The 61,854-nt window shown below is 32.3% G+C and overlaps 5 protein-coding genes across 19 annotated transcripts; all 5 read right to left on the bottom strand.

Annotated features, from left to right (window-relative positions):
* Window positions 1-15,212: 15,212 nt before the first annotated feature.
* LOC111018831 (uncharacterized) lies at window positions 15,213-19,096 on the bottom strand. Of its 2 annotated transcripts, none has more exons than XM_022295073.2 (4): window positions 18,959-19,096; window positions 16,430-17,602; window positions 16,219-16,335; window positions 15,213-16,133 (listed from the first exon to the last, which is right to left on the bottom strand). In XM_022295073.2, exons 2-4 carry the CDS (start codon window positions 17,597-17,599, stop codon window positions 15,378-15,380), a joined length of 2,043 nt encoding a protein of 680 aa, XP_022150765.1. In that variant the 5' UTR covers window positions 17,600-17,602; window positions 18,959-19,096; the 3' UTR covers window positions 15,213-15,377. The 2 variants fall into 2 exon arrangements, with proteins under 2 accessions (XP_022150765.1, XP_022150766.1); XM_022295074.2 differs by having other exon boundaries at window positions 16,430-17,605.
* An 887-nt stretch (window positions 19,097-19,983) lies between these two features.
* LOC111018835 (uncharacterized) lies at window positions 19,984-25,926 on the bottom strand. Of its 2 annotated transcripts, none has more exons than XM_022295078.2 (4): window positions 25,770-25,926; window positions 21,397-22,530; window positions 21,192-21,308; window positions 19,984-21,098 (listed from the first exon to the last, which is right to left on the bottom strand). In XM_022295078.2, exons 2-4 carry the CDS (start codon window positions 22,525-22,527, stop codon window positions 20,337-20,339), a joined length of 2,010 nt encoding a protein of 669 aa, XP_022150770.1. In that variant the 5' UTR covers window positions 22,528-22,530; window positions 25,770-25,926; the 3' UTR covers window positions 19,984-20,336. The 2 variants fall into 2 exon arrangements, with proteins under 2 accessions (XP_022150770.1, XP_022150771.1); XM_022295079.2 differs by having other exon boundaries at window positions 21,397-22,533; window positions 25,770-25,923.
* Window positions 25,927-27,018: 1,092 nt separating this feature from the next.
* LOC111018783 (Ribosomal L18p/L5e family protein) lies at window positions 27,019-29,266 on the bottom strand. The gene is made up of 3 exons (XM_022295025.2): window positions 28,892-29,266; window positions 28,372-28,550; window positions 27,019-27,653 (listed from the first exon to the last, which is right to left on the bottom strand). Exons 2-3 carry the CDS (start codon window positions 28,480-28,482, stop codon window positions 27,201-27,203), a joined length of 564 nt encoding a protein of 187 aa, XP_022150717.1. The 5' UTR covers window positions 28,483-28,550; window positions 28,892-29,266; the 3' UTR covers window positions 27,019-27,200.
* Window positions 29,267-30,386: 1,120 nt separating this feature from the next.
* PDR2 (phosphate deficiency response 2) lies at window positions 30,387-45,925 on the bottom strand. Of its 3 annotated transcripts, none has more exons than XM_022295038.2 (22): window positions 45,771-45,925; window positions 45,324-45,658; window positions 43,425-43,517; window positions 42,767-42,969; window positions 42,249-42,321; window positions 41,943-42,115; window positions 41,688-41,859; window positions 40,147-40,251; window positions 39,949-40,059; window positions 39,757-39,843; window positions 39,491-39,673; window positions 38,597-38,647; window positions 38,375-38,500; window positions 37,024-37,103; window positions 36,137-36,245; window positions 34,833-34,961; window positions 33,791-33,856; window positions 33,505-33,576; window positions 32,460-32,611; window positions 32,181-32,292; window positions 31,981-32,097; window positions 30,387-31,831 (listed from the first exon to the last, which is right to left on the bottom strand). In XM_022295038.2, exons 2-22 carry the CDS (start codon window positions 45,570-45,572, stop codon window positions 30,716-30,718), a joined length of 3,579 nt encoding a protein of 1,192 aa, XP_022150730.1. In that variant the 5' UTR covers window positions 45,573-45,658; window positions 45,771-45,925; the 3' UTR covers window positions 30,387-30,715. The 3 variants fall into 3 exon arrangements, with proteins under 3 accessions (XP_022150730.1, XP_022150731.1, XP_022150732.1); XM_022295039.2 differs by having other exon boundaries at window positions 45,766-45,916; XM_022295040.2 differs by lacking the exon at window positions 33,791-33,856 and having other exon boundaries at window positions 45,324-45,838.
* Window positions 45,926-48,656: 2,731 nt separating this feature from the next.
* On the bottom strand, window positions 48,657-52,059 carry LOC111018871 (superoxide dismutase [Cu-Zn] 1). Of its 11 annotated transcripts, none has more exons than XM_088127916.1 (9): window positions 51,903-52,053; window positions 50,942-51,075; window positions 50,741-50,849; window positions 50,560-50,661; window positions 50,351-50,446; window positions 49,982-50,013; window positions 49,826-49,901; window positions 49,285-49,338; window positions 48,657-48,846 (listed from the first exon to the last, which is right to left on the bottom strand). In XM_088127916.1, the coding sequence occupies exons 3-9, from the start codon at window positions 50,829-50,831 to the stop codon at window positions 48,824-48,826; spliced, it is 474 nt and encodes a 157-aa protein (XP_087984042.1). In that variant the 5' UTR covers window positions 50,832-50,849; window positions 50,942-51,075; window positions 51,903-52,053; the 3' UTR covers window positions 48,657-48,823. The 11 variants fall into 11 exon arrangements, with proteins under 11 accessions (XP_087984042.1, XP_087984045.1, XP_087984043.1 ...); XM_088127919.1 differs by having other exon boundaries at window positions 50,756-50,849; window positions 51,903-52,049; XM_088127917.1 differs by lacking the exon at window positions 51,903-52,053 and adding an exon at window positions 51,786-51,853.
* Between the last annotated feature and the right edge of the window lie 9,795 nt (window positions 52,060-61,854).

Genomic DNA, 61,854 nt, shown 5'->3' on the forward strand with positions numbered 1-61,854 from the left:
ATTATTAGCTGCAGGTTTGGAATTTTAAAATTATATAAAAGACAAATAAGTTTAAAAATAATTCTCAACTATTCTCACTTCTTAATATAGTAAAAATAAACATAAACTATATAATTAATTAATCAAGTTTTAAAAGTTAGATTAATGGTATTATTAAAATTATTAATTGAACTTGATCCACTTCAAAATATTCCAATTTGAGATTGAACTATATCAGCAAAAACTTACACATTATCTTAACAAATTTGTTAGTTAAAAAAAATTATGTTTAAAATTTGATAATAAAAAATGGTTTGTATTATTCAATTACTGTTTTATTAAAATAATATAATATAATACTTCGGCAAGGTACAAAATTCTTCCCTCTTTTTTCATGATTAAACTACTCTTAAGCTATAATCTCTATATTTTGACAAGAACAATAGTTTGTCGATCCTGATTATTTCAGCACTTATTTTCATGCTGATTACCATTAATTAAAATTTAATACTTCATTATCTTTTTGAAAAACAAAACAGAAAAACTATACATACATAATATATATATATATATATATGTTTTTAATTATTGGTTCCTCTTTATTTAACAAACACACGCTTTGATACCTTTCTTTTTGCTAAAATACACAATTTGCTAAATATAATATTGGCTAACATCTTCTCCAACTTTTTCGTATTTGTACCTTAAACCTCATTCTTTATCATTTTTAGGCAATTAGGACAAAAAGATAGTTTTCAAAGATTTTGAGTGACTTTAAATCCTAACAAATTTAAATGGATTCACTGTTTGGTATCACATAAAAATTCGACAACATCAGCATAGCATAACGTAATTATAAAATAATTTGAAACAAATGGATAGAGTAGGTATATGAAAGTTTCTAAATTTAGATTTGAGAAACGCAAAAAAAAAAAAAAAAAAAAATTGTAAGTAATCTGTAAATTGGTGGGTTGATGTATTTAATTATTTTGTCCTCACACAAACCAAAGAAGTTTTGTTCCACAGAGCCAAAGCAACTGATTTTATCTGAGCTTTTATAGCCTGTTTTGCATTAATCTTTCGTTTTTCTTCTTCCTTATTCTTCTTCCCACCAAAACTGTTTTGTTTTTTAATGATCTCTTCCGACGACATTGGTCTTTGGTTTTGCTTCATTTCAATGGTTTTTTTTCTCATGTCAGCAAAAGCAGCCATTAATTGATCTCTCTCGCAACGCAAAATCCTCAACTTCTCCCTCCTCTCTTCAAGTTTCACATGAAGTTCCTTGATCACAGATTCTAGTATCTCGATCTCCGCTCCCTGATTTGCCATTCAACCACAAAAGTCTCGTCCCTGCTCCGTTCTTCTTTCTCCGACTTCGATTCAGAAATCTGAGGAAGAAAATTGAGGGAAGAAGATGATGATCAAAATGGAGAAAAAGAATGTTGAATTTTAAAGGAGGGGAGAAAATAGAGAATGATAAATAGGATTTCATATACAAACCTAATAACCTATTTATACTATTCAATTAATATAATCTAAATTAAATTTATTCAAATGTAATAGGAATATAAGAAATCTAATTCAAATAATATAATCTAAATTAAATTAATTCAAATAATATCTTATTCAAATTTAATTATAATTCAAATAACATTATCTAATAATATTTTCTAAAGGAAGAGAATTTATTCATATTTTTTAAATTAGATAAGGAATAGGAATAGGATTTGTTTTCTTGTATTACACAATAATATGCAATTATTCAATAATAGGATAATTATATAATCTTTCCTACAAAAGAAAAACGATGAATTTCACCTTTTTTTAGTATGGCTTTATTTTGTTGGATGACAATAATTAATAAATAATAATAAATTGAAATAAGTTCGAATTTAAATTAATATCTTTTATTAAAATAACAATCATTGGTCATTTTTTTAAGCTAGAAGGACCAATCTAAAAAAAAAGGTGTCCATTAGGACCTTAACTAATCAATTTTTTCATAGTTGGATATTTTAGATGCCATTTGATAATTATACTTTTTTTTTATAATTTTATTAGTAAATTTTTTACTTTTTAAAAGAAATAAATAAACTTTTTTTTAATTTGATGTATTTGAAAACTACGTAGAAAAGCAAAGAAACGTTTCTAAGTTTAGTTTTCTTTTCAAGTCAATCGAAAATCGAAATGGTTATGAAATGAAAACTTAATTATTGAATTTTATATAATATTTTCATAATTTATATGATAGTTTTCAAAGTTTCTTGTATAAAATTTTGGAGTGTGATTCCTAGGATAAGAAGAAATTGGTTTAACAATTTAATTTTCTTACATTAAGGAGTGTTTGGTGGTAATGGTCGTATGAGTGATTTTAACAAAGAAAAAAAAAAGGATTTTGTTATAATTGTTTTTCCAAAATTACTTGATACCTTAGAAATCAATTAAAGTAATTTTAAACTTTCATAAAATCAATTTTCTAATTTACCAAACATGATCAATGAAAATGGAGGTGATTTTTACAATGACAAAAGTGATTTTAATCATGTCAAAATACTCTCAAGCATACCCTAATACTATTTGTGGGTCCTATTGGTTGAGACACATAGTTATCATTTTAAATTAAATACTTAGTTAATAGTTATGGATAATTTTTTTTATTTTTTTTAAGTTCACACCGATCTTGAGTAGGAGATCAAACCATAACCTTTAAGGTGGTGATATGATAGACAGGGTATTAAATATGGGTCGATATTTTCTATGTATTTATGGGTCCGACATCAACAGTGTAAATTGAAAAATATATATGTATTTTTCAATATATCTATGTATTTTGATAATATTGCAAAAAAATATACAAAATATGAAAAATATCAACAAAATATCACTAATATAGATATAATATTAATAGTAATTATATTTCAACTTGTTTAGAAATGGTGAAACAGTTATATGTCAGTGTTAATTTAAATATTTTTTACAATTTTTTATTTTTATAACATTTCCAAAAATATCTATCGCATCAACATTTTATCGGTATTTTCATCAATATTTCTATGAAATTGAGACTTCTACATTTAAAATCCTGGTAATAGATACTTAATACTTTATTAATCTACTAAGTCATACTCTAAAATTTATTATTAATGCTAACATGAACATAGCTCAATTAATTAGATAAATTTTCTAAAAAAAAAATTAGAAGCTCAAATCCTCGTCTCTAGGCGGGATTTCCTTTAGGCCCAAGGTCCCTCTGTAGTTATAATGCAACGGCTTCTTTGATAAATCATTCTTGTTTTTTTATCTTTGATAACCATTTTTAGTTTTCTGTTTTTAAAAAATTAGAAAATTAAAAACATATACTAGAGATAGAAAGAATTTGATGTAGGTAGAGACGACAATAGTGTGGGGTGGGAGTGAGGATGTCTTCTCCCATTCTTATGCTCGTGAAAATTTTAAGTCCCCCTATTCACCTTGTTTTTTGGTCCGGAAATCGGAATCCATGTCAAAGAATCCTTATTTGCCAACCGAGATGTTCGCGAGAAAAATTACCGATTTTATAATTAAAAAAAGTGTAAGAAATATATATTAATTAATTTTTAGAATTATTATTTACTAGTATAAATAATTACTTTTAAAAAAGATTTAATATTTTATTCAGAATATGTTAATAAAATATATGTTAATTATTTAAAAATTGAATCGGGAATGGTATTGGGACATGCATTTCCTATTCTTGGGGTGGGGATTCAACACTACAAAAATTTTAGAGACATGCAAAATACAAGTTTAGAGAGACAAAATAAATTTTAGAGAGATAAAGAAAAAAGAATTAGGAAAAAAATGAGTGAAAGGAAAGTTAAAAATAAAAAGATAACAATTTTAGAGAAAAAGAGTAAAGTTGAGAGGAAAAGATATGTTAAAGAAAAAAAATTAGAAAGAGAAAGCAAAGTGACAGTGAGAAAAAAAATTTAGAGATAAAATCAAGATTCGAAATATATTTTTTAGAGAAAATAAATAAATAAAAAGAGAAATGGAAGGAAAATTGAACGAGAAAATAAAATATTATTTTTAGAGAAAGTGTCAGAAAAAAATTAAGAAGAAAAATAGATGAGGAAGAAAAAGAAAAGTTATAAAAAGTCCAAGTTTACCTAAAAAGTTCAGGAAAATATTAACATTTGAAGGAGAGTCGTGAGAATAATCTGTTACAGCTAAAAAAATATATGATTATGAAGAGGTAGAAAAATAATAATAAATATTTAAAATATTAAAATTTTAGAAAGAGAAAAATCAATTTTCTAGAGAAAAATTTATAAAGAAAAATATTTATAGTGATAAAGAAATTTGTTGAGATAAATACGTCAAATAAAATAAAAATTGAGTATTAGAAGGAAAAAAAATTAGATTTTGAAAAACAAAAATCTATTTTTGATTTTTTGTTTTTAGAATGTACATAGAATTTCAAAATTGTTTTTGAATAAAAAAAATATAAATTTGAATTGGTTATCAAATCGTCCTGTTTTTAAAAAACCAAAATATAAAATGATTATTAAACGAACAATGAATAATTGAATTCTCCCCTTGTCATAGTGGCAGGGCTTTGTGGAGCCCCGACAATTATTTGAATTTGAGTTTTCGTCTCATTAATATTAAGATTCTTTTCTTTTCAATTTCTTTATATAAATAATTTAAACTTTTACAAAATGAAAAATTATATAATTCATGATTTGGCCGAGCTCCAAATTTTCTTGACATAAAAGTTAGAAAGAAAAAAAAACAATAGAATTCACCATTCCATGTTATTTTTTATAGAAAATTTTGAAAATTTCCTTATACAAGTTTAAAAGGATATTCAAACTTTAATTTTTTAAAATAATGTTTTCTCCGACACTTTTAAATGGTACAACTTCAATTTTGTACTCTAAAATTTTGAACCAAAAATCACGATGAAATCATTGTTGAAAGACAGAAGAGAATGTATATGACTTAATTTGGTTTGGAAAAATTGAGAGTGGGAGAGGGAGAGAGAATAGAGATCTTAGTGTTTCAATGGACGATTAAAAAAATCAAGAGAGAGGGAGAGGGAAGAAGAAAATAATTATAAAAAGAGATAAGAAGTTATTTGAATTTTGAGGAAAAGTAAACACGTAAAATGTCACATCAGCAAGGTAAGACACATAACATTAAGCATTAATATATACATTTAGCCTCGAAAAAAGAAGGGAAAAAAAATTGTAACTAATCTGCAAATTGTGTTGAGTTTGTCCTTGGAACCATCATTATCACACACAACCCAAACAAGTTTGTTTCCAAAGCGCCAAAACAACTGATTTAATCTTAGCTTTGAGATCAACTGTGCAGCAATTTTTGGTTTGTTTTCTTCCTTAAAAGAGAATAGTAGGATCAATTGATGCTCGGATTTCTTCTTCTTCATCTTCTGATCACCACAACTGGCTTGAGATTTATCTTTAATATGTCTATAGATTTGGATTATTTATGCACTCAAGTTTCAGCCCCACATTTTCAATCTCTTCAAACATTGAAGTTTGATTTTGGTTTGATTCAACGGTTCCCAGTCTCTTGTCAACAAAAGCAGTCATTAATTGATCTCTCTCGAAATGCACAGTCTTCCACTTCTCCCTTCGCTCTTCATGCTTCAGAAGAAGTTCCTTGATCGAAGATTTCAGTACTTCAATCTCCGTTTCCTGATTCGCCATTGCCTTCTTCTTTTCGTGGAGGTCTTCTTGGCTTCTCTGAATGATTTTCAGTCAGAAATTGCAGATGATATTTAGGGAAGAAAGAAGATGACCGAAATTAATATTTATTCATATTTTTTTAACCATTCCTACTAGGAATTTAAGAATAGGAATTTAAGAATAAGAATAGGAACAAAAATAGGAACAGGAACAGGATTAGGATTTCCTTAACATTAGTATAATTAGTATTTTAAAAAACTATTAATTAAAGAAATACATGTTTTTGTCCCAAAAATTAGAGTTTAATTTCTGTCTAGTCTCTAGTTAGTTATCCAAATATATATATATATATAGTTCCAACACAAAATGTTTTTGAAATCTAGGTTAAAATTCAATTTTTTTTTTAAAAAAGGAGTTTTCAAATTTTATTTTACTTAACTAAGAACTCAAAATTTAGAAAATAATATATAAAATATATGTTGAGGAATTAAGCATAATTTCTGAAAACAAAACGGCATCAAACCGGCTAAACTCTAAAGATAGAATCTGCCAATGGAGAAATAAAAAGATGCAGGAAGGATAATGGAATCAAACGCGATGGCTTCATCTTTGATGTCGTGAATCCTCCATTAAGATTTTGATTGCAATTTGCAATTTGATATCAGGTATTATTATTGTTTGTGTTGGACTCTGAATTAATTACACTTTAGCTCTTGTAGCCACTTATAACACTATACATGTCCGTTCCCTTTACCACAGTATCACATCCAATAGTCAGAGCATTAGAGGAAGATTAGATCAATGTCTTTGTGATCCCCTAAGCGGCTAAGGATTTGGGATCTCTTGGTCATACTAGCTAGTCAAGAAAACTTTTGATATAACCAATGTTATAATGCTATAATGCCTGCTATGATAGAGTAACAATTGTTGCAGTGATTACTGGCACTAACCCCACATGATTGATATCCTTCATCAGTCTGTACCATTACAAAGAACTGTAGGTTTCCTTTTAACGTGCATAACAATAACAACTGAAGTTTGGTAGAATACCAAAAAAAAAAAAAAAAAAGAAAAGTCAGAACATTCTTCTAACAGTAGAGCTATGCAAAACAGAAAATTATATGATTTGATATAATTTGATATAATTTGAATTATTGTAGGATTGGTTTCGTATCCCATTATGGTTTGGATATAATTTAGGATATTATTTAAGTTTTCAATTCCTTGATTTAGGTATCATCTAAATCTATTTAATTTGGACTGTATCCCATTTGAGGATTTGAATTAATAAAATTATATGGGTTATTTTACCTATTTTCTCTCCTCGAAAATTTAGCAGAAAATATCACCCTTCTTTTAGCCAGTATAAGCTACAGCACTCCTATTGTTCTCTACTAGCCAGTAGCCTATGCATGAATCTTAGAATTTTTCTAATAGAAGGATTATAGCAAATACTGACTTTATTTTAAAATATCCATTCTATAGATATTTATTTTTTAAAATTTTGTAGTGACTGTCGGTAAAATGTAGTTGAACTAGCTTAATTTTACTAGTTTTGAATTTGATTTCAAAGTTCACGCTCCAACCACAGAGCTTAAGTTAAAGATTGGTTAATTTCATCTTCATCTTTAGAAAGCTATTTTAATAAAAGTCTTTTTTTGGAACAAAAACAAAATTGAATCATGTTAACAAAAAAATAAGTTTATTAAGTATGTACGCTCGTGAGACAATTAATGTAAAAAATAGTTTAAATTAGTTAGAAATATATTTACGTAATTATGTCTATGGTGGAGGGAGGATGTTAAGCTATGGAGGTTGCATCCAAGGCCAAATCCAATTTGAAGATGTAAGGCCAAACCTCAACTATGAAAAGAGCCTTAGAAAACAATATTATTTCTAATATGTTAAATAGTTTAACCGTGCTCCTGGGTGTCATTTAACTTACGATATTGCTTATCAAATACATGGTACATCGTATACTCAAGATTTAAAAATGTAGATGTCGAGATTTCAAATTTATAGAAACGTTAATCTTGATGGAAAGAAAAATAATGAAAATCGAGTAAACGTGACTTTGGGTCGTAGCATAATTGACTATTTTTAGTCATTATATAATCTAAACAAATATGTAATATTTATATGAAAATATCAATATCGATGAAATTTTCAAATAAAAAAAACTCAAAAAAATATAGAAATCTTGTAGTTTATCTAGATATGATTCACCTTTTTAAGCATAATATTTGAAAAAATATATAAAATATTAGCATCCAATATGATAATGGTAAAAATTTGAATTATAAAATTGCATTGGGTAACAAAATTATTTTATTTATTTTTACCATCTTTCCAAATTTTCAAATATAACAAAATATTAAAATGATTAGTTTAGACATTATTTTACCCAGACTTAGCACATCTTTCTCTCTTCTGCATTAATCCCTCCCCTTCTCCTTTACTTGCAACTGATTGATTCCCCTTCTCCATTCAAATGTAAATCGTTGAGATCTCAAATTTATAAAGATGTCAAAATATTGACGAAAATTTCGAAAAAAAAAGGTGAAAATTGAGTAAACATGACTTTAATTGTAGTATAATTATGATATAATTGGCTATTTTTAGTCATTAATATCTAAACAAATATGTAATATTTAGATGGAAATATCAATATCCATTGAATTTTCTAACTAAAATACATCAAAGCTGGAAAAAAGATTTGAGCTCACAACCTCTTGGATAGAAACATATGTCAATTATTGCTGAGTTATACCCATCTTGGAAACATAAATTGTAGTTTAACTATAATCCAATATGATAATCCTAAAATTTTGAAATATAATTACATTGTGTGCATATATGAAGCAACAAATTTAAAAATAATTTAACTAAAAAAACATTGGAAGATCTAGCAATATTTATGAGTGTCAAAGTTAATTTGGGCATAGTTATGTGGATCGACAAACTAATTCTCGAAGGTTGATTGGTTCAATCCCTATTAGCTTTCGGCTCAACCAAACCAACTATTTTGATGATCACAAACCAAATGCAAATTAAAATTTTAAATGTTTTTTCAAAGTATCCGTAACTTAGAACTCGAAAAGATAATTTATAATGCCTTTCAAATCACTCAAATATTTAAACAATATTGGGAAGAAATTAAATCCCATGTAGCTTTTATGATGTGAACAAGATCATTCATATACATTTACCGAAGAGAGGGTAGTTGCTCACTAAAAGTGAAATTAGTTCCAAATATGTGATTATAACAATCTAGCTCATGGTGGACAAGGAGAAGATAATATATAGAGAGATGACGAGTAATAGTATTTTTCATGAAAGCAACGAAAAACAAACCACAAGAAACGAAACCTAATAGAAATGTATTGATAAATAAAGTGAAATTACCTAAAATCGTTAGAACACCCACCATGGTATATAATGTTAGCCTTCTTATAATTTGATTAAGTTGTGTTTGTTGGACTATACTAATGAGAAGACAAAACAATATATGATTGCATATGTAGAATCAAACTGCTTATTTTGAATCCAACGATGATTTGATAACTCAATAAAATAATGTTCACCAACTCACTTGTATAATTAATTTGTAGAACAATAAACCATAAAAAAAAGAGAGATTGTAATTTATAATTAATTAATGTTTAAAACATGTTGATGCAAGAAGTCGGGGTGGGATTGGTAAACAAGCTATGAGGCTGAGGATGGATATCCTGTCCTCCTGTCTCTATTCTTCTTCTTCACCATTAATCATCTTTTCTTCCATTCTTCCACTGCTTCTTCTTTCTTCAAATTAAACAAGTTGTTTTGTTAACTTTCGGATGAGCAATCTTTGATTTTTCAAACTCAGATATCTTCTTCTTTCTGAGGCATCCTCTATTTCAGAAAGTAATTGTTGATTCTTGGCTTCAGTTTTCTTAAATTTAACCAATAAATCTCTGAGGCAATCATGAGCAGTCTTCAATTCGTCCGTCTTAGCACAGAATCCCTAATTCCTCACTCCCTTTTTCAAGATTAGCATCAAGTTTCTTAATCGTAAATTTCAGTAATTCAATCTTCGCTTTGGCTTCGCTTTTTTGATCCTTTTGAGTTTGCAAAAAGTACGGATCGCGTTTCTGTCCAAATCGAGCCCAAAAATCTCCTGCCACGCAACAATCAGCCGCTTCTTTTCCTTGAAATTCTCCTTGGCTTGAATCACGGTGCTGACTTGCTCTATAAATCTCTTTAATTTCTCGTCCACGGAGGCACTGGATTGTTCTTGTGCCTCAATCGGCTTCTACTTTCTTTCTTCCGTCTCGTCAATCACTTCCTTTGTTTCCATTTTTAAACGATATTTACCGTTCCAAAAATTAGGGTTTCCAAAAAGAGAGACTTCTTTGGAGGTATATGTCAATTACCGCTGAGCAATGCTCGCTTTGACATAATTACTCCTATTACGATTAGGAATAGCATTTTTTTTTATTGTATTACACCTCTATTTGATTTGGAATCTGCTATTACCTAATAATATACTAGGTATCATATTCACAATTTGTTATCTTTTATTACACCTAATAAGCAAGTATCCAATAACATGATAGTATATAATCATTCCTACAAAAGAAAAAGGATGAATTCCACTTTCGCTTTATTTTGTTGGATGATAATAATTAACAAATAATGACTAATTAAAATAAGTTCGCTTCAAAAAAAATTTAAGATTAAAAATTAAAATTAAAATAAGTTCGCATATAAGTTAATATAATTTCTTTTATTAAAATAATAATAATAATGGGTTATATTATTCATTTTTATTGCAATGTTAATTAACAATTATAAATTACATTTAATTGAAATTAATACGTAATAATAATTGTAAATAAATAATTGACAAATTAAAATCGAAGTTGATGGTATTGTATAATAAGATTTAAGTAAAATAAAAAAAAAAAGTTTTATACCTATATCTATAGTATATATAAAAGGTGGGATGAGGAGAAATTTTTTTCCCGTTTTTGGCCTTCATTTTTTTACCCTTTTCAATATAAGTGTGAAGGAAAATTGGTCATTTTACATTATATTACAACATGAAACTTTTTTTTTAACATAATTGATGGAGGGAAGTAAATTCTGGTACAATTATTGTGAAGTGAGATTAAATGTTAATTAGCAGATAAATCGTTCTCCCTCCCATGACTTATCATTCTCTCTCCCCTTCAAAATCCTTAATTTAAGGGTTTAATTTATGGATAATTTAAGATTTTATTTATTGTTTTTATTTTCTTTAAATCAAAAAAATCAAATATGAATTTATATAATTGAGATTTTAAAAAAATAACCATGATGCCTTTGGGCCTCTCCCTCTCAACCCCTTATCATTTGTTTTCTCTTTTCCTTCCAAATCCTTAAATTAATGGTTTAATTTAGGGATAATCTAAGATTTTATTTATTGTTTTAGTTTCTTTAAATAAAAAAAATAAATAAAAGATGAATTTGTATGGATTAATTGAAATTTTAAAAAAGCTTACCATTATTTCCAACGATTGCCCCTCCTTGTCGATGCCTTATCGTTCTCTCTCTTTCTCCTCAAAAACCTTAAATTAAGGGTTTAATTTAGGGATAATTAAGAGTTATTTCATTTACTAAATTAAAATGAATTTGTATGGATACGAATTGAATTTTCCAAATAGCTGACCATTAATACAGACGATTGAGTTCCTCTTTTTGTTGTATAAATCTCAATTTTTCTGTCTCTTTCACTTTATCATTCTCTCTCTTTTCCTTCTAAATTGAAAAGGGGAAGAATAATGTTGGAATGGAAAATTGAGCAGTAGAGCAAGGTGATTAACAACTCAATAGATGCAAGCAACAGAGGTTAAAATGTAGAAATTGAGATCCAAAACACGAGACAAAGTTATTTGAGCGGGAGGTTTATTGAAGCTATTCTTTAGAGATTTAGTGCAGATGCGAAGATCCGCCGGTGAGCGAAGACAATACCAATTGACGCTGGGAGAGAGAGAAAACCAAGGAAGCTTAGGGAGAGATGGAGGAGAGAGAAAGGAAATATTAATTTTTTTATTTTTCCTTTGAATTCAAGGCCAAACTTTTCAATCCCACAAAATCTTACCATTTTTTGACCTATTGTTAAGTGAAAAAAAAAAAAAAAAAAACATGATTCAAATTCACCTTGCTTCCATTCTTCCACTGCTTCTTCTTTCTCCAAAGAAGTTGTTTTGTTAGCTTTTGGATGAACAATCTTTGGTTTTTCAAACTCAGATCCCTTCTTCATTTTGGAATCCTCTTTTTCAAAAAGAAATTGTTGATTCCTAGCTTCCACAGTGGCCGCCTCCGCCTTCGAACTATCTGACACTCCCATCAACAAATTCTCGGCTTTCTTAAATTTAAGCAGTAAAGCTCCCATGCCATCGAGAGCAGCTTCCATTTCATCCCTTTCAGCACACGCAATCCTTAGCTCCTTCCTCCCTTCTTTAAGCTCCACACGAAGTTTATTAATTGTAAATTTCAGTAATCCAATCTTGACTTCCCCTTCCCTTTGATTCTGCAAAAAGGCACGGATCACGTTTTTGTCCAAATCAAGCCCGAAAATCTCCTCCCAGGCTTCAATAATCAGTTGCTTCTTTTCCTTTGATTTCCGCATCCGAAGCGTCCTTGGCCTGAATCAGAGCACCGAGTCGAAAGATCAATCTCTCCAATTTCTCGTCAATGGAGCTGTTGGATTCTTCCTGCGCCTCAGTCGGCTTCTGCTCTCGTTCCTCCGCCTCGTCAATCGCTTTCTTTCTTCCCATTCTTTTTTCTTTTGAAGGGTTTCACTGTTCCGAAAATTAGGGTTTCGGAGAAGCTGCAGAAAGGGACTTCTATTGGAAAATTTAAGAAAGAAGACGGTCAAGATTAAGAATTTATTCATATTTTCTTAATTATTCCTATTAGGATTAGGAATTCCTTTTTTGACTAGGAATATGCAATTATCTAATAATATAATCTTTATAAAATAATTTAAAACGTTAACATCAACATAATTTACCATTTAAGATATCTTACTCCAAAAATTTTAATAACTCAAAAAAATTGAGAGTAAAATCATGCTTTTAGTCCCTAATATTAGGATTTTATCTGGGATTTTATTTGGCCTCTAAATTTCAAAATATCATAGAGAGTTCGTACCATTTTTAAGATGATTATAAATAGTCGACTAAATTGATAGTTTTTTAACATATGTGGCACGTTTTTTAATTTTAAGGTAAAAAAATAAATTTGGTCTCTGTAATTTTGTTGAAGTAAACCCTTAATCCATGAACATTAGATCGGAACAGTTTAGACCTCATACTAGCTTTCAAATTAGTAATACCTTAATCTTTGGATTTATCCTGTAACAAATTAGTCCCTATAATTTATAATTTGTAATAATTTAATCTCTATTAATGTTAGGAAAATTAAGGAACAACTAAGATGATAAAAATTAGGAATTTATTTATGCTTTCTTATTTACTCCTGTTAAGATGGGGAAGATTATGGAGAATTGAGTGCAACTAAATTTGAACCTGCTCTTTAAATTCATGTCACGTCCAATTGCTTAGAGGAATAGATTTTACTATTGGTCATGCAACTTAGAAGAATAAATTTTATTGATGGACGAGTTAAATTGAACCAAATCGAGAATTACTCAGAAAAGAGACCATTTGGTAAATTGAGTCAATATTATATTATAAGAAAAAAATAATCTTTTAGACTATAAATTTTGAATTTAGTTTTCATCTGGTCTCTAAAGATTACTTAGAGGTTTAAGTCATACCCCTTATCCAACGTTGATTGCGACCATTTAAAATGAAATTGTATTATTTTGTGTTGAATGTTGACGAGGATCATTTAAAATTAATTTTATATTATTTTAGAGAGAGCAAGTTACAATATTTCCTTTGCAATTCACCAAAAAGAAAAAATTAATATAAAATTGAATATTTTTAACTGGTCTACATAAAAAGGCTGAGGGCAGGATCTTACTATTTTGCCTTTTTTTATTTTTCATTAATTTATTACAATTGTTTTTTTCATTTATTGTTTTCCTTAAATTAAGTCATATGACATTTATTTCATTAATTCAAAATGTATTCTATACTTTTATGATTTAGAGTATAAAATTTGTCTCCCTGCATGATTTTTTTTTAATTTAAATATTCGATAAGGAGTTCTTTTAAAAACTAATTTCAAAGGAGTACCTTTGCTTTAAAATAAAGTAGGGAAACAAAAGTATTGATTTAAAATGATTTTAGGAGTGTACTTTGAAACTTATACTTCATTAAAAAGTGATAAATAATAAAATAATTTTGTGTATATATATATATATATCAATAAATTTAATTTTAGTTTTGAACTAATTAGAAATAGGATAAATTGCAGAAACTAACTCTTAGCTAGCTAATTTATTACTAATGCACACAAATTTTTTATAAGAAACAATAAACTCTTTAGTGAAAAAGCCTATAAGAATTGAGAAATGCAAATGTTGTCAACTTTGCCAAGATCCGAGGATTTCTCTTCTTTCTAAATAGGAAGAATAACATAGTCATAATAGATCAAGTCGGTACTTAATAATCTTTTCTTCCGCACTTTGGGAAGGACATAAATATAACTAAACAGTTGCACCTTAATTAGCTAGGATATTTTCTTGGTGTCACTACTCTTTGACGCCAAATAGGGTGATGTTTCAACCCTAATATTAGTGATAATATTAAAATAGCATTGAAAAAATATTGATGTCAAGAGTAGTCTCAATCTGCCATGAACAATATATCGACTTGCCCTTTTGCATGGGTAGAAACAAAATTAACAATCTTAAAGCTAAGTTCATTTTAAGAGAGAGTACACTTTCTTAATAAGTTTCTGAAAGAAAACTATATTTTCTTGAATTGTATCAAAGTAAAATTGGTTGTCATCTATTGAAAATGGGAGAAGGAAAATTCCCATTATCACAATAACATGGATTTCTATGAATTACTGCCACTATAGTTGAACCAATCACCAAATATTTAAAAAAAAAATGTCTCATCAAATAAAATGATGACGTGGCTATACTTGTATTAATTTAAAAATGAACATTACAAATTTTTCAATACCACAATAGTAGTTATATGGAAATTTCTCTGGAGTGAACACCTTCCCTCTCGACAATATAATTGCTCTGTTACTTGAACACAATTTCAAAGAAGCACGAATAACTCAATTTGGGTAATGTGTCCGTCAAATACGTGTTGGACACGCCAACATTTATGGAACACATGGAATACTTGTTAGCTCAATAGATGTGTGTCACACTGATTATACAGAGTCAAATACATTCTAACACTTGTTAGAAGCATAAGACATAGACATGTATAGTAATCAATAATAAAAATGATATATACTTTCAAAAAATGTGCCCGTATCCTATATTTTTAGAAAATAGCATATCACCATGTCAGTATCGTGTCATATCTATGTCTCGTGTCCGTGCTTCTTAGCATCATTGAAGATCAGCAAGAATGAATCAGATCTCAAATACAACAATGTATGTAATAAACTTCCAAGCACCTCTGACAATTTCCATCACTAAACTCAACAACATACCAATATCTAAAGTTACCCAAGTTCCATATAAAGATCATGTCAAAGTCCTAAAAAAATTGCGGAAAGCTTAAAAACGGGAAAGAAAGGTTAGCGGTAAGAGTAAGATGGACCAGCAAAAGAGTAGCGAGATGTAACTGGAATCACATCAAGTTCCCGTTTTTCATGACGTCTCTGATCATAATATGACAGAGAATTGGCAACATGTCTTACAGGTTCCGTATCGACATCATAGTTTCTAGTTGGGTAAGTTAGATGGGCTCCTCCTCTCCTCAATGGAGGTAGATATGGGTCCACTGATGGAGCACCATATTCACGACTAAGATATGGATCGTATGCATAGCGTGATGTCCTTGGAGGTGACAGTTCGGGCCTACGATCATCAATACGGTGCACGGGATAATCTTCCCCATTTAAGTATACAGGATCCGCACGAACCATTCTTGTCGAGACTACATCCATGTACCTGGGCTCTGGATATCTATGATGGTAGTCTCTGTCATAATCCCTATGGTAAGGTTCTAAAGCATGGCGAGGCAGTGGATCCAAGTTCCTTCTCTCAGTTGGGAGACCATAAGTTTGATATTCCTTTTCGCTCCGGTATGTATCACGAGAAGTTATCTCCCTATGTCTCGATGCCTCAACTCGGCGTGAAACTTTCCGATCCTTTTCATGAGATAATCGATAATTCCTAGCATTGCCCTTGGAATTAGATTCCCTAGACCGAACATCTCTAACTCCCACATGAGCGTTCCTATCCCGAATATGTGCCCTTGGAGGGGACCGAAGAGCTGCTGCACTAGAGTGGAACTCAGCTGGCCGGAAAAGACGAGTGAGCTTCCTGACCTGAAATATGAAATGCTATAATGACATGACAAAAAATGTAGAAGCTCAGACGGACAAACAAGCAGAGGAAACCTATTATATCGACCTGTATATCAGAAAGTTGAGGTCTGAACTTGTTCTTTTCATAATAATTCTCTTTAATTGCTTTCTTAAAACTTCTCTCAGGTAGTGGGACACAATCCTTGAAGACCTTGAACCGCACCTGAAATTTCAATTTTGAGATTGAGAAGATACCTTAGCAGATGAAGAAAACAAGCTTCTAGAATTGTTTACAACTACTAACAAAAGATTAGAACCTGAGCAGGGAAAGCTCCATGAAAAGCTTTTGACTCAAGTTTCATGCCACCAGAAGAGGATGCTCTAAATATCCCATACAGAAGCTTGAGATCAATATCGTAGAGAAAGAGCTTTAACCCAGGTTTGATGGCCAAGACAACATCCCTTTTTCCAGCAGAAACACCCATTACACGATAGTAGAAACAATCTGACCTCGTCTTTTCATTGCACATGAAGATCAAACCACCAAGCTTCTTATTTTTCTTCTTCTTCCTTTGAACCTTTCCCAAATTATCATCTTCTTTGTTCTTTCGGCTCTTGCTCTTGTCTGAAGGACCACCCTTTTCCTCATTCTTTTGTTCCTGGCAGCCGTTTTCCAACTCAGAGATCCTTTTTTGCCCATTTTCAGTCTCTTCACTGTTCTCAGTTCGCCCTTCTCTTAAGACACAACTTTCAACATCCTCCTTTATGTTAAGCTGCTCAGCATCCCTTACCTTGTTTTCTTCACTTGCCCCAATTTCCGGCAATACACTCTTATTCTTCTTTTCTTTTCTTTTGGCCTCAACTGTAGGACTTCCCTGAACCTTTTTAGATTTTAAAAGGCTTAAAGCTGGAGATTTCTTGACAATTTTTCGCTTGACCTTCAAAACTTTAGAATTTTTCTTCGTAGATGACTCTGATTTGCTACAGTTTTCAGTAGAATTCCCAGCTTCTAGACTTTCCACTACCTCTTGAGCTTCAGGAACCTCTTTTTCTTTCTTGGCATCTTCTAGTTCATGCTCTGCCTCATTGATCTTCAATAATTTGCCAGCTGGAGATTTCTTTAGAACTTTTCGCTTCACCTTCAAAACTTTCAAATTTTTCTTTAATCCTGGTTTACTGTCATCTACCTTCAATAAGCTTCCCTTTTCATCAGAATTCCCAGAATCACAAGTATTAATGACTTCCTGGACGACAGGAGTCTCAACTTCTTTGCTGTCATCTAATTTTTCTGCAGGGAACTCTACTTTTATTTCGATGTCTTCTTCTACTTCTGAAGACGACACTGCTTCTTTCCTGTTATCTTCATGTTCTGCTGAAGGCTCTACGTCATGCCCATCATCTTCTTGTGCATCAGGAGTCCCTACCACTTCCTTATTCTCACATTTAGATAGAGTAGAATCTGCTTCCAGATTTGAATCTTGTTCCATAATCTACTAACAGGTGTATAGCTAAGTCAAATAAATTGTGGCACCTGATATTTACTCTTCAAAATTTCTTATCTTTAAGAAGAAAACATGACATTGCCCAATTAAAATGACCAGTTTCTTCAGTGCTAACCAAAGAATAAGGATGAACAAGACCAGTGATATCCAGACTTTCAATCGCGTCAAAGAACTAAAGTCTAGATTGTTATATAAATAATACAAATACCTTCAACTGATTTCTCAAGAAAATTAGAAGCTCTCGTAGTGAAATTCATCATAGCCATTCTGAAGCTCAACACTTCTGGGTTCTCTCTATTTTCCAGAAAGTATGGATGAATAGCCATTTGAAGTCTTCTTGGGTTGTTGATTGAAAGACAAGGCTAAAACCCTTTCGAGTTGTGTAGCTATAGCATTGCAGCTAATTTGAAGGGAAAGAAACCAAAGGACTTCCAAAGATAGAAAGACTTCCTTCAATGCTACGGCCCCTTATTATTATTTATTATTATTATTATTATTTTATTTTTGGACGAGTCAGAGCTTTTCTCCCTCATACCCAAAGGCACCCGTGCCTGCCCCAGAACCCGGACCCAAGAGACATCAAGAATTTTTTATATTAAACTGACCCGAAGGTTCGAACTTGAGACCTCTAAGCCGATATAGTATAACTAAGAGATCCAAGCTCTTGCCAATGGGGCTGTGGAGGCACAACGCAACCTCTTATTAAATCTTACATAATAACTTCCCGTGTAATCACAGTGTTTTTTTATTAATCTCAATTGGAAGGATTTTTCAGGTGGAGGCATCCTCTACCCCAGCCCCTAAGTTGTCTACTGTTCTCTTTTTGTTATTAAATTGTCTTACACAATAAATTCTTTTGTAATCACAGTGTTTTTCATTATCTTTCTAATTGATAAATTTGGAAAATTAACGGTTGGAGAATATTTATGTAAACAAGCTGTTTCTTATCAAAAAGAATAAATTAATTGCATTTGATGATGATAGCAGTCCTTCTTACAATATGATCGAGTTCAAACTTCATGGAAACATTTCTAAAGAACATCAATACCAATGTAGCAAATTCAACAATCAACCACCAATATTCTAACCTAGTTAAGGTGTCGAGTTCTCGCTCGAAAATATGAAACTACGTCAAATATAAATTATACTCACACATCACAGACAAAAATCGCGCATGCAAGAAACAAGTTTGTAATGAATTTCCACATACAAACAGCAAAAACACCAAACATCAGAAAATTGCATCTCGATTTCATTTCCCCTCACCCAATTATCGGAATCCTACGAGAATTCAACGGAATCTCATCGAAAGGACAAAAGAATCTCAGCGGATGAGAATAATACCTGGACCTGTAAATCAATGCAAATGGAGAGAGCGGACCGTCAAAGCTAAACCGAAGAAGGAACTACACGGATAGAGCTTCCGATCGGGGCCTCCGTTTCCTTCCTTCTCTAATTTTATGTGACGAAATAGCAAAATGCATTTGAAAAATGACCTCAAGAATAAAATCAAATATATTTAACCCTAATATTCTATGTAAAGACAAAAAACCCCTCCGTCCCAAAAAAAATTATGACTATATTTTAATGAAATTTTGGGTGTGTAATGTAATATCATACCAAAATTATGATGGAAAAAATGAAGCGATTAAAATGTAAATTAAAAATACGTAAAAAAAATCTTTTAAAAGTCTAGAGATCAAAATAAACCTTACATTATTATATTATGTATCTTGCCAATATCATCTATATTATTATTTTTATTCTAAAACTCAAATTAAATTAAAAATTTTAACTTAAATTTTAGATTTATAATATATATAAATAAAGGATAAGAAACATGGTATTAAATATCCATTAAAATGTCCATAGATTCAACATCAATATATAAGTAAATCGACATTTCCATTATACTTCAAAAAAAATATATAAAATATAAAAAATATCAATAAAATTTCACTATACATAATATTAAATATTAATTATTTTTAACATATTTAGAAGTACGAAATATTTATTTGTTAATTTAAATATTTTTCATGATTTTTAATTTCTCTAACATTTTCATTTATAAGAGAAGGATCTTTACAGCATTATTTCTTTTACCACATTCCCAATTCACTCTCCATCGCATCAAATTAAATTCTGGATGAATTGAGAAGTTAAAAATTTTTATTAAGCAATTTGCATCGTGACCAAAAAAAAAAAAAAAGGCGCCATATATCACCAATAACTACTTATCTAGCTCGCATCAAAAACCTACCCAATGTATATAATAGGCTGATGTTAGAGAAATTAAACTCATTTTTTTTTCTGGAAAGAAAAAAGAAGAAAAAAACTTATCAAAAACAAAATGTTGAGCCAACAACTAAGGTAACTACCTTTGAAGAGGAATAAATAACATCATCAATTTTGACATTCTTATCACTCAACTTCATAGCCCGATTCTTAACCAACTCTAAGCTTCTAATCAACTCAAATTTCATCCATATTGATACAACTTCACATCTGAAAGAGATGCAACAATGATTAAGACCGCCCATTCATGTAGCAATCTTCAAAGTGAACATTCACCTACAAGCTACAAGTATTGCAAGATGAACAACTCCAACTACAGTATGAGACTCAATAACTAATTTAATACCCAATTAAAGATCCTGAGCTACATGGAATTCCAGTTGAAGTTCTCCAGTGAGCTGAAGCTTAAAAATGGGTACCACAGCTACCGATATGAGAAAGATGGACCAGCAAACGAGTACCGGGATGAGACTGGTATGGTGTCCGTATCCACATCTTTGTGATGCGTCTGATTGTAATACGATAGAGCACCAGCAGCATGTCTCATGGGTTCAGTATCAGCAACATAACTTCTTGCTGAATAACGTGGAGGGCCTGGTTCCTCCCTCCTTGATGAAAGCAGATACGGATCCAATTGACGAGTGTAATACGAATCATAAGCATTGCGTTCTGAACCGCTAGCAGATATTGCTCTAGGAGGTGATACTGCAGGTCTAGAATCAATACTGTAAATTGGATAATCTTTTCCATTAAAGTATACATGATCTGCGCGAACTACTTCTCTCTGTGCGTGTGCAGAGACATCATCCCTGTATCTGGGCTCTGGATGTCTCAGTTGATAGTCACTATCGTGATCTCTGTGGTATGCTTCTAAAGAAGGCCGAGGTGTAGGATCTAAATTTCTTCTCTCAGACCGGAGACCATAAGTTCGATACTCCTTTTCGCTTAGGTATAAATCACGGGGAACTTCCTCTCTATGTCTAGGTGCCTCTTCTCGGTGTCGGTCCCTTCCATGAGATGACAAATGGTAATTCCTGACATCATCCTTGGACTTAGAATCCCTAACCTGAGTTTCATTAACTTCCCCATGAACTTTCCTATCCCTAGCTGGTACCTCTGGATGGGACCGAACAGTAGCAGAACTCGAGAGTCCAACCGGCCGGAAAAGATCTGAGAGCTTCCTAACCTGAAAGATGAAACACTTCAATGTCACCACAGAAAAAAAATATAATAGTGCCATTCAAAACACAAGCTAGCAGAAGAAACCTGACATATTTACCTGTTTCACAGTGAGTTCAGCTTTGAACTTGTGCTTCTCATAATAATTCTCTTGGATTGCCTTCTTGAAAACGCTCTCAGGTAGTGGAAAACAATCCTTGTAAACATTGAACCGCACCTGAAATTTCAATTTTGAAATTGAGAACATAATCCTTGGCAGATGAAAAGATAGTTTGTGGAATGGTTTATAATAACTAACGAGGAACCTGTGCAGGGAAAGCCCCATTAAAAGCCTTTGGCTCAAGTTTCATGCCACCTGAAGAGGATGCCTTATAAATCCCATACAGAAGCCTGAGATCAAAATCATAGAGAAAGAGCTTCAACCCAGGTTTGATTGCCAAGACAACATCCTTTTTGCCAGCAGAAACACCCATTACGTTGTAATGAAAACAATCTGGCTTCGTTTTAGCACTGCACATGAAAATCAATCCACCAAGACTTTCTTTATTTCTATCTTCTCTTTGACTCTTTTGCTCGCTATCATTTTCTTTGTTCTTTTGATTTTTCATGGTCTTATCTGAAGGATCCACCTTCTCTATATTTTTCCGGTCCTTGATTCTATTTTTAAACTCAGAATTCTTTTTATGGCAATCAGAGGTCTCTTCACCCTTTTCAGTAGGCTTCTCTTTTGAGATGCTTTTATTAACATTTTCCTTTTGCTTAGGCTTCTCTGTATCTTCAACCTTTTTTCCACTACCTTCCCCCTTTGCCTGCGACACACTATTAGTATTCTCCTGTCCCTTTCTGGCCTGCGCCATCGGACTACTTTGAACCTTATTAGTCTTCATTTGGCTGCTAGCTGGAGATTTCTTTACAATTTTCTTTTTCACCTTCAAAACTTTTTTAATCTTCTTCTTCTTTGACTCTGGTTTGCTGGAATTTTCAGTGAGATTCTGAGCTTCAAGAGTTTCTTTCACTTCTTGGGTTCCAGGAGCCTCTTTTTCCTTTTTGTCATTTTCCTGTTCAGCCTGTGCCTTTTTGGTCCTCAATACACTGCTAGCTGGAGATTTCTTTACGATTTTTCGTTTCACCTTCAAAACTTTTTTCTTTTTACTTGACCCTTCTTCAATGCGCTTTTCAGCAAACTTCCCAGCTTCAGGAGTGTTCCTAACTTCAGTCACAGCTTCTTTCACATCGCCTACTTGTCCAGCAGGAGAGTCCTCTTTCATTATGCTATCTTCTTGCACTGCTGAAGACAGAGCTTCTTTACTCTCTTCCTGTTCTGTCAATAACTCTGCTACATTCCCCTTAGATTTCTGTTCAGCGGATATACCTATTTCCTTCTCCTCACATTCAGGTAGAGTTGAATTTGCTTCCATATTTGAATCTTGCTTCATGATCTACTAACATACACATAATGCCAGAGTCAATGATATTGCAGCATATCATATTTCTTCTTCAAACTCTCTTATCACAAGTAAAAGAGATATGAAGAAATCAAATGAACGGTGTCTTCAATTCAATACAAATCAAGGGTGCAGTAATTCAGATACATCACCAAATATAATGAGCATTGAACACCCTTTGGCTCCTCATAAAAAATTCCTCCCAAAGATAAACTAAAACAATTAAACTTAGAATCATCCCTGTCCATACTTTCAACATAAAACTGCTGTCTAGCATGTTATATAACTAACAGTAACACAATCTCCTGAACGAATTCTTTGAGAAAGTTGTAAACTTCTATAGACTAAAATGGGGCAGGGAGTATTAGAAAAAATATATATGGGGCAGGGCAAATGCCTAATATTTTCCAGGTTCAAGGACTCTTAACTGCAGTTAATACTCACAGTAACACCTTCCCTGAACAAATTTTTTCTGGTTCATTCTAACTCCCCTGGGCCCTTATGTATATTTTTTTCTTCTATTTTATGAAAAATTAGGCTTGAGAGAAATAGAAGAGTTTCCATGTGCTTCTAAGGGGTTGAATACATGGATCAATTGTTCAGACAGCAGATGCTCCTCTTCACCAAGCTAAAAATTGTTTGATATTTTTAGGATGCACTTGGTACTTCCAATGAGATTATTTATTTTGTTCACATTTTTATTTGCAGGTTTTCTTTTAAAAGGTTAGAACTTGCCTCAATCTACAAGGAAGTTACATCTGTTATCATACCATTTCACATTTCACATTGTACGCATACAATTTCCTTAATATGTTAATATTTACTTGAAATTATTTTTTTAATAACCCGGAATCGATATCTCTTTAGCATTTTACTCCTATAACCGGGCGCCTGCACCCGCCCCAAGGCCTAGACTAAGGAGACATAAAGGGTTTTAATATTAAGTTCATGGATAGGTTTCAGATGACCTATCTCGTAAAATTTCAGTAAAATAAACCAGCAAAACAACAAAGTTCCCTAGCTCTTTGAAAGGCTAGGAATTCCCCTACTTGGAAGAATTCCAAGTCCCAAAATAACCAAATAACAGAATTCCCGTACAAAGGTGTACCCCTACGTGAAATCCCTCTTCCCCTGCATGGTCTAGTCTAGTACCATGCCAACCTATTACAAAATCAGGGGGCCCACTACAAAACACACCACCACTACTCCCTCACATCTTTGTCCCCTTTGTCTCGTTTGCCATCCTTTGTCCTTCATGTATAAGTAAATTGAACCAGTGGTCTAAGGCTCTCATCACTCACCCAAAGGTTTGGACACAAGGTCTCATGCCTTGCCTATGGGGCTGCCACTTGAGGGCAAATTCAATTGAAATTATTTTTTTTTTATATATATAAGAAATGAAGGAGAAAAAAGGGAGAACAACCTAAGGGCGAGGACCGAGGAGGCCCTCCCCGAAAAACTACCACATCGCAGATTGCCAATCCCGAGAAAGAGAAGCTAGACTGTAATTACGAAATAATCTCCTAAAAGTAAGGCACCAAGATGCCATAGTAATTTGTACATTTTCACAAAAAATATCAAAAGGTTGAGAGATGTTGAAAACTCTTTGGTTTCTTTCCTTCCATATACTCCAAAAACAAGCTCTCCCAGAGCAACTCCAGAGGACCCTTGCTTTCCCTTTTAGAGTGCCACCGTGAACTATTTCAATCAGCCAATCATCAACCTTCTTAGGAAGACAGCCCGAGAGGCCACACTTTTAGGTTGACACCGAGATTTTATTTGAAATTATGTATTTATAAATTATTAACAACTTTAAGTTGACACCGAGATTTCATTCCCTCTCAAATAGTACATTTGACACGAACAATCTCAACAATTTAATGATGATGGCAACAGGCAATACCAAATTTCTAACGGGCAAGGTTCAAAGGAAAATCTAGCAAAAGTTTGATGAGTATAGTTTTTTTTTTAAATGAAAAATCAAGCTTCATGGAGAAATATGAAAGAAAATAAAGGGTATACAAAAAATCAGCCCCTCAAAAGGAGCCCAGACCCTAACTATGCAAATATGAAAATCAATCCAAAAGAAAAACATTTTAGAACTTGAAGCCCATAAAGAGGAGTTCTTATGATAAAATAAAAGGAGAGCATTCTAAGAGGAATTATTTATAAGGATAACATCAGCAATCACCATCCCCAAAATTTGATTGCAAATGAAAGTGTAGCTGTACTTCGAAGATTATGGAATCAAAAGTCCCCTAGCCCAACAACTTTTCAGCAGAAAATTTTCCGAAGGTTGGAACATGACTTGCTTAAGGTGTTTCAAGAGTTTTTCAAAAAGAGGATTGTTAATAGAAGAACCAACTAGGCTTATATTTGTTTGATTCCAAAAGAAAGACATCTTTGTCAAGATAACCCTTGTTTCTTTTCTTAATAAAAATATAGTGAAATCAAGAAATAAGAGGCTTAGAGGTAATGAATTCAAACTATGGTGTCCACGCTACCTAAAATTTAACATCCAACAAATTCTCTTGGCAACTAAGTTTAGTAGGATTAGGTGGTTGTTGCATGAGATTAAGAAGAGTATTCCTTTTTACCATTGATGTTTCCCAGTCCCGAGATTCTATTATACTTGCAACAAAGACAGTGGACAAATGTTTACAGATGAAGAAATAAGGCCTCGTCTAAAGAAAATAGACCGTAGAAAAACAAAGGCCAAGGACAACAAAAATGCACCTAGAAAACATAACAATATGAAAAAATTACAAAAACAAACGACTCCAATTGTTAAAGTCAAAGAATAAAGGAAAACCAGAAGAGGAAAAAAAAAACCAAGTAAAAGATTCCAAAGCGACTGCGCCGAGGTCCAAGCCAATACACAAGACCCTAAACACCCAGATAAAACTCCATACACTTCTCGAGCAAAATGAACCCAAAAAAAAAAAAAGAATAAAAAGAACTATAAGTTATTGACCTAACTTACCGAGCAACGATGGCTTGTCCTAATCAAAATTACGAAGCCCTAACATCAATTAATGATACCCAATTACAAAACCCCGACATTTTTTCAATAAATGTTAAACTCGTCACCTCGCCCATAGAATGTCCACACCGAAGCAACAAAACACCAAACATAATAGAATTTCAGTTCTATCTCTTTTCCATCACCCTCTGTCGGCAACCATACAGAGTTCAAGATACCTCGGAGACAGAAAAAAGAAGCTAAATAGTACCTGGGAAGCCAAGAAAATGGAGAGCGATCTGAGAAGAGAACCGTAAAAACAATAATCTGGAAATGGTGAACAATCCAGAAAGATAGGGCTTTCGCTTTCCCTCGGTTGTTTTTTGTTTTAAATAAAATCTCTCGGAGAGCAGAAAGAGAAACTGCCCCCAATTCCCTCCTTTATATTATTGTCAATTTTTCTTTTCATTTCATTACATTTACAAATTGTTTTCTTAAAAAAAATCATATTCATTCCTTTTATTTATTTGTTAAATTAATTTTTTATTTTTTAAATATTAATTATATTTAAATTATTTAAATATCAATCTTGATAAGAATATAGATGTCCCAATTTTATGGAAATGTCAAATATTGAAAAAAAAATTATAAGAAATATCTAAATTAATAAATAAGTGTTTCACAATTTTTAGATAACTTAAAAATCTTTATCATCCGTATTTACTCACATTAGCATCGAAAAATATCAATTAAAAGTCAATCCTTAGATATATGCAAATATCAATGCCTAATGGATATTTAATTTCTTACCTCTTACCAACTTGGGAAGAACTCAAAATTTTCCTGAAAGCTCTAATTAGTTAAATAAAACACTTTTCAATAAAGTTGTAACCATTTTGAAGCTTTAGAACATCAAGATTTGAAAACTAAAATTTCATTAAAAATGTAGAATTTTCATGTTATAGGTTGTACAACTTCAAGAAATTAATTGATTCCTGCAAAATTGTAAGTCAAGGTATGTCTAACAGTACTTTTAAAAAATATATATTTTATTAACGAGCGTCAAAATTTATTTAATAAAAAAAATTTATTTAATGTCTGATTATCCACTCTTAAAAATACTTCTCAGTCAAATACTTCGGCCAAAAACATTCTACAAATGCTTCCTCAAAAAATATGTAAATGTTTTTTACCTTTTCCAAAAGTACTTTTATTTTACTTTCAATCGTGATATTGAGTGGAAAGTACTGTTTGCTGTCAAAAATATACTCCTAAGCATAAGTAATCAACGAAATGCTTTTAGCTTTCTCCAAAAGTGCTTTTATTCTACTTCCAGCCGTGATATTGAATGGAAATATCATACTCCCAAGCATATAATTTGCTCTCAATTCAATAATTTGACTTGGCAGTTGATTCGAGCAAGCATTCACAGTCCAATAAGTAATTATTTTCAATATCATAAATTTATAATTGACATGTTTACTCAAGTATGTGTGTGTTAATGAAGAATCACTGAATCAGTGAGCATGTAAAAGCTCATCAAACTTGAAAACAGAGCTTTCTCAGTCTCTCATAAGAACTTCAATTCAAGGGAAAAAAAACATGTGAAAAGTTACCCTGATATTATAACATCTAATAGAAGGTTCAGAAGGCTATTAATCAAGGATCCAAAAGTGTTACTTCAAAAACAATATCTGTGGTCTCACTCCAGATAAATTTTCACATCTATCCCATTATCAATGAGAGACTGAACCACAGCTCTTATTTTCCCTTCAAATTTGTCCCTTTCTCGAGGTGTATAACTAGCGGTATAAACATCAGCTTCTCTAGCCCTCTCAGCTAAAATACTACCAACAGCCAAACAAGCAGGTATGTCTGAACGAGATTTAAGAACAGCTTTAATGTCTTTCGAGTTAGTACCTGCAACTGCAACCTGCTTGCAAGTCACCCTGTGCGTAAGTGATGCCGAAACAAATCGCTTTGAGATGAACACGTCAAGTGTAAATGGCTCCATGTAGGCGACTGTCCGTTGCTTAAATGATATGTGCTTTTTTGGATTTTTGGACTTCTTCCCCTTTTGGTATGTATATGGCCTACTATTATCATCATCTAAGAAGTCCTCTACGCCAAAGAAACTTCTGGGTGCAAAATGAACCTGTGATAAAGCATCGACCAAGAAGAGGTTTTGATAATCTAAGGTTTAGAAAAGTCTGGTTAAATAAATCGGGCAAGTAATTACTCTTATGCAAAATATAGATCAATTTATGCAGTGAACATATATCATCATGCGTTGGAAACTAAAATTTGAACCACAAAACTTCACAGAAACCTCTTACGCAAATAACATCCTCGCATAAGTCAAAAGAGTTACCAATAAATGCAGATTTTTAGGGACAAATGTAAGTGGAAAAAAGGAGGAGGAAGGATTATATTACATTTCAATATATGCTTTTCCTTATAATCGTAGGTGTCCTAGGCCAACTTATATGAACCTTGGCTAATCTCCACATGATAACTATCAAATTCTACAATATTTGCTATCGACAAACACGAAGAATCTTTAAAATTCTAGTCTATCTAGTTTTAAACTCAATATCTAATAAGCTTACAGCTTCACCCTCCAATCCCGTATACAAATCCATGGTGGTTGGTATGATATCCATATCCTAAAACCAATTAACTCGCAGCTCCTGTATAGCTGTCCCTCTTAAATTTCTAAATTCTTTCTGTTCTCCACCCCCCTCCCAAAAAAAATTTAACAGTACGAACCGAGAAAAGAAACCATGATATGTGATCCTCTACTCGTGCAGAAAAACTCACGGCTGAAATAGTTAAAGCCATGAATACTGATTAGCCAAGAGAAGAAACTTTACCTCTCCCTTATGAAAGTCACTTGTTGGCACAAAGAAATAAGGCCTGACCCTGTTTACTTCACATGTGCAAACGACATGTTTCCGCATAATTCCAAGGAAGTGTTTCAACATGTTTTTATTTTTCTACAAGCCAACCACCTTTTTGTACTGAAAGGACCGATTGCAACTCCTATGAGTACCTAAAAGTAAACAAGAGGCGAGGCGAACTATTATATCTCCACAAAAAACGGATTAAACATATTGGAGACGCCTTAAATTTATTACAGAAGAACACGCATGCAGATTCCCTCGATGAGGCATTCTGTCGAACAGTTACCAGGCAATGCATAATTGGGATCCCAGCGAGCATTTCGAAAATTAGAAACGAGTACAAAAAAATGGAAGAATCCATAAATCGAACAAGTGATATGCATTATTGGCAACCCACAAAACTCCATCAGGAAAAAAAAATCATGAATGGAATTAACGAGCAGAAGGAATAATAACGAGAACAGCTGAGAGAGATGGAGAGAGAGATTACCCAGCAGGGTAAAATTGAATGGAACCCAAAAAATGAAGCTAATTTCTGCAATAATTTTATCCTCTTCCACAGCTGAGAGGCGAATTTAAGTTGGGAGAGAAAGAGAAGCTCACTGCACTCGGAATTGGATCAAAAGCCAAGAAAAGTGAGACCAGTATATGAAAGAAGAGGTTTCGCGTTTCGTGATTATAGCCGCATTTCGTTCGCGGTGTCCGTCACCTGAAAGTTTGCCGCCGACGCCGCCTCAGTCGTCGGAAGTTCGCCGCCGTCGCCGGAGGAAATGGAAGGAGTTGCTGAGCGGGGAAGAGTGGTGCGTCCGTGACGGAGGGTTTCAATTTTGAGAAGATTTATTTATGGGGAAAATTTTTAAAAAGGGCAGTAAGGTCTTCTAACAATCTATAAACTAAAAAGTGATCTTAAAATTCTTTACCCATTTAAAATTAGCTTATTTTTGCCAATTTCTATGTTGTTTTATGGTGATATAAAATCTTATAGTGAGAATATAAGTTGTAAGTGACGTTGAAAAACTTCTAACTCAAGTTAATATGTCAACATCATGCCTCGTGAGTCTCCATAGTAAAAATTTATAATTCAATTTGAGATTGAAATCTTCATGCCCAAATACTAAAAAATCCTAAGATTAATACATTCAACTTTAAAACAAACGAGAAAAATGAAATATATCATTTTTTAAATTGATAAATTTTGTTAAATTTTAGAAAGCCTCTTTATAATTTGGTTTGAAACCTTTTTTTCTCTCGTCTTTAAATTTTGAGGTCTTTCAACTTTCAAAAATGACTATTTTAGTTGATATTGTTAAATTAAAGTTAAGTTCGTGTACAACAAAAATAGATGTGGATCAAATTATTATTGCTAGAAATATAGGTATTAGATCCCCTTCTAGTAATTGAGTTTTACTTTAACCTTAAGTCGTCGTTAAAACTGATCTTGATTTCTATCACTTTAGACGATGCGATTGTTCCGCTTCCATAATCGTGCTATTACTAGACCTCGAGTTTTGGTTGAAGTAGAGAGGTGGCATTTGGGTTCAAATCTAACTCCCACCTCAAACCCATAATATATTGACTTCTTGCTTCCAAGACAACTACTTGTAGAATCTCTAATTTCTCCTTTATTGACTTTGGAAGGAGAATAGGGCTATAGTGACACAAGCGTTTTGGTTTCATTTAGACATACTTAGAAAACTAAAAAATTTTAACTTGAAGCTACGAACAAAAGCTAAAAATTCCCACACAGCATTATGCCTCAACGTCCAAAGCTTCATTTCAAATTTTCTTAAAGCTACAGCTCTTCAACATACTTCATTAGAAATAATCATAATAATAAGGATAACAAATCGCATATAAGATGCATATGAATACTTCTTAATCTTTGTGTCTTCGATAATGGCACCATTTAAGGATTAATGTCAAAGATTAAAATAGAAACTCAACTTTTCAACACCTAATAATATAAGAATACAATTTCAACGATATCAAAAGAAAACAATGCACTTCATAATGAAGTAGCAGACTCTGTAAGAGCATTTCATTAAATTAGGATAAAGCAACAATGGTAAGTGAGTGATTTACATCTTTTTTGAAAAATTGCATCCAATCAATTGTGTCGTCGGTCTAAGATTACCCATAAACAGCAAGTCTAATCCTAAATTTTATAAGTAATTTTGACAAAATTCCACCACTTAATACGCCTGAGTGGCAAATATATTGAATCATCATATCCTTCTATTCCTACAACACTTTGGCTCAACCCCATTGTTTATCAGCTGCTCATTCCGCCGCCATTGCCAACCCAAAATTTCACTCAAAGCTGTTTCTTCTTCTCCAGACTAGCCGCTACAAGCCGTTGGCGCTTCCGCCATGCTGGGATTTTACCTGGGAATGCCCATCTCAACAGTCTTTCCCAAGAGTAACAGCACAAGAACATAAGAAGTGCCCAAACCAGAAGCTTATCCCGCAATCCCGCTGGCAACGGAACCAACTTCAGCCAGTCATTCAGATCTCTAAACAAATCGGAGGTAATAACGGTGAAGAAACCGACTGAAGCCAAGAGGGCATATAAAAATGGTTTGTTTTCGGATACACTCTGGTTGAAGGGATGACCCATGTAGTTTACAGCAAAGGTAGCCACCTGAAGCATCATGCTTACCATGTATGAAACCGTGTTTACTAAGTTGGGATGAAAATCTGAGTCTGGCTCTATGCATTCATCAGGCATGTGTTTTTCGGCTTCTTTCACTGAAGAAATCAAGAAAAATAAGTGGATTGCAAATTGGCCTAGCAGAGAAATAAGAACATAGGAGCAGAAGACGTTAGGATGGGGCCGTTCAGCTGAAAGCGTCGGAAGGGGACGCGCATGTGAGATGAAGAGAAAAAAGGCTGCTGTGAATACTCCACTGATAGTCGCCTGAACATCACCAAGCTTTACACCATCCAAATACATAACACTCAGTACATAGGCAGTAGCGAGGCAGTTGAGACCGAGTATTTTAAACATCTGAAGAGTTGTCACTAGAGTACTTCGACCTTGGCGAATAATGTCGGTAGTAGGAGCAACAGATGCATGTTTTGCTGTGAATGGTGATGCCATGGATGCATCCCCAAGCTTGACAATAGGGGCAGAGCGCCCATCGCCTTCTTCATTTAACTCATCCATCAGTTTCTTTAGCTTCTGCCTTTGCATCTCTGCAGGTGTCCTATGACGGTTATTAGCTTGCTCAGCAGCAGAATCCATTTTTGCACCAACTTTGCTTTTCGAAGAACCTTCTCCACTTACAAGTGCTTTTCCTGACGATTCTGATGAAACCTTTGATTTCTTTGACTTTGCAGACCGTGCAGCCTCATCCTTTGATGCCTCTGAAGAAGAGTTACCACTTTGAGGAGGAGGGGCTGCGTTTAGGAGAGCAATTCCTACATGGGCCTGATAAACAAGGAAATAATGAGTGCTATATAGGAAAGCATTCATCTCTAATATCCAAGCTTAATTTCAAGCACAAAATCTATCATCTGCTCCACCTTAAAATTGTTAATGAAATAACATATAAATTAATAGACGTTTTAAGACACAACCTGCTTCAAAGCTCCAACATCGTTGGTTCCATCCCCACACATCAAGGTCATTCTTCCAACTGTTTTGAAAGTGGTCAATATGAGTTCCTTTTGCTCTGGAGCAACTCTTGCAAAAACCTGATAGAACATCTCAAATGTATGGCATCAAGATGCTATTGTTGTGAAAACCAATAATCTTTCAAAAGAGAGAGACCCAGAACCTTAACGTATGGAATAACATCCAGCACAGTGGAGGTGCGTTGAAGCATTCCGATGCAGTCTCCTCCAATACACAGATCATATGTCTCCGATAAATTTCCCACCTCTTTCTCTCTGAAATAAAGAGGAATGCGTGAAATATATATGAGAACAAAGAAATCAAGTAAATATGAATGCTAACACAACATATCCAGGGAAGAAATGTATATCCGCATGGTGAGAAGCAAGGGAAAAAAAGAAGCAGAAACAAAATGAAAACTTTAAATAATAATAACATTTACCTGTAGGGAACTGTCTGTAACTCATCTGGGGAGAGCCACTCATATTCCTCAGTTCCCTTCTTTGGACTGAGAATTAAAATCTGCTTTGAGGTAATGTGAACTTGGCTAGCTACGTGGCATGCTGTTAAAGCTTGGTCACCAGTAATCATTACCTAATACAACATAAAAACACGTAGAGATAATCAGAAATGTAAACTGAAGCAGATCGAAGATCGGATAATTTTGCATCATTTATTTTCAACTAAGAAACGTTGGAAGAAAAAAAAAAAAAAACTGTAAAGAGCGAGAGGTAGGGTTGCAAATATGGGATACGAATTACTATGTAAGTAAGCAGCATCCTGTAAAAGACATAACAAGGCCTACAAGATGTCTTGACAATCCGATCATGTTTGCAGTTGCATGATATAACATAGGAGATCAGAGGTAAAATAGAGGTCTCAAGAACCAAAGACAAATCCTTTCGGCCATGGTTAGAATCCAGATGAATATTAAAAATTTAATAGATGCGGACTTGCAAACTGGAGTTGATTCTAGATACCATCAAATCAATTGAGATGTAAGTATGCTTAAGATTGATGGTATGCTTAAGATGGCTCTGTCATAAATTGCCGTGGGTTAACCTTTAGAGTCTATTTTCCAAAATTTATAATTTTCAGAGGTCCAGAATGTCTTGCTCATCCAGTTAGATGTTTGGTCCAGAAAAATCTGGTGTCAGAGATCCACAATTTTGAATTTCAAAAAATACCATAGTCAGATATTATCACTTTAGAGTACAAAAAATTAAGCACGAATGTTGGCTTTACAACAGAATGAATCCACTTCATAATACCCTGGTACTGATTAGTTCGTATTCCAGCGTCTCATCATAAACACAATGCGCAAAAGGGAAAGAAGATTAGTTTCTTACTAAATTGACAATGAAGCTCTTAAATGTCACTGATATAGTAAACCAATAAGTATTTTCTATTAATCACGAATAATGACCAATAATTAGGCTGAATAAACTGAATTTGAATCTGCAATAATTAGGCTGAATAAACTATACCAAGTCATGGGATGATCCTTTAAGCTCAGATAATATTGTAGCTGAATCTGGTCTAATTGGACAATTAAACACCTGGAATGTAATTGATTAACATGAAACATTAGAAAATAAATAAGGATGAAAAAAGAACAAAAAAATAAATCTCATGGCAAGCTGAATATTTTGTGAAATTGGGGCAATCAATAATGGACGGGGGGAAGTACGAGTGACTTTCATAATGATTTAACAAGAAGAAATATAATCAGATGCTAAAAATGAAAATAAGAGATATAAAGTTCCTGGTTACCGCAAAACCAGCAAATGTAAGGTCACTCTCCACTAAATCCCTATCCAGGCCTCTAGCTTCACTAACCTTCAATATAGGAAAGAAATATAAACTAGCCAGGTAAATGAAGCATTCGTATAATGAAATATAACTTTGTGTACATTCAATTTTGAATAGTAAATAATATTGCGAAGAAGACAATGACAATGATATAACGAACATGGACACATAACATGACAAAATACAGACAAGGAGGCATGCCATTCTTTAAAAATTTAGTCATGGACACGTCCAAAAATATAAATATTTTTATATACTTCTATACCTATTAATACTTCAAAGAATTAAAGACGCCAACTTCCATCCTCATCCATTCAATTAAGCAAATTTAAATATTGTTATATAAATTGTTTTTCTTCTTGGACATAATATTTCTTAACAACAAAACAAGATCAACTTCCCTCAAAATATACATCTTTACAAAGGAAAAGAACACAAAAAACTTGCATCCGTACTCTGAAAAATTGCTTCTACAACACAGATTTATCAAAAGAGATCTATCTAGTCTCTTTCCTTTTTTTTGTTCAGTTCCAGTAGATATTCATCCTTCTATTCATTTACATCTTAGTTCCTTGAGCAAATGAGTTTAGACTTGAAAAATAAATAAATAAATAAAAATCTATTATCATTTTCTAATATTTAAAAAAATAGTTTTCTTCATTCTCTGTTAAATGTGTCACCCCGTGTTCTTAGAGATTTCAAATCATATGCCCAGCATGTCTCCAGTGCATGTCCAAAAATGACCATGTCAGACAACAGTACTTCGCTCAAAATAGAATATCAATGCTTCCTAGACAAAAATGACAATAAAGTCCATGATAATGACGATTATGACAATCGCAGTGTTAGAAATAACCATAACAACAATGAAATTGTCAACTGTGACAACAATAGGGACTACTTTAATGGCAATGATGATGATAGTGAAAACAAACCGTCCAAAAAATAATGTACAATCCTTGTATTTATATAAAGATGTGGTGGGAAGGGGGGAATATCTTACTGTCATATCTGGAAGTGACTTGAAAGCAAGAGCAAGGACACGGGAACCTTGTCGTGTATATTTCTTATATGTCTCAACATAAAATGTAGGTACATCAGTGAGCCTCTCCTGGATAGTTTCAGGGGCACCCTGAAATGACAATGACCAAGTTTATTTAAGGGGGGGAAAACCAATCAAAAAGAAAGGAGGTTGAAGTAAACTCCAATAGCTTAAAGAAACAATTATTTGCACGGCAATTACACAAACTAGATATATAACACCTGCTCTTGAAACTAAATACTAATATTCATGCCCAATGTGTCCTAGATGTGTCCCTATCATGTCCTAAAATGTCTGAGACTAGATAACAGTAATATCAAATGACTATCGTTTCATCATCGTGTTCCTCAAATTACATTTTGGATGCAAATATATGGACATATTGTACAAGTTACGTGTACAACATCAAGAATCTACTAAAAATAGCATTCGTACTTCATGTAAGTTAAAATTATGAAAAAAAGACTTCACGTAATTTTCCACCAAAACCCATTCCAACAAAGTAAATTGTACTCCACACCTGTTCATTCATGCATCTTATTGAACTTTGACAAGTGGCTTTCTTTAGAATTTATGGCACAAGAGAAATCAGAAAGGTTTAGGGGCTCGGGAAGACTAGATGGAGGTTTGGGGTGCAAGCATTCTGTTGCTTCTCTCTAAGCGTTCCGAGAGTTTTGTAATTATTCTTTTATATTTAATTCTTAACAACTAGAGTAATTTATTGTAATTGTCCTCTCTTTGTTTTGCGCAAGAGAAGACTAATAATTTAATTAATGCAATGAATATACAAAAAGAGAGAAGAACCTCCAATAACAAAAAATCCCCTCCAATTAAATAATTATGAAAAAACTTATCCAGCTTAGACCAAGTAGTTTCTTTATACAAAATTAGATCATATGGATAAGTGAGGTTCTCCGCCCCCCCCCCCCCCCCCCCAAAAGGTTCTATTGTTTCTTTCAACCCATGTGTTAGAAAGCTTCTAATGTCTTTGTCTTCATCCTGAATGGATGATGCAAAAGCAGGGAGAGAGATTGCTAGTGATATTAACGCGCTTTTTGTTCTGTTTTTGGCAGCTCCTTTGTTTGGGCCATTCTCTTTTTAGGCCCCTTTACGTTTACTTCCATTAATTTGAATAAAAGATGGTTTTTTATTAAAACAAAAAATCTGGTCTCTCTTTCAAAAGATTCTTTGCCCGTGCAACAAGTAAAAGGAACAAACAAGTATAAAACATACAATGGACATGTAGGAAGAGGAAACAAGTAAACCTTCACAAATGCAAAAAATTCCTCTTGAAGGCGCACAATGACTGCCATTCTTTTCAAATGTGAAGCAAAGTGGTGTCTCTGAACAATCTGGACAGCATGCCCGCTTCCCCTGCAATTAATTATAAAAAATCTATAATGAAAAAGAAGAAAGATGCATAATTTAAATTCTATAAGCTCAACTGCAACCCTAAACTAAACTAGGCAAAATTAATGACCATAATAACTAAATGGTTCACCCAGAGAGGAACGAAAATAGCAGTAGCTGTTGCACAAAATTTAAAGCAGGAACAGAAAATTTTTCTTCGTAACCAAAAAAAAAAAGAAAAAGCAGTGAAGTATAAAAAGGATAAGGATAAATCTCACATAAAACACTGAATGTGAACTCAACGTTTATAGATGATTGTTCTGAAAAATAAAGGCATGGACATAAAAGATTGCACCAAGTACAATAAAAACATATATGTTCCTAGGAAATATCTGTGTCGTTTCACTCAAATGTTTAGGGTTTCAAGGCACAGGCATAAATGACAAAATACTGCACAAAGCACAAATCCAGAGTCCAGGCCTGTCAAAGTTGAAGCTACAAGAATAGGTAATTTAATGAAACTAGTAACTGATTCTCCCAGCTTTAATGTCCCAGTGCCACATATATGAGGCAGTTAAACTTATAAACTTAAAAGAATCTATATTTGTATCTTACCCCTCGACCATGGCTCAACATGCAATTAGTTACGTGCTGAGATAATACATGTAAATGTAAATTTTAAATGATAAATTTAATCGCATTACACTGGAGATCGGATTTAAACTAAACTTCAATTTTGAAATCTTTCTAACATACATACAATCATATGTTAGTGAGGCCTTGGGGTGGGGGGGAAGCATACTTTCTGGGAATAGCTTTCTCATCAGCTTTGTAAGTCCAATCCACTCCCTTGAGTGCAGCCTTTTCAAGAGGATCTCCCACCTACAAAAACGCGAGAACTAATAAATAAATGTTCCCAGATGTCATGTAACTTTAATATGAACGTTGAAAGAATTAAAAAAAAATATTTTGTCACCAGTATGTATATATTTTGTCACTTGTGTAGATGTATAAATATTCTTCGTCTCATGTACATATGAATTTCTATCTAAAAGCTAACCATATACAAGTAGAAACATATGTCCAATCCCACTCGACAGCAAATTTGAATCTACAATTATATGAAATGAATATAATCTTTATATTCTCAGAAATAATACAAATTTAAGTTGTAAGGATTATGACATAATGTGCAACATTTGCCACACATTGTTTAGCTAATAGCTAAAGTTTGATGTTCGATTTGATACTAAGGGTGGATTAATTTAGTTCATCAGTTCTAGTTGTTCCAGTAACCACCGTGTACCGATCAAAAGGTCTCAAACGTCTATAAGGTCAATGTAGCCATTTGCCCTAAATATTTTCCTACAAATTTTCAAACACCAATGTTGCAGGTCAATGATATTAGTTGAGGTGGAATAAGATGGCATGAGGAGTGTTCATGAGTTGGGCTAGGTTGGGTTAACAAACTTTTAGGGCAAAATTCAATTGTTCAAAATGCAAATTTGTTTAACTCAAACAATCCTAGATAGACAATGGGCCCAACTTAAAAATTATTTGGGCTAGTTTAGCTCGAGGAGAAGATAGGCCGCTCGACTCCTCAAGGAAAGGGCTAACAAAATCTTCCTTTTTTTTTTGTTTGGGGTTGATCTTTGACCTATTTTGTTCGATCGGCAGATAAATTCAGAAAAGAGCATTCAATTTTTGTTTTGTCTTCGCCTTACTGTGCCTGCCTTAGGCAAGGCCGATCCCGCGACTAAGATAATCCCCCCAGAGAAAAGCAAAATAAAGAGCTTGAGGGAGCTAGAACAGAACATTCACGCCAAGGCCACGCCACGTAGGGGGAATGCATTTGGTCAAAGGTAGCAGGAGTCACGTCAAAATTGGGTGAAGAAATATTTAAATACAGTTGCTCAAAAGGTATACTGATAAGTGCTAGCAAAAGACACGGTTTGGATGTCCAAGGAATAGTATTTCATGAGAGAAAAGTCAAATCAACTCCATTGAGAACAACCATTTCAAGCAGAGATTCCAACCATATTGAGAAGTGAAGACCAAATACAATGTTCCCATGTGCAATATTTTGTAAGGTGCATGTTCATGCAAACTTTTACTTTCATAAATAAATTTATTCGAGAATGAAGCTAACTTACCAACTTGTTGTCCACAAACACCAATGCATGGCAAGAAGCCAGAATTTCAACTGTGCGCAAAGACACTCTAGTCATGTCAGATTCCAAATCCTCCTTATCACTTAACCCAACTACTCCTCGAAACTCCTACAGAGGCCCAGAAAGTGAAGAAAAATTAAAATATTGACATAAGATTACATGATAGATAACTATTTTCACATCTAGAGTTCAATATGAGCAAACCATGTCATCTGATGTCAGTGTTCCAGTTTTATCGAAACAACAAATATCAACCTGCAGAAGAAGAAACAATACAAAAATTGATTACAAATATACTCATAGAGAGGTACTAACATGCCATCCAACCAAAAATGTACAAGAATGAACTCAAGCAATACAGACTTATGTTTTACAGCTTTATAAAGACAATACATCAACACAAAGCCAAAACGGATCTCAAGCAATATAGAGACTACAAAAATAATATTTAGAAAAAATGAAAACTACAAGCAGCCCCAATTTTTGTGATAACTTTACTGCCTCTTCTCAGTGTATGGCTTCCACTCTTTTGTATTTATGATATTTATCACCTATGACCTAATTTTGTAACTCTTCTTTCATTAATAAAAATATTGGTTTCTTATCAAAGTAGGATATCGCCCTATGAAATCTCAATTATTTTGTAATGCCATGACAACCAATAGAGAGTTATGTCTTACCACTAAATGCATCATAGGTTGGAAATCCTAACAATGAAGAGAAATATCAAGTATACATCCGTAAAGTTCCCATTCAAACTATGGTGCCCACCTACCTAGGATTTAATATCCTACGAGTTATCTTGTCAACCAAATGTAGTAGGGTCAGGCGGTTGACCCGTGATTAGTCGAGGTGCGCGCAAGCTGGCCCGGACACACGGATTTCAAAAAGGAAAAAAAAACATCCGTAAAGCTCCCCCCCCCCCTTTTAATTTCATACACGTCAATTAAATTGTTTCTCATCCAAAGTATAAAAAAAAAAAAAAAAAAAAAAAAAAAAAAAAAAAAACTCTCCATCTCACATTGTATAATAAAGAAAAGAATGAATGTAATTTCAAAAACAAGGTGAAAATTTACCAGACATTCGAAGGAAAACTACCTTTCCAGCAAATGGTATTCGAAAAGGCTCTGTACAAAATATTCCACGACGTGCTAGAGCAATTAATGATGTATTAACAGCTATTGACAGTTCCATTGGTAGTTCGGGAGGAATAACAGAAGTGATTATAAGTGAGCAACTGAGAAAGAGCTTGTACTTGCTTCTCGTGGGATCTTCCAACCCCTGCAGCATCAAACAAACTTTCTTCAACCTATATCATTGAGAACTACAACTTGAGAGTTGAGCACAGAAGTATGTCACCTTACCTTTACAAGTACGTAACCCGCAGCTATAACTGCAAATACAACCAAGAACATAATAAATAGGCCACTTTCCCAACTGTTAGCTGTAACCTGCAATTGGTGCAAAAGGTGTAAATATATATTATTGTATCTTGGACAAGAAGCATAGTATAATTTCATTTTAATTGCAAACCAAAAAAATGTCAAATTAGTTACCCTCTCTGTAGAAAACAAAATCGTGCGCATTAGTTTCCCTTGACTTGTTTCAAATCCAGTTCTCAGAACGACTGCTAAGCAGCCTCCATCAGGGGTTCTAAGGGGAAAGGTCTGTCAACAACCAACAAACAAATCATAAAAATTATAATATTCACAAGATCAAAACTAAAGCCACTAGACTTCTTTCAACATAACTACCTTATCTGGAGTATGCTGCAATATTTTGGTCCCACCGAATAACATGTGACTTTTGTCTCTCTTAGATGATAACTTCTCCTCAACTCCCCTCCCAGTTATTGAAACCTAAGAAGGTAATCTCTAGTCAATACGGTCATGAGACATGGATATAAAATCGTTCAATATACTTCTAAAGTTTCCCACCACAAGAATTTATTTAAATAACTCACCTTCATCACGTTAATAGTATTTAACAAAGCTATTATATAGATACTGATGGTTAAGTAATAAAAAAGAACACCTTTCTTCAGCCTTTCTGTTATATAGATACTAAAGAGTGTTTTTTTCTTTCTTAAACAAGAAACAAGCTTTCCATTGATATATGAAACGGAACCAACAAGTGTTTCGGCAGGAAAAAGAAAGAATAGGAAAAGCGAGGGATAAAAAGAAAGAGAAATTTGAGGGAAAACATAGAATAGTTTGAGGAAAAAACAAAGAAAAGAACACCTAATAAACACATGCAAATGCAACCAATATGTTCTTTGACTCGCATGCAGGACAAAGATATTCATTGGACGTGAGATTAGTCGAAGTGCACAAAAATTGGTTCGAACACTCAAGGATATCCAAAAAAGAAAAAAAAAATTTATCAGAGTTACTCCACTAAAAAGGTCAAACACATCTGCCATGCAAATGAGTTCAACCATGTGGAGTGGAGATTTGAAACTCTAACCTCTAGGATATTGGTATAATGCTTTACACAGTTCAGTTATATTCAAGTTACTCGTCGAGCTAACATGCAAATACTCTAATACTAATCTTGTTCATTTCATTATCCATGAAAATTGAATCAATCTTCTATTTCAAGAAGCTTTCTTGTGCGTACATGTAAAGGAGTGTTAGTTTTAAGGATATGGGAACAAAATAGAAAATGAAAATAATGAATTCACCTATCCACCCATAATTAATGTTTCGCATGGAAATTGATGTGACTCCCTCTCCTGATTAAACTTTTTGTTCTTGTTTGGGCAAGAGCATTGAAACTACTTACCCAACAATCAACATCATGTGTTTTTTCATTGTTCTTTCAGCAACTATGGAGCACTATTTTCAGTTATTTGATTGTTCTTCGGTTAATCATTACAGGGCTAAAAACATCTTCATTCTTCTTCGTGGCCATGGTTTTAGAGGAAAAGCAAGAATCTTCCGGGTCAACATTGTTAAATATGCAATTTGGGGAATTCGGTTCGAAGAAACAAGAGAATCTTGAAACAAAAGTGCTCCTTGGGAAGAGAGTTTTGAACAAATCAAGCTTCATGTGGCTTCTTGTGATCTCTCAAAAACTTTTTGAAATTATCTGGTACTTCAAATAAATTTTTGCTTGTAATTTTAGGTTTCAAGTACGCATTGTTTCAGTTTTTTTCTTTGGGGGGGGGGGGGGGGGGGGGGGGGGGGGCTTTATGGAATATGGTATCTTGTAATGTTTTAAATTTCAAAGAAAAAAGTTTAAAAAAAACACACACACACATAGAAAATAAAAATAAAAATAAAAGGAGAACCACCTTCCATTGTGGTGTGGACTCCCCAGTAAGAATGGCTTCATTAACAATAGCACTTCCAGCCAATATAAGCATATCAGCAGGTACAGATTTATCTTCACCACTATGACCAGAATCACGCCCAACAGAGACAACATCTCCAGGCAAAAGCTCAGTCCCAGGCAACTTAACCCACCTGAGTTACGTCACCACGTTAACATGTCAAGAACCAAAGTCGCTAAGAAAGGAAAAATAGTCCAAGTAGCAGAAATGACATACTTTCCACACCGATGCACCATTAAGGTCTGAGTATCCACTCTTACACGTCTCAACTCACTCAGGGTCTTTAACCGGCTTTTTGCCATTGTTGACTCGAACATAAACAGCATGAACAGAGTAAACAGGCTGTAATACCAATACTCATCCAAACACCATAATCCCACACAAAAGACCTGTGGAAAACCAAAAAATGTACAACCGTGTGAGAAATAATAAATGCCTCTAAAAATAAATGGGTGGGTAGGTGGGTTAGGGGGGCAGATAGAAGGGTTTAACACAAGATCTTTTAGATAAAATAGAGTCAACCTGAAATACAAAAAATGGTTCCATACACTGCTCTTTCATTAATTTCTGGAACGTTGGTTGTGGATACTCGAATCTGTAAAGCCAAAAACATTGAAAAAAGAAAAGGAGCAACAAACAATTTATTAAAGATACCAATTTTGTAACAAGGATCTCTGTCCAACATATTCCTTCTAAATGGTACATACCCAGCAAACATCATCTAGAGAACTCAAGGCAATCAATCCAACAAGTGGAATGGTGTAAATTTTACATGCAATAATGTATTGTGGCAGCAACTATGTTGCACCGAACACATAAACACTGAAGCCTAAAATTGAGGGATGATATCTGAGTTCTCCTTTCCTGTGGAGAAGTTTTTCCTTCAAGAAATGCAGAAATTGACAAAACATATTTCTTTGTTGTCCCATTTTACCATTCAAGCATGCAACAGTCAATTATAAAACGTCCATGAATTTTCAACAGATGCACAAAGTAATAATAATAAAAGTGAAGTCACTGAAGTGCGAAAAAAAACCCACATATTGCGTCCCCATTTTTCAATAGCAGCTACAACTTTAGGCTCGGAGCCATAGCCGGTACTCTTTAGATAATAACCAAAAGTCTCTTTAGTTGGGTAAGGAAGCTTGCAGAAAGTCTCCTTCTCCTTTGAATAAATAAACCGCTGTTTTCTAAAATCAAAGTAGATCTCCTCAATATCCACTGCAGATGCAGAACCTGCCAGCTGTGAAGCAGGGAGTTCAATGTAACTGATAAGGAACAGCACAGAACAGATTCCAGACTATTGAAAGACAATAGCAGAATCAGAACGCAGGGAAGACTGTACACCAAATAAATAGTTTTTTTTTTTTTAATGAAAGGCCAGCTTTCATTTATCAATGAAATATATACAAGGGAAATAAAAATATAAATAAATAAATAAATGAGGAAAGCTCAAATCAAAAGGAGCCAAAAAAGGAATTAAGTTCAAAGAGAACACAGAAATCCCTACACCTATCCTTACCAACACCTTAGAAAAGAAATCACTGAACTCCAATCAATAACGAAAGCTCCAAAATGTGCTCACGAAATCAAATCCAATTTTAGGTGCACCACACTTCGTCAGAAGGGAAAATATTTACAATGCCTAACGAAAAACTTGAAATCAAGATCTTGACATGCATACTTAAAATCACTTACAAGCTTACGAAAATGAAGCATAACCATTTCTTTAGAGCCCGAAAATTTTGCTGGAACTATTTTGCATGTATCAGCATGATAAATATCATTAACCTGCATGTCAAAAGAAGCACCATACAAAAACATTAGATGTTTACAAACCTTATTGCTTTCACTTAACACAGACTTCGATGCAATTAAATTTTAAGACATATCCCACCAATAGAATATTAGATGAAGTAGTTTGAATTTTCAACCAATCCGGATAATCAAAATTATTATGAGAAAAGAGATCACTTTGAACATTAAAAACTACAAACATTGCAAGTGAATGCAGTCGAAAACATTTCAACTGTGGAAGTAATAGTTAAACACATACGGAAAGGGGTAAAAGTGAAGCGAACTGAAGCACAAACAATACCCAGTTTTCTTCTCACTGAAATACTTATCCACAAAGTAACTGGTAGAATAGTGGCGGTTAATAAAGATGTTACTTGGGCAGGTTGGAAAGGGAAATGCCTAAAAAAGTTAAATTCTTGATCTGGACGCTCAACCATATGAGTGTTAATATAGCATATAAAATCATAGACCATATTAACTCCTAAACATGACCTTGAGTCGGAGTTGTTCTGTTATCTGTATGGGAGATGGTAAGGATCAAGCTCAAATGATCTTCTTAGTCCATTAAGCAATAACATCTGGGACTCCAACTTCCAATGTTTCAAATCTTCATTGGTACTTGACCAGTAAACCAAGGGTAATATATCTCAATTGCTAACCAGACAGGCAAAAGAAAACATGAAGTCTTTTGTAATACAATTCAATTACACTCTTCTTGGTGGTGCTATAGGCATAGAAAATTCTTTTGTAATTATAGCCTCTCATCATTACTTCAAGATTGGAGAGCTATCCTTCACTAGCTTTTGGGAGGGGGATATCTCTTCCCCTGACCCATAGCGATTTTTTGTAACTATGCTTCTTCTTATATGAAAGTGCTTTAATGTTTCTTATAAAAAAAATAATAATAATAAAATACAAATAAAAATAAAATGAAGCTTCCGTGCACCAATGCTGAAAATGCAACCAATCAGGGTCTGTGGATAGAAATATATGAAATAATATTCAATGGAAAAAAGTACTCAATCAGGGAAGAGTGTTTTGACTACCAACCAAGCAACAGTTCGTGAATTTGATTGAATTTAATCAGAGGAAGGGGTATTTTGTAAACTCCGACTGAGAGTCTAACTAAGACTGTATCTTTCCACCACATCAATAAAAGGTATTTCTTTCAAAAAGTAAAAAACGGGAGGAGGGGCGGACTTCATTTCTTTCTCCTTGAGGATTCCCATCCTCTTTTACTCTTGTAATTTCTTCAAATTAACAGGTTTTGTCTTCTATCAAAAACATTAAGACAGCAGAAAAAACGTCCTAACAGATTCCCAGGACATAAAATAAAGATTTATCAGATTTTATCAGTATAGGTATCTTAAATTTTACACTGATAATGGTCGCAAACACCAGATGGATTTCTTCAGTGCCGTATAAATTTTCAGTGAAACTCCTTATATATCTTCTTCATACGGTGAACACCATCAACTGTATACCACATCCAGATTTCAGAACATAACCATAACATCTGCTAGAAACCTCAAATCTTTTATTTCGGCCCTCCCACGTCTCCCTACAGATTACAAGCTTCTTCCAATCCAACCATCCAGCATTTCGTTGTCAAAGAGCTCAAAAAATATAAAAGATGCAGCCTCGAAACCAGCAGAATATAGAAAGAGTGAGAGAGCGAGCTCTACTCAAACGCTCAAGATAATTTACAACTATGCACATCTCGTACGAATGAAAATGCATAAAAATCACCAAATGCAAGTACGATATTAAAGAGAGAAAATAATGATGATAGCTGAACACCTGACTGTACTGGACAAAGCATTTGAAATCAACCGACCAAGCAGTGAAAAGCAAGACCAGAACGTGAAGAGCCGCAAGTCCACCCAAAACAATCAAAGCATCCCCAAAGTCTATGCTCGGAACAACCACCGCAAGCCAAGCTGCATAGAGAATAGCGAATGGCCACAGATCCAACCGCCATGCCCAATGTTTCTTCCTCAACAAGTCAACTCTCTCGACCACCTTCCCTTCCACGTGGAATCTCAACATCTTTCGCGGCCAAAACAACCACGATTGCAGTGTGAAGTCTACTGACGTTCTGCTGCTCGATTCGGAGATTGGAAAAAGTGGAGCATCTGGAATTCAGTGAATGAGGGAAAATGGATCAGGTGGAGAGGGTGAAAGAGAGAAGAAATTGAAACGACGAACTGAATTGAGAGAGAAAATGAATGATTCGGCGTACCGTACCCAGAGAGATCGGCGGGTAGGAGATGGAATCAGCAGAACGGCTGGGTTTTTGATCCGCAAAGATGGAGAGATGCCGATGGTTTTGGGTTCCATTCCTTACGGACCCGTCTTAACCCGCCCGTTTTCCAAACGGGCCGTGCTTTTGCTTTTGCTTTTTCTTTTTCTTTTTCTTTTTATCTCCACGAAATTCAATAACTTACCTTCATCTGAGTTAAAGTTGCAAATTATCTACTACATTCTTATATTCTTAAACTTTCAAAAATATTTAATAAGTCTGGCTTTTTTATTTATCAGGTTCCAGAATTGTATCTATATTTTTTATTTTGTTTCTGATAAGTATTTGATATTTACGATGTTTTCAAAAATTACAAATAAAATTTGAATTTGGTATTATGTCTAATAGATAGAGATAGATTTATTATACTAAAAAGTTGATGAATTTACTATACACAAAATTAAAACCTTAAGACCTATTAAATATTTTTTTTAAAGATGTGCAGAGATTTGTAATTTAACATTTTATCTCTTTTATTCTTTTAGAAGTTCAATTTTTTTATACTTTTTAATTCTTTTAGAAGTTTAATTTTATACTTTTTTTATTTTTTTTAGAAGTTCAATTTTATCATGCTATAACATGCAGTTGAATAAATTGTGTGAATAAGGTTTTAAATATTAACATGAAAGTATGGATGGAATATAAGAAAAAAATATAAAATAGTAATAGTAATGATAATAAATTGATTAAAATACTATTTTGCCATGTAGTTCCAAATTTTTTACTCATTTTAATCCATGTATGTATTTTCAGTTTTCTATTCATTTTAATATATATAATTTTAAAGTAATTTGTTTCAATTTTCTATTCATTTTAATATACTAGTGTAATTACCACGCGTGCGATGCACGTATAAATTTTTTTAATTATAAGATAACTTAAATTTTATATAATTTCACGTAAAATATTTTAAGTACAATTATTTTAAAAAATAATTAAGATTAATTTTTATATATATTTATTATTATTGACAGCTAATTACTAAATGTACTATTTATAATTATTTTTAAAATATACTATTTATAGTTAATTGTTAATGATATATTTTGTAAATAAATAAATTAAAAGTAAAGGAAAAATTATATATTAATAAAAAAGTAAATAGGTATTTTTATATTTTTATTTTTAAATTATTTCAACCTAATATGGGTCCTCCATTTTATTTTTTTTAATATTTTGTTTGTTTATTAAATATTTGTTTAGGTCTGGCATTTTGTTGTATATGTTGAATTTTTTAACTAAAACTAAATTATTTTATTGATTTAATTTTATATTATAATTAAAATTATTAAAGAAAAATTCTTCAAATTATATTATTAGAAAATAAAATGACCAAAAGTTTTATATTCCACCTTTTACGATTCTATACAAATTATTCTTTATAATTAATTTATTAATTGAACATTTTTTTTATATACGGACTTCTATGATTGTTTTTTTTTTCAACAATAAGAACATGAGCTTGTAATTAACTATATTTTAAACAAATATTCTAAATAAAATTGCTAAAAAAACATTCCAAATAAAGAAATACACTAAACAATAAAAAACATTAGTAACAAAAAAAAAGTCCAAATCCTAAACTAAATAAAATTGCTAAAAAAAAAAACATTCCAAATAAAAAACACACTAATTAGAAAAATAACAATAGTAACAAAAAAAAAATCCAAGTACTCACTATACACTCATCTTTTAGAGTAAATATGCTCATTCTTGAAGATTGCTTGAGAGATACTATTATTCAACTTTGTAAAATTGTGGAATGGTAATGTTACGAACCTAGTATTCGAGATATGTAGATTCAACATATGCCTCTCTTGCAACTTGATGAATATGTCACAAATATCTCGAGATGTTTTCAAGATTGAATCATCTTTGAGAGATGTTTCAAGGAACTACGAATAAAAAAGTATTGAAACTTGTGAAAAACATGTAGAAGAAAACATGTTTTTATAGTAGTAGAGGATAAAACGTTAGAAAAGCTTTTCAAATTCTAAAACTCTTGAAATTCTAGTATGAATTTTAATTAAAGAAAAAATTAATTTTATGTTGTTGGAAAACTTTTTGCATTTTAACCTTTTATATTCCACGCATTTATAGTATTGATAATTATTAATTAATAATTAAAACGTTAGAAAAGCTTTTCAAATTTTAAAACTCTTGAAATTCTAGGATGAATTTTAATTAAAGAAAAAATTAATTTGATGTTGTTGGAAAACTTTTTGCATTCTAACATTTTATATTTCTAACATTTTATATTCCACGCATTTATAGTATTGATAATTAATAATTAATAATTAATTTAATATTTGTAATAATATATTAATGGCATAATTTATAAATTTGTAAATGAAGTAAAGGGCAAAAGTGTCCAAAAATGTTTTTCCTAGATATACTTTAAAAATAATTTGTTTTCAATTTTGTCCCTTTTTTTTACTATCATTTTTTAGTTTTTTTAATTTTATTCATAATCCCATTTTTTAGTTTTTAAATTTTATTCATAATCTCATTTTTTTAGTTTTTTAATTTTATTCCTAATCTCATTTTTTCTAATTATTTTTTCTATCTATGCTGACACTATATTTGACACTATATTCGGTAACTTTACCATTAAAGAAATGTAACTTTAACATTAAAGAATTTTCATTAAGTATAAAAATTATGTTAAAATTTTACAAATTAAAATGGTCACATGAACTAAAGTTGAAATTACAATAATTAAAACAAACCTTTTGAAAATGAACATTGAAAGTAACTTACAAAAATTAAAACAGTATTTTAACTTAATAACTTTTATGAAGTTTTACTTTAGTAAATTAAAAGAATATCTATAGATAGTACTTTCATCGAGATTTTCATAAATTTGATATCTTAAACGTTCCTGATTTTTCACAGTAGGAACAATAGCTCTTATTTACTACATATATGTTTGGAACCAAAATAGCTTATATATATACACATTGTGCTTCCTCATCAGTCATCATAATCGAAGTGCACTTCACTCTTGCAGCCCAATAACGCCTGCAAAACACACATAATAGACGTCGTTTATGCCAAAAAAAAAAGGTAAAAATCTTAGCCCCAAGTGACAAAACCCAATTGTTCAAGTTACAAAAGGCACGTGAAGAACAACTCTGTCAAATAGATATTTATTGAATCGTGAATCTAAACATAGAATTTGAATTCTTATTATATACCAAAAAGACCCTAACCATTTGAGACGATATAAATTTCCGTAACCCATTCCTAGAATGGATATGGTGAGTTTAATGGACTAAAATAATGCTCGATATTGTCATGTAATGTCAACATCAACATATAAATGTAAGAGTTGTTATCAGAACCAGAGTACAAAATGAATTTGAACCTTCTTAATTTAACTAAGCTGGTAAAAATTAAATGAGCTCTCAATAATCAAAAAGAAGCAATGAGAATAATCAGTATGATTCTGCAACTTACCACAAGCTACTCTCTCACCCGCATTGCCAGTGGTCAGGCTAAGCTCGGTTTGACCTGCAGACAAGATCAAAAAATGGTTCATGGTTTTTGCTTCAGATTTCATAATTTTGTTATCCTCATGGAAGTCATTTACTTGACATGCACAGACAGAAGGGAGGTTTACAATTAATTAAAGGGGAACAAATATTTCAAGGATTGATATTTTCAGCACATTGATATCCCATGGCTTAAGACTTTTGTAAATTTAGGGAAACAAATGTGAAGAAACTGGGTGGTATGCACTGCAAATGGTTGAATAATTGAAAAATTAGATTATCTAGGAGTACACATTGAATGAAAAATGAGACGACCCCCAAAAGGATATCACTGTACTCAAAGAAGATCAAAATAATACCAAGGTGAAAACATGATTACTGATGAATACATGTGAGTGAATTTGTTTTGGTCAATCATTACAATCTTTTGAATGATAAGTGATAAAGTTGAAACAACGTAAAAGATTCTTATTTAAAATATTGCATTGATAAATTTATAATATTACCTCGGCCAAGATCATCAGGATCTGCATGGACAACGATTGCCCTTCCAACAATGGAATTCGGTCGAACAAGGGAAATCTGCATAATATGGAAAGGTTGAATGCTCACTAGTCGAGACTTCTCATGAAACATTCACATATACAAGAAATTGTCCAAACCTGTTTGTCAATGATAGAGAAAGTGGCAGTACCTGTGCAATAGACGTAACAACATTAATCAATATTAATTGTGTCAACAAAAAGAGGAAAAAGGCGTTTTAACATGAAGGTTGTGATCTTCATGGTCAGAATTGGCATTGATAGGAGGGGGGGAGGAGGCTAGATTCCTAAAAGAATTCAATGTAGCACGACCTTACTTGAACAGGATTTGTTCTATAAGTTGTACTACTTGAACAAGATTTGTTCTATAAGTTGTACTACTGTGTCTTTGAGTTCTAAAAAGGAATTCAGTGTAGCGCAATTTGGAAGGTCCAAATTACTCAAATTTGTTTACGGGAAAAAGGCAACAAGGATCAGCATTAAACAGACCATCATCGCCGGCAACCAGATTTCCAAGATCACCAACATGACGATTCTTATCCTCGGGGGCACCATGGTCTTTGCCTTCAGGGTTGAAATGTGGCCCTGCAACGATTTGTATGCAAATGGAGATGGAGTTATAATTCCCAATAGCTCCAATGGACACTCTGTATCTAATGCTGAAGTACTAAGAGGGTGTTTTAATCTTGAGAATGTACCAGTTGATGAGCAACCATTGGTTGTGTCTCCAAGGGCATGAACATGGAAGCCATGAAGCCCAGCTTGAAGACCAGAAATATTTCCTGTAACTGTCGTTGGACCTGGAAAAATATACAGGTGAAATTAAGGACGACAAAAAAGGAAAAGAAAAGAAAAGCTGTAAGCATTTAGATTTCGAACACTGATTTGAGCTACCATTGCCATTTTGGCTAAAGAAGACGGTTCCACTGACTCCCAGACTGCTCTCAAGGACAGCTACGGCTTTCACCATTGTTTTGTGCTAACTGAACTAAAAATCCAATGACGGTTATCAAAACAGCTGAAACAACTGGTGAAATCGAATACTTTTCAGTCAATAAAATAAACTAAAGAAAATTTTACTTTCAAGTTTAAGGGACAACTGGAATTCACAAAAGCAAAATGATACTATATGATAGGCGGAAATTAATAATTCCGGTGAAGAAATTTGAGCCAAAAGATCAATGCCAATCTTCAACATCTCCAATCAGTTCAAACTGTAGTAAGTTAAACCACTGTTACTTCAGTTCATCAGCACAACACATACAAGTGATCAAGAGGAGACAAGGAAGGGGTTGGGAAGATGTTAAAAAACATTTTAGATCAAGTAAAAGATACAAGATTAATTTCGCGTTAGCTTCTTTATTGCATTTCCATTACTTAATCCATTATTTTCATACAATTTCAAAACTCACACTTCTTGTCAAACAATTCTAGAACGTTTTGACCATACGCGTTTTACGTACACCAAAAGTTTCACGGATTTTTGGTTCTTACTTCAAAAGTTCCATAAATTAATTTCCAAATCAGTGACCTGTTTTTATTCCAGAAATCAACATAAATTTCTTTCTATTCAAGAGTAAATAACGATGAATGAAAACAATATTCCACAATCCACACAGCCATCTGAACCAGAAAAACCACAGTGATTAATTAGTTTTAACTCGTAACTACCATGGAAACTAGGAAGTCCCAAAAAAAGAAATCAAACAAAAGTCGATAATCATCAGTGACCTGTTCTTACTGCAGAAATCAACATGATTTTTTCTTTCAATTCAACAGTAAATAACAAGGAATGGAAACGATAACAGACACGGCCATCGAAGCAAAAAAGAATCACAGCGATGAGCTTCAAATTTTAACAAGTACAATACAACTTGAGCTATCCTCAATCTTCAATGTGCAAAAAAAAAAGTGCAGAACAGACCTCCTCAAACAAAAACTCGATTAACTACAGTTTAGTGTCAACACAGAATTCGGTAATCCGGCTCAAATAATAAACAGAAACAATCGAATTACAGATGAAATGGCAGGGAATCGGCACCTCTGAGTGTAGTTGGGAAGAGAAGAGGGAGAGAACACCGAGCTCGCGCCAGCTTTGTATGCATGGAAGCTCGAGGAATCGCCACAGGATGTATTCAAAAGGCAGATAATCGCCACGTCTCAGTCGAGCAGTTTTTCTTCACCGATTGATTTATTTTAAAGATGGGACAAAATACAATTTCATCCCGAGTTTTGATGATAAATTTCTATTATTTACGTGTGTTTCAAAAATTAACAGTTTAATCCTTAGCTTTAACAAAATAGTTTTGAAAGTCGTTAGGTTTAGACTCATAATAATGAAAATGTTAACTTTATTTACCATAAAATTTTTTGAATCAAAATAGAATTATATTATTTATTAAAACTATCTAGAATAAGAGTTCTATAACTTCATTCTTTTTATCTAATTATAACTATATTATTGTGCTGGATTTTTTTAATTAATAAAATTTATTTTATTTAGTACTCTATTATTGATTGTAAATATTTTTTGTTATAAAAATTTATTTTATATTGATCAATAATGAATAACTAAAATAAAATTACATTAACTTTTTATTAGAACAAAATCATTATTCAATATTACATTTTATTATGCTAATATTTAACATAAATAAATTATATTTTAAAAAATTTATTGATATTGACTAATAGTAACAAAGTAAAATTAAAAAAAATTAATATAATTTTTTTAGAATATAAATTTATGATATTTTATAATAAAATCACATTAAATAATAAAAGTTGTATAAATTTTATTAATTGTTAGTTGTATAAATTAAAAATAAATAAACTGAATATAAAATAATTCATTAAAAAGTTATGAGCATGGTAATTATGGTTACGTAATTATAATATATGTGGGACCCACGAAACAATAAATGAAAAATGAGATTGATAAGGTTGTAAAAGAGAATGAAATTGGAGGAAATGGATTGTTTGAGGTGAGTTGCACCATTTGATTATATTTCACCCATGAGTTATGCTCGCTCTAGTCGTATCACTTTTTTCTTGTCCAACATTTGAGAATTTTTTTTATATAACTAAAATTTTAACGTGACATTTAGTTCGATAATTACACAACATTTACTATGACTTTAAAAAGAGACTAGAAAATTAATACAACACATGATTTATGAGACAAGAAGGAAATGTAGAAGATATCTTAACGTATGATAATTGGAAATTTTGAGATGTTACTACTTAATGAAAGGTCAAATTAGATCGGGCTTGAATTTGATTCAAACTAGCTAGGTAGAAAATTAGTGAAAATGGTAATGAGATTCTTGAGGAAAAAAATGAAAGATAAATTTGACTAAATGTCCTACAATGCAAGTCCATTGATTTTTTTTTTCTTCAAGAAAACTGTTAGCCTTGGAGGAGGTGAACTCTTGCATCATAATAAAATCAAACCCGACCTAATTAAGGTGGTGAGAAATCATTTAGTTCAATAATTGTACACGAGGTATAACCATTTTCTTATTCAATTTAGGGCTTTTTTGATAAAACTAAAATTTTAACATAACATTTTAGTTTCACTAATTACACAATATTTATTATGAATTTGAGAGGAGACTAGAATAATATGTGAGACAAGAGAAATGTAGAAGATATAAATCCTAGTGTAGAGAATTAATTGATTATAACTGATACGGTAATTGAAAATTATGAGACGTTAGTTAATGAAGTTCAGGTTGGATTGTGCTTAGGAATTTGACTCGACGACAACACAGTTAAAAATGAGTGGAAATGGTGATGAGATTCTTGAGAAAAAACAAAATGAAGAGAATTTTTTGACGAAATGTCCTGCGTTGCAACACTAGGTAAGAGTCAAATTATGCAATTTTCATTATTATTTTTTTAGTACAACTCCCATTCTTTTTAAGCATTTAGAGCTAATGATTTTTAATCCAATTTTTTTCATGATGATAAAATCGGGTCTGACCTAAGGTATAAATACGAGAGATCATTTAGTTCAACCATTGTACACGACTATAATCATTTTCTTGTTAAATATTTGAGAGCTTTTTGATAAAGCTAAAATTTTAACATGACATTTAGTTCAATAATTACACAACATTTATTATGAATTTGAAAGGAGACAAGAAAATTGGTACAATAAACGATATGATCGGTGAGATAGAAAGGAAATGCAGATGATATAAATCTTAGTGCAGAGAATTGGTTGATTATGGCTTACACGATAATTGAAGATAGAAAGGAAATACAGATGATATAAATCCTAAGGCAGAGAATTGGTTGATTATGGTGATAATTGAAAGTTATGAGATGTTACTGCTCAATGAGGTCAAGTTGGAAATGGTGATGAGATTATTGAGAAAAAAAATGATATTATCAACAATAGTAATAGTTGATAATGCTTAAAAAAGTTTTTCAAAATTAAAACTAATTAGCAAAAAAAGATTAAAATGGATTAGCAATATTGTGGATTGAAAATCATATATTAATGAATTTAAATTATCAAAATTTAATACATACTTTTGGATATAAAAAAATTAAAAAAAAATAATTTTAGATGATATATTGATATTTTATATTAATGCTTTTTTTATTAAAATTTTGTTTAAGGCTCCAATATCATCTTGAGGCATTTAAGGGAGTCCCGTCCAAATGAGGCGATAACGAGTTATATTAATAACTGGCTGTTTTGATTGTTTGGAAAACTTGATGAATTTAATAGATCTTTTTAGGAGGATCAAATGACTATTGACTTATAATGTGTAATGGTCAGCTATTCACGGACTAGTTGTTCCTACATTTTTTTAGGGTCAATATGCAGTTTAATCAATAAATCCGAACGAACAAAATGTTCAGTTTAGCTCTCCCTCGAAAAGCCAAATGGTGAAAACTGGTGTTCTTAGACAAAAATACATGTTAATTTGCATTATTTGATAATAAATTTGGAAGACATAGGTTGATTTAATACCATTGAAAATCAATATTATCCATGTGTTTCTGTACTCCATTTTAGTCATCAATTCCGCTCTAAACAAATTTGCTATTGCTTGTATAGGATATGATAGTTGTGAAGCCAAACTTTGAGCACTATTCCATTTAATTAACTCATGAATGCACTCAAAAACCACTGAATTAAATATAATAAGAAATTAGCTTTATTTCTATTTCTTTCCTTTCAATTTTGTTTAATCAATTTTCTTCATTGGTCCTAGATGAGTTCCAATGGATGCTTGCAAAATGTATTCTCACATGGATCTGATATACTGTTTTTGAACATCCTTGGACTAAGCAAGCAAACACTTCGATTGTAATTGTAGACCTTTTATTCTGAATAAGGATTTTGTGAGCTCTTTGGTATTTTTTTTTAATTTGTTCATATTGAATAAGACATGAATTTTATTTGTTAAAAAAAATTATTGAAACAACTAAAGTTTGCGCAGAATAAAACCTTTGAAAATTATGGAAAATTGGTTGAGTCTCACGTTTATTTCAAAGGAGAATATGGACAAAAGTTGGTTGGAGTAAGTTTATCTTCAAATTCCCTCTAATCGGAGCAACTTCTCAAATTAAAATTTGGGATGACATAGTCATTCAAAACAAATTGAAGTGTGATCGGATAATTTTATATTGAATCATTCAGAAATGTTAGGGCAACTTCAGAAACCACGACCACACGATGCTGATTTCTTTTGATTTTATTGACTCCCTTTCCCGTAGGGGTTAAAATTGAATACGATGCAGTCTTGTTGCAATCAAAATCATTAGACGAGATTGGATCTTCTAAGTTTCATCAGGTGAGAATTGAGATTTAGGGCTGCGATATCTCAATTTCTGCCCATTTCATACCCTCCTACCAGCGGACGTGCTGGCAATTCAAGGAGAAATCATCAAACTTGAAAATACCTGGATTTATGACATTGATCCTTTAATTCCATATCTTTTCTGCATCTTTTCTGCAGGGTTATCTTTAATTTCTCGAGATATCAAGTAATTAGTGTCAAATTCTCTAGTCAGAAAGGGAATTTAGGCCAATTGAATACCATTTTCTTTTTAGAAATTATGTTTATTTTATGGCAATATATTCCGTATATTATTTATCACATTTATTCATATTTAAATTTTTAGCAAAATTTGAATAACAAAAATAAATTTGAAAACTACTATTTTTTTACTTTTCAAATTTAGTTGGGACTATGTAGAAATTTTACTTGTAATTTTTTTGTTTTTGTTTTGGATAGCTAACAAGAGACTAGATAGATATTAAACTCAAAATTTTGGGACAAAAAATGTATTTCTTTCCTCAATAATTTTTAGAATGTGAATTATTTTGTTATTACTTTTAAATCTCTATTACTTTTGTAATTTATTTTTAAAATTACATTATTCTTAAAATTAAACCTCCATCATATTACTAATAGAGGAGTAATAAAAAAAATCCTATTCCTATTCCAATTGTTATTGTTATTCCTAAATTCCTAGTAGGAGTAATTAAAAAGAAAAAAAATGGAAATTCATCCCTGTCCTTGTTCTTTTGTAGGAAAGATTACATTAGCATATTATTATTAATGGATAATTGTGTAACCAAAGAAAAAAAAAAAGACTAAATCCTGCTCCTATTCATATTTTTATTTCTATTCCTATATTCCTAGTAGGAGTAGTTAAAAAAAATATATAAATAAATCCTAATTTTGATCCTCTTCTTTGTTCCCCAATTATCTTCCTCACTTTTTTCAACCCTAATTTTCGAACCCAAAATCCTTCAGAAGGTGGCCAGAAAGAAAGCGATTCACGACAAGGACGAGAAGTTGGAGAACAAGAAGAGAGAAGGAGATTTTTGTGGTTCAATGGTTAATCAGGAAGCGGAGATTGAGGTACTCAAATCTTCGATCAAGGAACTTCTTCTGAAGCATGAAGAACAAAGGGAGAAGTTGAAGATTGTGCATCCTGATAGAGATCAATTGATCACTGCTTTTGTTGACAAGAGATTGGGAGCGGTTGAATCAAACCAAAATCAGACTTCAATGTTCGAAGAGATTGAAAATGTGGGGCTGAAATTTGGGCGAAGAAATAATCCAAATCTAAAATGCACATGCAGGCATATTAAAGATAAATCTCAAGCCAATTATGGTGCTAAGAAGATGAAGAAGAAGAAATCTGAGCATCAATTGATCCTACTATTCTCTTTTAAGGAAGAAGACAAACTAAAAATTGCTGCACAACAGCCTATGCTTGATGATCTCAAAGCTAAGATCAAATCAGTTGCTTTGGCACTTTGGAAACAAACTTTTTTGGGTTGTGTGATAATGGTTACGAGGACAAACTACTTTTCTTCTTACATCGATCAATTTGCAGATTAGTTACAATTTTTTTCCCATCTTTCAAGGCTAAATCAAAATGTATATATTAGTGTTTATTATCCTTTCATAACTTTCAATTTTATATTAATAAAATATTTCAGTGGTCTTTGTATTAGAAGTTAGAACTACTTAACAATACCTAGCGTTTCTCAATAAGGGTAGTTTTGGGGGTTTTGAACCTCCAATTTATGCTATGCTGATTTGGTTCAATTTCTACTCATTTGGACAAAAATCATAATGGGTGGGTGGCTTAGGGTCGTTAAAGGGTTACGATTAATGGAAAGAAAATGAGTTCAAATCATATGATGGTCACCGATTTAGGAATAGTAATTTGGTTAATAAGTTTCGTATTTTGTTTATTTAAAAAAAAAAACTTAGGAATTAGTAATTCATATGGGCTTTTCCATACTAAATGTTGTAGGGTTAGACAGTTTCCCGTGAGATTAATGGAGTTTAGACAGTTAGCAGAGTTTGATAAATTTGTTTTTTTGTTTATTTAAAAAAAGAAACTTAAAAACATTAGTTTCAACTCAATGGAATCTTTAGAAACATTTAAAAAGTCTAGATCAAATTAAAAAGAAAAAAAGTATTCAAAAATTTATTTTTAAATTTGGATAAGAATCAAGAGAAAAAGTGAAAAATTTACTAATAAAATGATGTGAAAAACATATAATCATCAAATGGCATCTAAAAGATCTAACTACGAAAAATTATTTAAAATCAGATATCAAAATAATTATTAATTGATTGATTAGTTAAGGTCCTAATGTCTACCAATTAGCAACTAATTTTTCCTTTCTTAATTTGTTTTCATTATATATATATATATATAGCTCTAACCTCACTCTCTCACCTCTCCTCCTTAGAGGAGGGTTAAAGATAAACTTTTTTAAGTCTCGTCTCACACCGTTGTCATTCATATCTTAAATAGATGATAGATTTTTATAGCTCTGACAAAACTAAAAGATGGTTATCCAATATGTTTAGTTTTATATTTTTTTCAAGAAAGCCAATTATTAAACGTATATGATTTTTGTTTTAAAAAACATAAACTAAAAACAGAATTTGGTATGTTATAAATTATTTATTTTTATATATTAAATAATATAAAATTAGAAATTTTTTACCCAAAATAATATCAAATTTAACAACGCTAAAAAATATGCAAATATGACCTAATTTTAATTTAAGTTCTGACCTAAGTAAAAACATTCCAAAAGTATCAACGTACCTTTACAAATTATTTGACAATAAAAAAATGAAGAAAAATGTTATTCATAATAATTTTTATTATTGCCTGTATTTTTAAAGTTTTAATAAATATTTTATTTATATTTTAATTAACTATTTAATCGTGACTTAATTAATTATTTAATGTTTTAACTAATTAATTCATTATGTTTTGTAACGTTTTCATTAATTAGTTCAATTAAAATGTTTTTGTTTACTTTCTTTTTAAACGAAATCGATGGTGTTTCTGAACGAGGAAGAAAAACTTTTGTAAAAATTCTGGACATGTTCTTCGATTACATTCAACTCTAACAAGTGCATGTTTGAGTTAGAAGTTGGATTAACCTTGGAGAGCAACCGCCAACCTATGTAAGTATGATAAAACTATTTTCCACTCATTACCATTTTACGCTACAAATATCACTTTGGACCATACATTAGAATACTTTCTTTTAATGCTATTTTATTTTTTGTGATATTAAACTGTTTGCAAGTAGTAGTGACTTGACTAGTGTAAGAATCCAATGATCCAAATTGAACCAACCCAACCCAATGGATGTGGTTTGATTCGGTCCATTACATATGTTTGAACCGGGTTCGTAAATATTCGCGTTAATGGCCAAGGCCCAAGCCAGGCCCAAGCTCATCTCACTCACTTCTCCGAGTTCGAGCCGCTTCCAATCCTCTTTATTCTCTCCTCACAAACTAAAAAGAAAGAAAAGAGAGAAACAAAGGAAAATCATCTGCTCTCCCTTCAGCCGCACGCGACGATGATATTTTCAGTCGGCAACTCATCGCATCGCCGGATGCTGCTAGTCGAGGAAAAGAAGCGGTTGATTGTTGCATGGCAGGAGATTTTCGGGCTTGATTTGGACAGAAACGCGATCCGTACCTTTTTGCAGACTCGAAGGGATCAAAAAAGCGAAGTAGAAGCCAAGATTGGACTATGAAATTTACGATGAAATTTACGATTAAGGAACATGGTGCGAAGCTTGAAGAATGGAGTGAGGAATTGGAGATTCTAGAGGGACGAATTGAAGATTACTCATGATCGAAGTTGTGTTAATCTTGTGTCTTTTTTAACGAGATCAATGGTGTTTATTAAGCTCTTTCCAAGTAGTAGTGGCTTGACTAGTGTAAGAATGCAACGAACCAACCCAATGAACGTGGTTCGATTCGGTCCATTACATATATTTGAATCGAGTTCGTTAATCTTCGCGTTAATGGTCGAGGCCCAGGCCCGGGCCCGGACCCATGTCACTCACTTTTTTATAAGATATATTAGTATATTATTGGATAATTGCAGATTCCAAATCAAAATAGAGGTGTAATACAATTAAGAAAATAAAAACAATTCCTATTCCTAATCTTAATAGGAGTAATTAAGAAAACAGGAATAAATTCCTAATTTTGATCTCTTCACTCAAAATTTCCTTAGAATTCTCTCAAGAATGCAGTCCTTCTCGGAAACTCTAATCTTTTGAACTGCAAATATTGTTTAAAAATGGAAATAAAGGAAGCAATTGACGAGGTTGAGGAACGAAAGCAGAAACCGATTGAGGCACAAGAACAATCCAGCGTCTCCATAGACAACAAATTAGAGAGATTGTTAGAGCGAGTCGGCGCCGTGATTCAAGTCAAGGAGGATTTCAAGGAAAGAAGCGACTGATTGTTGCCTAAGATTGGATTGCTGAAATTCACGATTAAGGAACTTGGTGCCAAGCTTGAAAAAGGGAGTAAGGAATTGGGAATTCTGTGTGCTGAGAGGGATGAATTGAAGACTGCTCATTAGAGATTTACGGATCAAATTTAAGAAAACTGAGAATTTGATGATGAGAGTGTCCGATAATTTGAAGGTGGCGTTGAACGAGAAGCGGTATTTGAAGAATTCAAAGACTGTTGTGGAAGCCAGGAATCAACAATTTCTTTTTCAGAGAATTCCAAAAAGAAGAAGAAGAATAGATCTGAGTTTGAAATACCTATAACTCTGATTTTCATTCAATCCCTTATTTTCAAATTTTTGTTTTTTATTACCAACTAAACGCACTGTTAGATATTCTAGAATATTCTTATTTAGAAAATGTATTTTATAGTTAGAAAATGTATTTTATAGTTAGAAAATGTACGATTGCTGCGATGGAACAAATTCCACTGCGTTGCACCATAAAACAGAGCGTGTGGATTTAGTTGGACTAGACAGAGCTTCTCTACTTCCCATTTCAGCATTAAGATAATAAAGTTCAATCTCAATGCAGTGTGCCTTATAATCAATGCAGCGATGTCATTGGATTCCTATAATCCAAGCTTGTTATCTGGGATGAATAACACTAAAATCGAAATTCGAGACAGAAAAGCTCGAATCCGAATCTTAGGTGTCAACACCCAAACCTTGTTCTTTTGTATAATTTTAAAATTCCAAATCTACGTCCTAATTTTTTTTTTTACGGTATCTACAACCTAATTAATAATAGGGTCAGTTGCAAATATGGCAAAAAAGTTGAAGGAAATAACAAATTTAACATCTACATTTTAGATTTGCAAATATAGCAAAACTTTAGAAAAAATGGAGGTCCAATAATAAAATGTCAAATTTACCTTTAGCATTGATATACCATTGATATAGCACTGATTGATATATATATATATATATATATATACTTGATATACATCTGATTTACTACTGATATACAACTGATATATCATTGATATAACTCAGATATCTACTAATAGATATCTACTAATATAACTTCTTATATGATTATATTATTTACTATTTATTGATTTACCACTAATATATATGTAATATATTATTGATATGACTTTGATATACCACAAATATAATACTTATACAATTAATTTACTTCTGATATATCTATGAATCTACCAATATAACTTCTAATATGATTTACTACTAATATACGTATGATATAACTATGATTTCTACTGATATAAGTTCTTATATGATTATATAATTTACCATTGATTTACTATGCTGATATAACACTTATATATCTGTGATATATATTCGATAAGTCTTTTAATTTACCACTGATATAACCATGATATCTACTAATATAACTTCTCATATGATTATATGATTTACCACTAATATAACTTTGATGCATCTATGATATATACTTAAAATGTCTCTAATTTACCATTGATATAACCATGACATCTAGTGATATCTAACATTGATGCATCTGTGATCTACTGATATCTACTGATGTATATCAGATATCGGTTACAAATATATTTAGTATGCCACTAGATGTACATCAGATATACATTGGATATATATCAGATAAGATATACATAGGTATATCATTACAAATATATTTAGTATATCATAAATTTAGGTACATCAGTATATTAGATGTATAATAC

This window comes from Momordica charantia (assembly GCF_013281855.1).
Source record: "Momordica charantia cultivar OHB3-1 chromosome 8 unlocalized genomic scaffold, Mcharantia_2.0 BLBB01000008.1, whole genome shotgun sequence".
Taxonomy (NCBI): Eukaryota; Viridiplantae; Streptophyta; class Magnoliopsida; order Cucurbitales; family Cucurbitaceae; genus Momordica; species Momordica charantia.

Coding starts and splice junctions, on each gene's coding strand:
- LOC111018783 (XM_022295025.2), bottom strand. CDS start 28,482: ATGTTGAAACACTTCCTTGGAATTATGCGGAAACATGTCGTTTGCACA. Junction 27,654..28,371: donor GTGACTTTCATAAGGGAGAG/GTAAAGTTTCTT, acceptor GCTTTATCACAG/GTTCATTTTGCACCCAGAAG.
- PDR2 (XM_022295038.2), bottom strand. CDS start 45,572: ATGTTGAGATTCCACGTGGAAGGGAAGGTGGTCGAGAGAGTTGACTTG. Junction 42,322..42,766: donor GAAAAATGGGGACGCAATAT/GTGGGTTTTTTT, acceptor TTGGCTTTACAG/ATTCGAGTATCCACAACCAA. Junction 33,577..33,790: donor TTACATTTGCTGGTTTTGCG/GTAACCAGGAAC, acceptor ATTACATTCCAG/GTGTTTAATTGTCCAATTAG.
- LOC111018871 (XM_022295123.2), bottom strand. CDS start 50,831: ATGGTGAAAGCCGTAGCTGTCCTTGAGAGCAGTCTGGGAGTCAGTGGA. Junction 50,447..50,559: donor CAATGGTTGCTCATCAACTG/GTACATTCTCAA, acceptor AAATCGTTGCAG/GGCCACATTTCAACCCTGAA. Junction 49,902..49,981: donor TCTCTATCATTGACAAACAG/GTTTGGACAATT, acceptor CATATTATGCAG/ATTTCCCTTGTTCGACCGAA.
- LOC111018831 (XM_022295073.2), bottom strand. CDS start 17,599: ATGGAACAAGATTCAAATCTGGAAGCAGATTCTACTCTATCTAAATGT. Junction 16,336..16,429: donor ATGGAGCTTTCCCTGCTCAG/GTTCTAATCTTT, acceptor TTGAAATTTCAG/GTGCGGTTCAAGGTCTTCAA. Junction 16,134..16,218: donor CTCAACTTTCTGATATACAG/GTCGATATAATA, acceptor TTCATATTTCAG/GTCAGGAAGCTCACTCGTCT.
- LOC111018835 (XM_022295078.2), bottom strand. CDS start 22,527: ATGAAGCAAGATTCAAATATGGAAGCAAATTCAACTCTACCTGAATGT. Junction 21,309..21,396: donor ATGGGGCTTTCCCTGCACAG/GTTCCTCGTTAG, acceptor TTGAAATTTCAG/GTGCGGTTCAATGTTTACAA. Junction 21,099..21,191: donor CTGAACTCACTGTGAAACAG/GTAAATATGTCA, acceptor TTCATCTTTCAG/GTTAGGAAGCTCTCAGATCT.